The following is a 72,089-nucleotide window of genomic DNA, read 5'->3' on the forward strand; positions in this document are numbered from 1 at the left end:
ATCACGGAAACCATTGTTGCATTAAACTCTTGAATTATTTATTGTAACCATGTTTTATATTTTAATATGAAATTTGTCATGTACGTATTTAGTTTAAATATGTAATAATAGATACTAATATTATATTTAGATATGAAGTGGTTATGTACATATAGATAAATAACAATATATAGTGTAAGAATATAATAAATAGATTATTATAATACATGCTAATGGGTTGGTAGCCTATTGGTAAGGTTTTTGACCTTGAGGAAAACCACCAGGGTTCGAATCTCACTTCCTACATTTGTAGAAGTGGATTATTATGGGGGGTTTCAAGAGTCCTGGGTTTCATCCCAGGTTTGCGTGGTTCGTGCATCGCATATTGCCTAATTGCATGTCACTGTGGTGTCTCGAATGCTAACCACTAACTACTAACTCGCTGTTAAAAAAAAATTATTATAATAGATATGTGTATATACATATATCTAGCAAGATTATTATTAGTAGTATAGTTATTAGTATATATATATGAGTAGTAATAGTAAACAATAGTAGTAAAAAATAAATAAGTGGTTTAACGGAAACCCAAAAAATCGACTATACCCCTCTTAAATAATGATAATTAGTTATGCACTATGTTAGTTTTATGAATTTTTAATGCATCAAAATGATGTTTTTTAAGTGTTCTCACAGTTCTTATTTTAAGATTGTTTTCATCGGAGTGTTACCCCCCCCCACACATATATATATGTATATATTAATCAAACCTTTAAATTGAAATCAAAGAACAATTAAAGAATCGAAATCAAAGAACAATTAACAATTAAACAAGATAACCAGATCCGATTCAAAGTACCTATAATCGGGTGGCGATATGACAGGATGCGATTTCGATTTCGGGATTCAAAGTACATTTAATCGGGCGGTGGTTGGGGGTATGACAGGATGCGATTTCGGCGGTGGTGGATGGTTGTTTTGGCGGCGGTGGATGGTGGTTTTTGGGGCGGTGGCGATGTGTGTGGTTATGGGGGGATGAATGTATGTGTTTTGGTCGTGAGCGTCTTCAGTGAAGGGGGCAAGGAGAGAAATTCGGGTATAAGGTATTTTTGAAGGTATTTTCGTTATTTAAGGGGTAAGATGTTTGGTGGTAGTGTAAATTAAAGGGTATAATAGACGATTTAAAAGTAGAGTGTTAAAATGGGGAGATGTAGTTTGTGTATATAGGGAGTATAGATATGGTTAGTTTAGGCGGGGAAAGTAGTTGGGGTAGCCTCATCCTTGTATAAATACCAACTTATAATATACAATCATCAGTTTTTAGCCAAATAATCATTTCTCTCTCACAATTGTATTTCTCTGCATCAGTGCATCTCCTACATTCTCATGAAAAATGAGATAAGCAGTGATGCAGTATTGATAGCAATCAAAAGCTTCAAAAACCTAAAGAAGGCTCTCATAAAATTGAATATCAAAACTGTCTTACAATGAAAAGAGACTCCTATAGTTTAAAGAAGACACCTAGTTGATCAACTTCTCCACAAGAAAAATCTTCCCGTCAATTAACTTCATGAGTTGGGCCTTTTGGGCCTGATGGACCGACTGACTATTGCATCAATCAGGGATAGTGAAGATAATTCATTCACCTCCAATGAGACGGAGAATAAACACATTCCAATTTTGTATGGCCATGTACTCGTGTAAACGCATCATCTCATGATCTTCGCGGAAACTACTGAAAAATGCTCAAGCTGAAATCCAGATAAAGTTTAAAATTAAATTTCCAATTATATATAATATGCCTAGCTAGCCTACCAATCCTACCATCTTGGAGGTGGCCTTTTGCTATGAGATCCATGAAACTGTGAATAAATACTGGATAGAGAACACAAAGCAATTCGTGCTGCATTGATCAAACAATATAACATAAATAAACAAATGTATGAAATAATAATGAATAGAAAACATGCACGAAGCAATTATGGATATCTTCTACAGGGTCTAGTGAGCTATAGTGCATGACCTCAACTTCTTGTACCCATCCTGATGCGTTATTCCACATTCTCATGTTGTTTCTTTTTTATTGCTTTATTATAGTGACTTATCTCCTTGTGTTGCCTGCGAGTTGGTGGACCGTAAGTCTTGCAAACCCCAAAACCATATACTGTATGTTAGCGAAATATAATACTTCGTCAACCATTAATCCCCAAAAAAAAAAAAATACTACTATTAAAATCAAGAATCAAACTCTATGAACATAGACTTTGGGTAACTTCTCCCTTTCTTTATTTCTAGCCCATTTTTGTTCTCGACCCTTTGACTATACAGGCGTGCACAGTTACACGATTGAAAACTCTCATTCAATGTTATTCTTGATGAATTTCGATATAGATCACCTATCACCAGAAACTCAGTTACCTTTTGACGCACACGGAAATTTAAGATAACTAATTGATTCCATTGATTCAAAGAATACCCGGAAAACAATTATTAAAATTATCATTGATTCACATTGAATACCGATAATCTGGATTCTCACACTAAACACACGTTGTGAATAGGGAAAAAATGAATTTTTGATTTATGATAAACTGATCATTTCCCTAGGTTCTATTACATATAAATAGAGAGGATAATTTCGAATGGGCCCTAATTAAAATACAAGTGGGCCGAAAGTTATAAGCAAAACAAAGTCTAGAAAAACCGAAAAAACATATAAAAATGTCCCAAACTCATAGAAAAAGGCTGTTTCAGGGCTCGGGGGCCGACCAAACCGCCTTTGGCGTTTGCAACTTGATTCGTCTCGTTTCTGCAGTCGTTTTGACTGGTCATAGGCCTAAAACGGAGTCCTGTAGCTCAAGTTATGTCCTTTTTAATGAAGGCCTCTTTTTCATCGCCTTCTAAATACAATAGGGCTTGGGCTTCTATACTTGGGCCTCCATCACCTTTATTAATGATTATACCCCATTTCTGTTTCACCACAGCAGATTAACAGCTGCGACCGCAAGTCATTACAAATCCATATAATAAACTCCTTCGCGGCCTCATTCACATGACTATCCTTATCCACATTACTTGACGGAAACAGTATATACAGATACTGTTAAAAGCAATGTCTTAGTAAGTATATACATTTTATATAACATAAGATTGAAGAACAAAAATATCCACTACCTCACTGGTCGCAAAAATAACCAGAAGAACAGCAACGGTAATGCGTGTTCTGTACCATGATACCTTTGCTCCGGTGGAAAAAGTTGTTACCGTGAGAACACTTCTAACAGTCGCAGTCGAGGAACTGGATCAATCAGCTTCATGTAAATTATGACTTTTTGCATGTTGATTTATCAGACAAGGTTTACATGAAGATTCTTCAAGGACAATGAAACTCGAGTATGTTGCTTAATGCTTAAGAAAGTATTTGTATGGTCTAAAACAAGCTTGTATCAAAAATTCACTACCTCTCTTTCAAGTCTTGATTTTAAGCAGTCCAAGGCGGATCATACCATGTTCATCACACAGGGTGAATCATTCGTGGCAATTCTTATTTATATGTGGACGATTACATTTACTTTGTAGTATACTGGGAATTATCCTAACAAGATACAAGAAACCAAGACAGCCGATGGTTTCGTATTAAAGATCCCGGAAGCTTGAAGTACTTTCTTGGTATTGAGATTGTCAAGACAGCCAATGGTTTCGTATTCAGCCAAAGGAAATATACGTTAGACATTTTGGAAGACAGTGGAATGTTGGGTTGCAAGCCAAGTTAGTTTCCTTTTGAGCAAAATTTAAAGTTAGATGAAGGAGAAAGAAAACTGTGTAGATGCCAACCAGTATTGCCGGTTGATGCCTGTACTAGACCCGATATGATCTTGGAAAATGGAGATGAATATTTTGTTAACTTACCTATATATAGCCATGGATATTAAATGTGGGGGATCCAGCCTAACAAACACAGCCATATTAACATGTACGGGTCGGGTTTAATTATTTATTTTACTCTAGTTTTAGTTTTGAATTTTGAATTTTACTCGGGTTTAATTATTTATTTTACTCTAGTTCTAGTTTTAGTGAGAAAATAAAAAATCTTATATAAAAATTCCGACCTGCCGGGTTCGAACCAGCGACCAAAGGATCTACAGTCCTACGCTCTACCAACTGAGCTAAAGTCGGTTTTGATAGATTCTCTCAACCACGTTTGTTTTATACGTATAATTTTGAATTTTTGTTAACGAAAAAGTAAAAAAGTTAAAGATTAAGCATAAAAAATTCCGACCTGCCGGGTTCGAACCAGCGACCAAAGGATCTACAGTCCTACGCTCTACCAACTGAGCTAAGGTCGATTTTGATAGGTCCTCTCAACCACGTTTGTTTTATACGTATAATTTTGAATTTTTATTAAGGAAAAAGTAAAAAAGTTAAAGATTAAGCATAAAAATCTCCGACCTGCCGGGTTCGAACCAGCGACCAAAGGATCTACAGTCCTACGCTCTACCAACTGAGCTAAGGTCGGTTTTGATTTTTAATTCTACTCTAGATCTATTTTTACGTTTAGTTTCTAATTTTTATTAAGAAAAAAGTGAGAAAAAAAAATTCTTATAAATAAATTTGACCTGCTGGATTCGAACCAGCGACCAAAGGATCTACAGTCCTAACGCTCTGCCAATTGAGCTAAAGTCGGTTTTGATTTAAACCTTATCCTTTATTTTTATATCCGTTTATTCTACTATGTGGTCACAACATGCATGATTTTCTTGTTTTTTTTAGAGTTAATTACTGAAATAGTACCTCACGTTTGCGCCATATTACTGGTTTCATACATTTTTTTCGAAATTACGCTGATTATACCCAACGTATGCAAATCTCCACTTGAACCATACTGGAGGCTAACACCGTCAGCTGGTCGTTAAAACCTTCCCCACGTGACTTGCACGTGAGGGGTAAATATGTAATATCGCGTTTCCTAATTACTGAAATGGTACCTAACGTTTGCATGATATTGCTGGTTTCATACCTATATGTTTCTTAATTACTTAAATGGTACCTAATGTTTAGTTATTAATTTTTTTATATTTTTTTAATTTGTTTTATTTTTCTTTTATAAAAATTCTCCAAAAATTGTTATAATTTAATGAAAATAGTCAAAATGCACCTGTAATCCACTAAAAAATAATACCAAATAGTTATTTCATAGCAAAATATAAGTTTTAAAGTTCACGAATAACCAAAATAGTAATAAAGTATCATAAAAATAATTTTAAAAAAAATAAAGTTTTCTTTTTTAAAAATTTCAAAAATACCACAACGGTAATACCAGAAATATCAGCCGTATTTACGGGTATTTAAAACATTGCTTTAAGCTTCGTGTCGCAGTAAATACTGACTTGTATTTCTGGTATTACCATTGCGGTATCCGGAATTTATTCAAAAAAAAAAAAATTTCCTCGCAAATTTTTTTAAAATTGTTTTATGATACTTTATTGCTATTTTTGGTTATTCGTGAACTTTAAAACTTATATTTTGTTATGAAATAACTATTTGGTATTATTTTTGAGTGGATTATAAGTGTATTCTAACTATTTTCATTAAATTGTAACAAGTTTTGGAGAATTTTTATAAAAGAAAAATTAAAAAATTAAAAAAATAAATAAATTAATAACTAAACATTAGGTACCATTTAAGTAATTAAGAAACATATAGGTATGAAACCAGCAATATCGTGCAAACGTTAGGTACCATTTCAGTAATTAGGAAACACGATATTACATATTTACCGCTCACGTGCAAGTCACGTGGGGGAGGTTTTAACGGCCAGCTGACGGCGTTAGCCTCTAGTATGGTCCGAGTGGAGATTTGCATACGTTGGGTATGATCAGCGTAATTTCGAAAGGAAAGGTATGAAACTAGTAATATGGCGCAAACGTGAGGTACCATTTCAGTAATTAACTCTTTTTTTTATTTAACTCATGTTTATAAACAAGTTAGTTTATAAACAAGTTACAAAAATCTTTCACATCTCTATCTTTATATTAAATAAAACAAAATTGTCATAACATACATCTTTTACAGAAATTCATAAATTATTTACATAGCACTTCCCATTCTTCTTTTTAAATTATTTTTCTTCACTTATTTAATTATGATGTTATGACCACTTTTTTTTTCCTTAAAATTAACTTTTTATGAAAAAAATATTTCTATTATCTTTTCAACACTCTAATAATTTATACATGATGTTTTACATTTTCGTCATTTATATAACTTTGTCATAACATATTTTTTTTAATTATGATGACATCATAATTGTCTATAGTGGGGAGTAATTGTACTTTTCAAAAAAAAAAAATGACATCATAATTGTAAGTCCTAGTAACCCGATCTTTAGGAAGACTATGGCTTCCCGAGTGTTGGTTTAGGAAGGCTCGTATATTCTTTTTCTTGTATGCTTGTTTGTTGTTTGTATCTTTGGATTGTACTCTTAGTGAGCAGCTTGCTAGTGTAACACCCCGAGCTAGGCTCCAAATATTACTGAAAAGATATAGCGTATGCATGGACTTATCGCAGAATAAGTCTAAATGAATAAAAGGGATCCGGTGAATCCAACCTCAACATAAAGTACAAAATGCACAATTAAAAGACGACTATCGATCCTAAGCATAATGTAAAGCAATGGGCGAATGAATCCTTGATCCACGAAAGTTCAAGCCCGAGTCCAACATAAGTATCAATCAAACTTCACATTCAAGAAATTCTTGATTACCTGAAAAGTGTACTAAACAAAGTCAACACTAGGTTGGTGAGTTTGTAGTAATGGTTCACAAGGAACCATTGACAATAGTCACATTGTAAAATCACAACAAGGATACATGGCATAAAATAGTCACGTGTAAAAGATGAGCACAAGTGGTGAAAATATCCAAGTCATGTATTGTGTGTATGCACATGTCGGGACGGATATCCAATGTAGACTAACCATGTCATAATGTCATATCAGAATAAGATCATATGTGTAGTTGCGTGTAAAGCGCGACAATATGTATAGTTGCGTGTAAAGCGCGACAATATGTATAAGTTGCGTGTAAAGCGCGAATATATGTATAGTTGTGTGTAAAGCGCGACAATATGTATAAGTTGCGTGTAAAGCGCGACAATATGTATAAGTTGCGTGTAAAGCGCGTACATATGTATAGTTGCGTGTAAAGCGTGACAATATGTATAAGTTGCGTGTAAAGCGCGTACATATGTATAGTTGCGTGTAAAGCGCGTAAAGTCTCTCATCCCACAAATCATCCAACCCACCATGAACATACATTTCATACGACTTTACATTTAAGGAATTATTGATGCTTATATATAGGGCCACCCGCAACCTTCCCACTACATCTCAAATTCATTAAATGTATCATCGTTTTCCATATATGTACAACTATCCTAACCACATCTCATAATCATAAACGAATGTATAATCAACCAACTGACATATGAGTATATGATGCATAGTAAATACGTGTAATGAATGGCCACAAGTAGTGCCAATATCGAATCATGCATAACATGTATGTCCATGTCATAATGTATATCAAATGTATGTCAACCATGTCACTAAAGTACCAAATAGGGTGTGCTTGCGTGTAAACCGCTCCAATCGTGTCTAACAATGCGTATATGTTCATAGCATTACAATTAAGCCAAACCAATCCAAACAATCAACAAATCCATCAAACCAACAACGAATTCAAGAAATCAAACAAGTAGTAAGACAATCGTAACTCAAGCCAATCAAGCTATCAATCAAACAATCAAGCATGTATGTATACACTTTTCAGCCCAAATCTCAATTGAGTAGGGAGCTACGGAACTCACCTTGATCGGCAATGAGAAGTTAAGATTGAGTTAAGCTGAGTTTATAAACGTTCAACGATCGCTACGTGTCCACAACCTATCAATGTACATCACATTACAATCAATTCCAACTCTAATAACCTTAACAAGTTGGTCTAGCAAGTTTAAGTCGAGTCACAAACCCACTAACGCTTAAACAACCTTCCCGAGTATAAATAAGACACTTAGACTCGACATTTTTAAAAATGTAGGAAGATTCATCCCACATAAATGTTATCAAAAGAAACTAGACTCTCTTATGATTCCAACGATAGGTCATATGACTCGATTGGACTTACGGATCAAAAGTTATAAGTATATACGTATATAGTTTGAGTTAAAATCTCAAGTTTGATTCCAAAAGTGACTCTCGACTTTGAACGGATGGTTTGTCTTGTGTAGGGCAACAATGAGGTCATAACAGTACATTTCGGAAAGGTCAGGACGATCTTAGGAAGCTAGAATTGAAGCTAGGAAAATGTTGAGAAATTAAAAGCCCCAATTGCGCCGCAACAGAAAAACAGGCATTTAAGTTGCCCCGCAACTTGACTAGTTGCGCCGCAACCCACCCAGATCAGCACCGGCAACAACATTTCGAGCCAAACACCCCAAAAACTCCATTTTTGACCCAAGGATCGATCTAGGAAGGTTCAATACATGTTTTGAAGCATAAACTAACATCAATTGACATAAACAAACATAACCCACATCTTAGATTCGATTCATAACATCAAATCCTTGCTCAAATCCATTTTGACCCATTTCAAACCCTAATTGAACCCTAATTCGTTTTTACCCGATTTGTGACCCGAATTTGCTTGAAATCAACTAGAAACAAGTTAATAAACATAAAATGATAACTATGGGTTGAGTTTAACTTACCAAAATCTTCACCAAGTGCTCAAATCCGAATTTGACCTGAAATTAAGTTTGAAGAACCAAATTTTTGATATGTTGTTTAGAAGATGATAAGGATAATTATTCTTGTGAAATTTAGCTTAAAACAACCATTTTTGATGTAAGAATCTAAGGAGAAGGAGATGAGTGTTAGTGTGTGTGTTCTTGGGAGGGAGGTAGAGAGAAATAGAAGAGTGGGTGAATGAATGGATGGGAGGGAGCTGATAGGGTGTAAGAGTTGGGTCATGGGTCTTGGGTCATAACCATGGGTTGACCCATCTACACTCCTAGTTCATAAATTCATCGCTAGTTATCGTGTCACATAATGAGTCGATAATTTGACCCGTCAAGCATCTCATCAATCATAATGTCCCGAAACGAAACGTTTTCATTAATAATGTAAGTTATTGGTCAAGTTAAGCGGAAAGTCAAACGATCAGAATTGACGGATGTTACAGCTAGTTTGCTTTATTAATTCCAATTGTTGTTCTAAAAATAAAAAGTTGAATGAAGACTTACAAAAGTTAAAATAATGAAACATATAAAATGAAAATAACTAGATCGATCCATTTTTACCCATTGAAATGTGCATAATGTGGTATTACTATCTATCAATGATGATTCAAGTATGCAATTCATGAATTAGAGCAGCAGGCCTACTGGGCGGTTTTTTTAATAACCAAAGTAACAGCAAGCACATATTTGCGACATGGGCTGTTGAAACATGCTAAATTTGCGAGATGGAAGTTCTGTAAGCTATTCGATAGTCAAGGAGAAAGGTATTGAAGTTTTATTTTTGCTCAAAAGTTCTTTATCTGATTTCTATATTAGTGTGGTTTCTTCAACTAAAAGTTTTTGATGTAATTGCTTTAATCTGTCGATATATGTATCTAACTTTTCTATCAATTGATTGGTCTGAATATTCTGCCAGTTGGGTTGTCTAAATTCACTGGTTTATCGGTTAATAATCACTTACTATTTGCATCAATAGGTTCTGAAATGTGATTGAGAAGTGAAGATCCGGCCAACATGAAATCGTTTGTTGTTAGCATATACAAGGTTTCAGAACTCAAGGCTGCTTCCTGGGATATTATCCATGTCATGCCTCCAAGTCATGGAGGTCATTTAATCGGTGTACTAATAGAAAAAAATTGCTAAGGCGGTCAAACTTCAAATCAGTAAAAGGTAAATGTTCCTTACAGTTGTCAATCTACCATAAATTGTTCCGTTTCTATTTTTAGAAACATAACAACTCATTGTTCTTTAATTACCACCTTGCTGTCTATTAGCTGCTGTGATGGTGCTCAATTATCACTGAATAGTTTTTGTCATCATTTTGGGGTGGACCCAGTGGTAACAAAAGTTCTGTCAAGCAACTATACCTATTAGTTGAACCACTGGTGAACGTGATGCTTTGTAGACCTATTAACTGATCCTAGAGCAGTTATTTAAACAAATGACTCACGACTGTACTATGATCCAAAATACGCCACCATAAGAAACATGAGTCAAGCTCTGTTCATCTTGGAGCATAGACTGTGTATTATTAATTACATCAGTACCTTCAGCTACCGGCGATGTATATAAAGTTGAACTGGGGCATCTTTGGTTATTTAGGAATTACATTGTCTATTGGATCTTTTGCTTCCTAAGGTTCTTTGTATAGTTGAAGGATACATTAGACATGCGGCAATTTTACAAAAATAGGTATTGATTAATATATAACCAAAATTAGGGGGTGTTTGGATGTCTTTTGAAAGCAGATTGAGTGGGTTCGGTAAAACTGGTCAATACAAACAATTTTTAACATGGTTCCATACGGGTCAGGTTTAGTTGGGCTAACTCAGGTAAACATAACCGTATTATCACTTTTAAAACACATATCCAGTCACTTCTCTTGATGAAAAATAAAAGGTAGTTTTGTTGATCTTAATGATACAAGTTTTATAGATCTTCATGGGCTCAATACCTAAAGAACATGGTCTACTAATGTATCTAAAAATCTATGATTAGGGAAGAACCAGTTATCTTGACCGATACCACATGAACTTTGTGATCTTGCTAGCATTGTTAGAATGTAAGTCTATTTTGATGCTCGAACTTTATATTCTACTAATGAAACAAACAACATGTATGTCTTATGTCTGGAGCTAATTTATAATTGTTAGCAATCGGATGAATTGACTAGCAAATTGCTTCTACTACATTAGCAAAATACATAAGATGTTCAGAGTTGACAAAGGACATGATGGAGGGGTGATTACAACTGCTGAGGAGACAGTAGATTTACAGAAAAAAAAGTGTCGGCGTTAATTCTTTTTAATCAGACTTTGTCACAACCTGGCAAAGCTTCATCACAATCAAGTGTGGACTATGAAAATGAAGGGAAGAAAAGCAATATTGGGGAGAAGATTACGGTGAGTATTAAACGTAGAGCTGGCAACATGGACAGGTGACAAGTTGGACAATGGGTCAAAGCGTCTAATTTCTGGTATGCCTTGAAAAGGGTAGGGTTGACCCGCAAAATTTTCATCAAATTTCTTTAATTATAAAGCTGGTGGGTCCAGTATGGTTACAAAAACATTTCGAGGTGTATAAGATTGGTATAAATAAAATTAGAGAAAGCACAAGAGATGTGAATAGGGATGAAATTTAATTTAGATAAGGACGCTTCTGAAAGTAGTTTTAAATGCATAGGTCATTTCTGCTGTATCTTTTATTTACCGTGGAATGTACCAGCAGGTTTCTAAATCTACTTCAGAGCTGGAAGTTGTTCTTGCGATTATAACGAGCTATTCAAAGGTTCTATTAGATTCAAAGGCTTTACTAGATACTTCTATACACTCTGTTTTCTCAATACAGCCATTGTGCATACTGATGTGCGTGTTTCTTTCAGATAATGCTAAGCTAAATTTATATATATTTCAAACCAACATAGTTCTCAACTATTCCAGTCTTTCCTAACAAATGCATGTGGATACCTATGCCTATCTTCGCGACATCAAAAGTTGGTCAGTGTTTTTTTACCATTTGAATATTTGATACATGTATTGATATTACCTTTTAGAGACCAACAAATGTGTTCTCAAACACTGCCTTTGTTGAATATCTCATCGTATTAATTATTCTGTTAATACATCAGATCCGCCATGCTTTATTAGTCTCCGTTCAACATTTCTCAGGTAGTGCTTTCTGTAAAGGCGGTGCACATACTTACCACTAGGACCACACCTTCTGGTAATAACCAAGCTGATGATAATGCCCGGCGTAAGTTTTAATTTTATAGTGTTCTGTAAGCTACACTTGCAAAACATCAATTACTCGAGCTTTATGAAAGCTAAGTCAATGATGGAGACTTTCTTATTTTTATTTTATATAATTTATTAACCAGAAGAACATGCTTCAAGCATATTATTTTAGCCCTTAATCTTGGAGTGCTCATAAGGCTACTAAATAAATCTTTTACTTCAAGTTAGTTATCTTTAAAAATATATATTTTTGAGAATAGAATATAATGAGTTGTTGTCGATCTAAGTATTTAACTAAATTATTGACCCGCGTAATACGCGAATAAACATATTTAACTAATGACATATTATCGTTTCATAATATCGTAAATTGGTAAACATAGATAGAAGTTGTTAAAAATGGATCGATTACTATCATGATGCAAAATATGTAAATTAATATTTTGCTTTAATGAGTTAATTTAAACATAAACAAAATTTTATTAAAGACTATTTCATTTACAATTAAAATTAAGATATAAACATAAAATCTCGTGAGTTTATGTTTCTATAGTAAAACTTAAATTAATGTATCAAGTGATAATTTAAAATTCAAGGTAACCAAATTTGTTTAGTTGAATATAATTAAGAATCAAATATAGATTTCATTTCTTCTTAAGTCGTGTAACTATATTAGTCATTTTTTACAATTTTTCACGTAGTTTAGTGCTTATATAAATACACACATAAAGAAAAACTATCAAAATAAAAAATAAATCTTTTATAAAAAATCAAAGAATCATAATATATCTAGACACTACACTTACATTTATTATTCATTTGAATCAAGCAAGCTAATGAATACCATATTTAATACCATTTTTTAAAAAGGTTGTGAACGTATCAAGTTTCCTATTAGAACTATATATATTTTCACTTCTATTTAAGAATATAATTTGAAATTTTCTTTCTAAAGTATTTAGCCTAAAAAAGTCTAGTACTTTTTTATAGCTACTTTTTTTTAAGAATTTCTAAAAGTAAATTTACATCAATATATTGAGATTTTTAAATTATGTATTTATAGTTAATGGCTTTTGAATTTTGAATAGTGTACAAACAATTATCTTTAATATCATAATATATTAACATTATAAAAAATGAATTTTTGTTAAAGTAGAAGAACTAATGTCGTGTTTATTTAAAAATAAATTTGGCAAAAACACAATTTTTTTGATCTAAGGGTTGTGATCAAAAGTTTAAACTCATCTATCGGTTCTTGTTTTTTTATTAAAGAATTTAGTACGTTCCTATATATATATCGGTAGATATTCATGAAGATGATGTCCACTAATATTATTAGTTATATTTGGTAAACTAAAATGGTCTTTAGGATCATTGCATTGTGAAAAGATTGTATGTTATTGTGTTTAGAGAACAAATAATGAAAAAAAGTGTTTGGTAAAAGAGATTGATTATCTGAATTTTCATATAGACAAAACATAGCTAATTATATTATTATTAAACTTATATTTGGTAAACTAAAAAGGTGTTTGGGATTTTATATTTCAAAAGATTATCTGATTATTGTGTTTGCATAACGCATATAATAAAAAATAGTGTCTGGCAAAAACTTGATTATAGATTTTTCTTATAGAAAAAATGTAGTTTTGAAAAAGCAGGTTGGGTATGCTTTTTTGAAACACACTTTTTATTCGCAAAATTTATTTTGCAAACACAATTCCAAACACATGTTATAATGAAAACTTATGTTTATACCGTGTATTAGGCGGAAAAATTTATTATATAGTTTAAAAGTAAGGCATTACTATCATCCATATTTATCGAGGTGATCCTATAAAATAAAATTACAAGATTGTTATCAACTTGCAATTGTTATCAAATTGCAATGTGGTTGCAATGTATTCAAATGACATAAGACATTTGTGTATAATGTAGATAAAGAAAAAAGTTATATTTTGTCTAAATATATTAAGTAGAAGAGCTAATGTTGTGTTTACTACATCTGTCTATACTTCTGATACCAGTGACGGAGTTACATGGTAGTTACGACTAATTATATCCGACAATGTTTATAGAAGTTTGAATTTTTTGTACTATCTTTATGTATTAGAATAGTTTACTACAAAATTAAATTGTGACCATACAAAACATATTCCTAAAATCTCATATAACCCAACCCAACTTCTATGAAAATTACATAATCTTTTGTTCTAAATACACTCGACAGTTAATAACAAAAAAAATAAAAAAAATAAAGTTATGACTATTTAAAAATTATAAAATAAAGTTTTAAAGCTACTCTTCTAAGTTTGATGTTTTGGTAACGGGCTAAGGAAAGTCAAAGACCAAAAGCATTGTTTGTTTTTTTTTTTTCAAGTCGACGGCAAAAATAAAATAAACTATTAAGTTAAATATATAATGTTTAATTATATAAAGTATAAGGACTAATATTTTATTTCTTCAATAATAATTTTAGTAATAATGTCATTATTTTGATCTAAAAGTTGTAATTAAAAGTTTGAATTTCTTACTTACCCATAAAAGAATTAAGAAACCTTGTTATATTTCAAGCTTTAGAAGTACTTATTTTGATTTGTCAGGTTGACTTTAGTTTGACTTTGAATAAGATTAATGCCCTTTTAGCCTTTAAGTCATTTAATATCATTATATATATTAATGGCTACCACAACTAAGAGAAAAAAATATAGTTGTAGGTTGATCTTAGCCATTGAAATAGATCAAGAAATAAATCTTAACCATCTAAATTAAAAGTCAAAATTCACTATTTTATACGAGCATAGTGCCCGCGCGTTGCGGCGGCTAGAAGGTGAGAAAGGCAGGTGGTGGTGGATATCGAGGGAGGCTGTGGAGAAGGAGGGCGGCAACGGAGGGTGATAGAAAGTCGATAGAGTGTATAATGATTAGAGAGAAAATTGGGGAAAGGGGAATAGATAAGGGTTTTATGTTTTAAGTAGGGGTATTTTGGGAAAAAAATTTTTGCTTAATTTCTTAATCTCAATTCTCTTTATAAGGGATTATAGATATGGTAACTTTTTAATGTTTGACTACTTATATAATTATGATAATTACTTTGTGCTATTTAACTAAACTTCCAAAACGCTTTACAGATTCCAATCCATTTTACTACAAACTACGGATGCGAATATTTTTTCTTTTTGCATTAATTTAATACAATTTTACTTTTAAAAGTAAAACTTTCAAGCTTATGCATGCAAGGGGAACATGGAAATTCATGTTGTATATAAATTGATACTCATATATACAATATTTTATTTTATTTTCAACTTAATATGTGACTTAAAAAATAAATATAAAATTAAGAATATCGTAAGGTGTCACAATTAAAGATAAGCTTTATTTTGAGCAAAGAGTTAATAAATAAATATTAAAATTCTCAATTAGAAAAATCCTTAATAACTATATCATCGACGTGGTTATGGCTTAATATCAAAAATTGATTTGAAAATCTCAACCCAAACCTGTCAATCCGTCAACCTAAACTTAACCACAAACAAAAAAAAATAATCAGGTTAGCGGGCGGATTAAATGGTTTGGTGGGTTGATTTTAGGTGACATAATTGGTGGTTGGCGGATTAGTTTTAAGTAAAATGGGTTATGAGTTGTCTGATCAAATAAGTTGGTAGATCCACCTATTAAAATTTTTTATTTAAATTTAAAATATTTTAGGTAGGTGGATTGAGCTATGAACCCAAAAAGTGAACCCGACCCCCTGACCCTAAAATATCAACTTGTCTGTTACCGAATCGAGATTTCACAACCCTATTTAGTAAGGTCGATATTGAAAATCTTAATATACATCAAGCCGACTCCATATATGTTATACCAAAAAAGGTAGAAGGTTTGTTATCTTAACATTATGACGGATTTCATATAAGATATGTATTTTCATATACTATAAGACGTATATTTTTGTAGTGAGTGATACATGTATTGTATAAGTTTATTTTGTAAGTTTATTTAGTAACCTGGTTATCGACCGGGTATAATCTAGAATATACATATGGCCCATGCTACAAAGAGAAAAAAATAAATTCAAATTTTGATCTACGCCATTTAAAATAATACACAAAACAATCCGAGCCCTTGAAATTAAAGTCAAACTTTGTTAAAAATGTTAACTTTTTAATGTTATATATATACACTTTTTAAATTATGTCATGTTTTTATTACTTTCAATTTAAATTTAAATATTTTATGTAGCTAATGAAATTAAAATGGTGAGACTTGAAACCAAGAAAAAGGAAAGAATTTAAGAAAGCGCTCACATCTAAAAATCTTTATATCAAGTGCGGATAAATATTGTTGTGTGGAATTCTCGATCGAAATATATAGAAAAAAAGAAAGGCTTCATAAAATGAGATTTTAAATTTGTAATTTTAAATTAAAAGTAAATATATTTCAAGTGAGTGCAATGCGACATTGGTGATGGGTGACAACAGTGGCGTCGTGACGGATGACAGCAGTGTTAGGCATGAGCAGGGGTATAAACCCGGCCAAAGCCGTGCAAACCCGACACCTGACAATGCAATAAAACTTAATTTGTCATGATCTTATACGTATTTGTTTAAAATAATTGTTATTAAACTAATACTAATAACATACGTGCCCATCTAAGTTTCGATATTTTTTATAATACTATTTATGTCTTTTGTCAATTTATTTATCTTTGTATGTAAAGTTCAACATGTACTGTTTCTAACCCGATCAACGACCGAGTATAGATCTAGTCTTGTATTGTTTAAAAAATTAAGGACATTACACTACTTCGAACACTAAATCTCTAGGATGAAACCTAGAAAATTTCACAAAAATACATGAGTACTATAGTTCTAAGAGTTATCATTGACGCGTCGAAAAACTTATATTTTTCATAAAGCTCATTTTTCTTTTTTAGTTTTATGACAAAAATTATAACTATTTTTGTACATTAACAAAAACATATATATGAGATTATAATCTATAAAACTCTTAAATTTGTAAGGAAACATATGTAACTTTTTATGTAGTTATATACATTAAATATACGTTTTTTTAATGCATCATGAATCAAAATATAATTGTGCAAAATATAGTTGTGATTTTGATATGTAATTAAATATAACTGAGTATAGTTATAGTTTTTTTTTTTTAATTCATCTATTTAATAATCAAAATGGAAAGTTAAGGAATTTCTATATGAGATTTTCGTATATCCCTTACGGAGTTACGGGATAATATTTTATATATTATTTATTAACGAATTAGAAATTCTTGTTTGGAATAAAATTATAGAATAGAAAGTATATGTTCTTTTTATATGTGAATCTACGTATAGTCTAAAATAATTCATTAAATGATAATTATTTTTAATATATATATATATATATATATTAACTATTTAATTTGGAATAAAATTATAAAATAAATGTTAACTATATAAAGTAGAAGGACTAATGTCATGTTTACTTAAAAATAAATTTGGTAACAACACAATTATTTTGATCTAAGGGTTGTCATCAAAAGTTTGAACTCATCTAACGGTTCTTATTTTTTTATAAAAGAATTTAAGACCTTGTTATATATATATATATACTAGATTATTTTTCCGCATAATACGCGAGATAAATATATTAAGTTTTTATAATAATATACTATACTTAGTAATGATTGATAAAATAAGTTGAAATATGATAATATTACTATTCTATAAATTTTATGTATGGAACTGTTTAGTAGCAATGTAGCATATACATGTTGAGTCCTAGTTTAATTTTAAGATTTGTTGATAACAAACGGTGTAAAAGAATATACTTTTAGTTGTAAGTTGAGTCAACTTATGCTCTCTTAAGTTAGGTAAACTCTCTTAAGTTAGGTCATTTTGGATCTCTAAGCTGACCTAATATTGCACATGTATTGATGTAATAAGTTTAAAAAGTAATTATTCAATATTCATTAATGTAGATTATAACATCTTATCTAAATCGAAGATGAATAACAAATATAGAAGACAAGTTGGGTGTAAAAGTTAGTTTAAATTTACAGTCATCTATGATGAACAACTTTGGGGCTTACGATCGTACAAATGTCCTAAGTTGTTTTATCTACCTTCTGGTTATTAGAATTAAACCCTGGGTTTGGATAAACATAAAAAAAGTAAAAGGTACACTACTCACAACCGATCCTTAAGCGTTGGTTGTTGTCCTTTATGTGAGTTGTTCTCTCTCTAATTGGTAATGAAAAAGTTTGTTGCTAGATATAGGGAATCAATATTACAAATATCACTATCAAATAATTCTCTTTATGCAAAGGTCACAAAATCATTGCATAACATTCTTTCTTTCAGAACATTTAACTATGTAAAAGTAGTCGGCTCAAACTATATTAATAGATAAAATATTTTTATTCAACATAATTATAAAATTCTCAGCAAATAATAGGGCTACCAACAACATGTATGCTAATTAATAAAGTTTGTGAAAAATTAGTGTTTAATTACAATAATTCTCTATATGTTTATTTACAATGAGATATTAATGTTAACTTAAAGGAAACTAACATATACAAATACATTCATCATATAAGTATGTTAAACTAACATTTACAATAAAATATTTGTTATTAATATTAATCAAATACATAAATTTTAATTATTCAAAATAAAAGGACTAATGTGTTTTTATTTAAATTAAAATGTATTCTTCATGATTATATCGTTAAAGTAATTATTTTTTATAATTATAAAATATGTGAATAAATTTTCATAATTTATGGCCGTTTTTAATTTTTTAATTAAAATTAAATTTTAAAAATTAAAAAGTATATATATGACATCAACATTCTTATCTAACAACTTAAATGAAACTTAAAATTTGTATTATAACTAAAAGAGTAGGTTGGGGTACACTTGTCTCCTAATCCCTTTTCTTGAGCCTAATTCTTCATCCTAAATAATCCTTTATTTTCTTTTATTTTCTTAAAACTTTCTAGGCCAACCTATATACTATTAAATGATAAAAATAAATTTTTTTATCCTTAAAACTCTCTAAAAAATTATTATATATATATGCAACCTAATAAATAAATCCTCACAAATTCTCAACAATGAAAAAAAAGGTTCGACTACCTCAGGAATTCTCAAAAAAAAAAAGTCCGACTACTCAACAAACAAAATGGTTTTATTTTTTTTATATTTTTTGTTCATGTTTAATCATTATTATTTGACACTAAATTCTTATGTTGTTATTATTATTATTATTTTTATTCATCTTTTCGCCTTCGTTTCTTTCTTTGGACACGCATATAAATATATGATGTGCGAAATCTAGCTTTAAATTTATAAACACGATTTACCGAAAGACTGACTACTACACACTCACAGGCAGTATACCTGATCGCATGCAGTATAGTTAAAACCGGTAAGCCAAGATCGTTCGCAAGGACTTAAATAAGCAATTGTAAACATTAAATGATTCAAGTAAAATATGGGGGTTTTGTGGCCGGAGGTAGTTAGTTTGAAAAGTCAGTAATCCCAAAGGATTAATCGAAAGAGAAATTTGTTGTTGAAAACAATAATTTTAAAAGTCACTCATCTTGATTTCGCTCGACAGAATGTTAGGATTGCACGTTTGATTAAATTCAAATTCAATTTAGTGATTAAATGACCGAGACTCAAATTAACCGCCAACCCCGTACCTGTCAAGTTAACAACTTATTCGACTCTCTTGTATAAACTAGTTTCATTATTAAGACCGGTACCGCGAGACGCCTTTTTATAACTTCTCTAGTTTAACAATGGTTTTGGTCATTTCAGATAACAATTTTGCCTATCGATTGTACCCAACCGTCAACCCGTTAATTCTTATCAAATATCGATTACCCTCTACCGTACCCGTCATAGAACCAAGTGCTTCTAATCAAGCAATCAAAATAACTTATACCCAAATCCTAGTCGTCACTAAGCAATGAACACAAATTATCCGCCATCAATAATTGAGTAGCAAAGAATTCATAGATTAAGATCACGACAAAACGTTAAATCAAATCATTTGAATTAATAAATATTGTGCAATCCCTACATAATGTCTCACTCCATCAAGATGGATGAAAGGGCGATTAGCCACTCATACTAAATATAAAATAACAAATCAAAACGAAGGAATTCATTGTTACGGAATACAAAGGATTGAAAAACGAATAACGAAATGATTCCGAACGAGTCTTTGATCCTCCAAATTGATGAAAAATAAGAAAAACCCTTGATAAGCCTCAAATTGTACATGTTTCCCTACACCGAATTGGACGTTTTGTACTAGTTTTATAGCCATTTATACTTGTTTTGTGGTGCATTATGGTATTTGCAAGTGGTTTCAGGCCTAAAGCAGGTATATTGCCCCAAATGGTAGAAAATAGCTCAGAAATGGTCCATATGCACTAACCAAAGAAGAACGAAGCTGAAACGGCAAATCCTTGCAAGACCTCGCGGCGCGAGGAGGGTGACTCGCGACGCGATCCAGGGTAATTCAACCCAGTCGCGGCGCGAGAAATGCAGGTCGCGGCGCGTTTTGTGGTTTTACAAGACAGAACTTTTCACTGAAGTCCCTAGCGGCGCGATTAGGCCCTCTCGCGGCACGAGCCAGGTTTTCAACCCAGTAGCGGCGCGAGAAGGGACCCTAGCGGCGCGAGTTGGGCACTTTCGAAGTCAGAACTTTGGCCTGAAGGAGCTAGCGGCGCAACCCAAGACCCTAGCGGCGCGAGTTCTGCCTAACATCACCATTTTCTCTCTCCTGGGGTATAAATACCAACCACCACTCCACGCAAACCCTAGTCTGGGACACTTTAGCTCACATACTTATACTCCAGCCGATTTTCAAAGGTTTTTAAGAGTTTTGACTAGTCCAACATCATTTTGAAGACTTGAAGACTAATTTTAGCTATTGTTACTCATTGTAGCTCTTTTTAACTTCGATTTGGATTCGTTCTCTATATTGGGTACATTATGTCCTCCTTTCTACTTCAATCTTTAGCTTTTAACATTATGAGTAGCTAATTCCTTATACATCTATGAAGATGAAGTGAAACAATTGGTTATGGTTGCATAGTATTTTGAATTCAAGTTGGTTTTACTTAACATTTTGTCAAGATCTTAATGAAGTGATTTCTTCTACTTAAATTTGTGTTCTTGGTGATATTTGTGTTCTTCAATAGTGGTACTAGTTGAATGCAAGTATTATTCTAGTTGTTTGTCTATGAACAATTTTTGCTAGGTCATGGTATGATAGTAAAGAATATAAGTTTAATAGAAATTAATTTGTTAAGTGAATTTAACGGTTGATGGTACCACGTTTCTTTCACAAAGATAAAATTGTTATTTAAGTAGTCAAACAAACTAGTTAGTTCAAGGAAGTGTAATAAGGTTGGTGGTACCACTTGTTGCAAGGAATTGAATTGGCTAGGTGATTGAGCCGATTTTACAACCGGAGTGCACGCCGGGTGTGTTTTAGTCTTGTCACGATTATTGTCACCAACAATATTGAATTTTGAGCTTAAACCATATGCAACCTAAACTTCTTGTGTAGCGGATTCGACATAGATGGCTTTTTAATTATTCGTCACAACTCAAACTATTTTCGCATACTCTCGATTGACACCGGTTGAGTATTTAATTTATTTTACTTGTCGATTAATTAGCTTTCTGAAACGCAAAGTGACAACTCGGTCACAAACCAAACTTTCTCTTGATTTGCATTTTTACAACCTTAAGTACAACATTTAGTCCTTGTGTTCGATCCTGGTCTTACTCATTAACTATATTACATACGAACGGGTACACTGCCCGTAAGTGTGTGGTAGACAGTAAACGGTAGATCTTGTTATAAATTATTAAACTCGATTTCACACATCAAGTTTTTGGCGCCGCTGCCGGGGACTAATTTTTCGTACTTGTGGTTGAAATTTTGTGAATCGATCCTTTTTTCGTGCTTTGCACGGAAAAGTTACTTGCTTTATTTTAATCTTAGTTTGCTTCATTATACCTCAGGTGCTATTAAGGTTTCCATTTGTTGTGTTGTGATCGTAGGTTATTCTCAGGAAGTGGATGAGCACTAGAGCTTCTGGGAAACCGTTAGTGAAGGCCACATCTAACCCTGACAAACTCAAAAAGCGCACCAAACCACAAACATCACACCCGTCATCATCCGCACCCACTTACATAGACACCACTCCTAGACCTAGACCCGACCACATACTTCACGAGACTTATTACGAGTCGGGAAGTACCGAGTGGGGTTACTATTCTGAAAAAGAAGAACCGACTTCCGATAGAACACCTACTCCACCCGAATCACCGAAACCAACCATCAACATGGCCGGACAACAAAATAATCCACCCGACCTTTTTAACACCAAAATCGAGGACTTACCTTGAACCATACCAACCTCTCGCCAATCCGCCATTGTTAGCCCCGCCATTGACACTTTCACCGTGAAAGGCAACCACTTGCAAATGGTCAAGGATTTATGTTTTGATGGGAGAAAAAAGAGGGATCCTCATGAGCATCTCGACAAGTTTGAGATGATTTGCAACTTGTTCAACTACGGGGAGAACCAAGCTAACAATGTCAAGATGAAGCTTTTTCCTATGTCTCTAGCGGGGGAAGCTCATAAATGGTTAAAAGGGTTAGCACCAAATAGCTTGACCACATGGGAGGCGGTTAGAGAAGCTTTGATTGAAAGGTTCTTTCTGGCAAATCGGGAAAGAGAACTTAGGCTTATAATCCGTTCTTTTAGGCAAGATGAGGACGAGTCCATTGTTGAAGCTTGGTTAAGAATGAAAGATCTTTTGTGGGAATGCCCCGGGCATGGGGTAAGTGATACTGAGATTGTTGGCATATTCTTGGATGGAATGAATATGGAAAGTTATGAGAAGATGGTCATGACTTGTGGGGGTAGTACTACTTACAAGACTTCTAGTGAGATTTGGAAGATGTTTGAGGATATGGCTAAGGCTCAAGTTTCGAGGTCCCCTAGTAGGGATCGTAGGGATAGAAGGACACGTAGAGTAGTAGCCCGGGTTTATGGGGGAGAGACATCCGAGGTAGTTAGCGAGATCAGAGCGCTCTCAAGGCACATGGATGAGAGGTTTTCGATGGTGGAAAACAATTTCGGAGGATTAGAGCGTGATGTTAAGATCATGGCCGGGGGATGTGTTCATTGTGGTGGACCACATGATGCTGATGAATGTGATCAAATGGTTAGGGAAGACGTGAATTATGTGCACAACCAAAGATCCGGTCAATATCAACCGCTTTTCCAATGTGGTGGCAATTACCAAGGCCGTCACCAAGGTAACTCTTCAAACTCTTCTAATTCTTTTTCTAACAATCGTGGTGGCAACTTTCAAAATAGGTGGCAAAAGGATGACAACCAGGGACCGCCTCAACAACAACAACCACCATCACCTCCAAAGCAAGATGACAATGGGGAGGAAGGTTCGCCCCTCATGGCCATGATGGCCAAGTTCTTGGATAAGCAAGAAAAAAGGGAGAAGGCTCAAGAGAAGCGGAATGCTTCAATGGAGAACTATTCGAAGCTTTTGAATGATAAGATTGGGGGTTTGCATGTAAAGATCGATGAGAGCAACCGGAACAACCATGCCTTGATATCTAATTTGGAAAAGAGGTTGGATAGGATGGGGAACTCTAAAAGGCAGCCGGGTACACTTCCAAGTGACACCCAACAAAACCCAAATCAAAGCCAAGGAGGGTCGTGGAGAAGTGGGGATGACAAGTACAAAGGACCCCAACACCGAAATGAGACCGTAAATGCAATAACAACACGGTCCGGTAAGGTAACCACTCCTCCTAAAGTTAACTCTTTTGTTTCTAATGCTTCTCCTAGTGCAGAAAATTTCGATGAAGAATTTGATGATGAAGTGGAGATGGAGTCACCACCGGGTGTGACAACTTCGGTTCCTAAAGCTACACCAATCAAGGAACCCGAAGTCAAGCCATACAAGCCCAAGGTTCCATTTCCTCAATGCTTGAGGAAGGAAAAGCTTCAAGACCAATACAACAAGTTCTTTGATATGATCAAGACGGTGACAATCAATGTCCCACTAGTTGACCTCATTTCGGGCATGCCTAACTATGCCAAATTCATCAAGGAGCTAGTAACGGACAAGAAGAAGCTAGATGAAGCAAAAGCAACCTTTATGAATGAAGAATGCTCGGCGGTAATTAAAAACAAGCTTCCACCAAAGCTTGCCGATCCAGGGAGTTTTCTCATTGCTTGTTCTTTTGGTACTAAATTATCTTGTAAAGCTTTAGCCGATCTTGGGGCTAGCATCAACTTGATGCCATATTCAGTTTTTACAAAGCTTTCGTTAGGGCGATTAAGGCCCACTAAGATGAGCATCCACCTTGCGGATCATTCCTTCCAATACCCGATGGGGGTGGCTGAAAACTTGCAAGTGCAAGTGGGCCAATTTGTTTTTCTTGTGGATTTTGTAATTTTAGAGATGGAAGAGGACACCAAGGTGCCCCTCATTTTGGGCCGACCATTCTTGTACACCGCGGATGCTATCATTCGGGTGAAGGACAAGGAAATTTCCTTGGGTGTCGGGGATGATAGAATAGTGTTTAAAATTAAAAAAGCTTTGAAACATTCTTATTCCTCTGATGATACTTGTTTTAAGATTGATGTGATAGATGATGCGGTCGAAGTTGAGATGTTGGAGCTCGTAGGTATTGAAGATGGCACAAGAGATGAACGATGGGCTAGCATTGGTGAAGCGGATGTTGCTAGTGACCAAGTGGAAGAGATTGCGGAGATCTTGGCTATTAGCATGGATGAAACTCCATTGGATGATGAGGAGTTTGAAGAAATTGAGGCAATCCCGAGTGGTAAGCTACCTACTTCGCTTGATAATCCTCCAACGGATTTGGAACTCAAGCCATTGCCCGATCATCTAGAATATGCTTACTTGGAGGGTACATCTCTACTCCCCGTTGTTATTTCCTCATCACTTTCGGGTGAGGAAAAGACCAAACTCATGACCATTCTAAAGGCCCATAAAAAGGCCTTTGCTTGGAAGACTTCCGATATACCCGGAATTAGTCCCCGATTTTTGCAAACACAAGATAAATTTGTTTGAAAATGTAAAACCGGTGATTCAAAGGCAAAGAAGTCTTAACCCAAACATGAAAGATGTCGTAAAAAAGGAAATTGTTAAACTTCTTGATGCGGGTATCATTTTTCCTATATCGGATAGTCCATGGGTTAGCCCGGTACATTGTGTACCATAGAAAGGAGGTATGACCGTGGTGACTAATGAGAAAAATGAGTTGGTTCCAACTAGAACGGTCACCGGTTGGAGAGTTTGCATTGACTATCGTAGGTTGAATGAGGCTACCAAAAAGGACCATTTTCCTTTACCCTTTATGGACCAAATGCTTGAAAGGTTGGCGGGTAATGAGTACTTTTGTTTTCTAGATGGTTTTTCCGGTTATTTTCAAATCCCAATTGATCCTAATGATCAAGAGAAAACCACTTTTACTTGTCCTTTTGGAACCTATGCCTATAGTCGCATGCCTTTTGGCTTATGCAATGCACCAGGTACTTTTCAAAGATGCATGTTGGCCATTTTTCAAGATATGATAGAAACTTCTATGGAGGTCTTCATGGATGATTTTTCGGTTTTTGGTGAGTCCTTTGATAGTTGTTTGGTTAATTTGGATAAAATGCTTGATAGGTGTGAAAAAGCACATTTGGTGCTAAATTGGGAAAAATGCCATTTTATGGTCAAAGAGGGTATAGTTTTGGGTTACAAGGTGTCAAGGGCGGGTCTTGAGGTTGACAAAGCCAAAATTGATGTCATGACTAAATTACCTCCACCCACCAATGTGAAGTCGGTAAGAAGTTTTCTAGGTCATGCCGGGTTTTACCGGCGATTTATCAAAGATTTTTCGAAAATCACAAGGCCTATGACTAGATTGTTGGAAAAATGTTGATTTTGAGTTTAATGATGAATGTTTAAACGCTTTTTCTCTTTTGAAAGACAAATTGACAAATGCTCCAATAATGACTTCACCGAATTGGTCTTTACCCTTTGAACTTATGTGCGATGCTAGTGATTATGCTTTGGGGGGCGTTCTTGGCCAAAGGGATGAGAAGCACTTTCGTCCAATCTACTTTTCTAGCAAAACCCTAAACCCCGCCCAACAAAACTACACCGTAACCGAGAAGGAATTGTTGGCGGTGGTTTATGCCTTTGATAAGTTTAGACCTTACTTGGTTTTGAATAAGACTATTGTGTTCACCGATCATTCAGCCTTGAAGTACTTGTTCAACAAGCAAGATGCCAAACCCCGTTTGCTTCGTTGGGTCTTGCTTTTGCAAGAATTTGATATAGAAATCAAAGACAAAAGTGGGGCTGAAAATGTTGTCGCCGACCACTTGAGTAAGCTCGAAAACCCTCACCTTGAGGAGTTGAAGGAGCATGAGATTAACGATTCTTTTCCCGATGAGTTTTTGATGCAGGTTGAGGACGAAGAGGCACCTTGGTATGCCAATATTGCTAATTATTTATGTGCAGAAATTTTGCCCAAGGGATGGAGTTCTCAACAAAGAAAGAAGTTCTTTTCGGAAATCAAGCATTACTTTTGGGAGGAACCGTATTTGTTTAGGGTGTGTGCGGATGGCATGATAAGGAGATGTGCTTGGGGTGGTGAAACTAGAAAGATTTTGGATGAATGTCACTATGGTCCTACCGGTGGACATTATGGAGCATCGGTAACGGGAAAGAAGGTGTTTGATGCGGGTTTCTATTGGCCCACCATTTTCAAAGAAGCTCAAACACTAGTGGAAACTTGTGATGCCTGTCAAAGGCAAGGAACAATCACCAAGAGAGACGAAATGCCACAACAATCGATTCAAGTTTGTGAAGTCTTTGATGTGTGGGGAATCGACTTCATGGGTCCATTTCCACCATCAAATAAGTGTCTTTATATATTGGTTGCGGTTGACTATGTTTCCAAGTGGGCGGAAGCAAAAGCATTACCCACTAATGATGGCAAGGTGGTGATTGACTTTTTGAAGGGCTTGTTTAGCCGGTTTGGTATGCCAAGGGCGTTGATTAGTGACCGGGGCACACATTTTGCCAACCGTCAATTAGAAAAGGTCTTGAAGAGATATGGGGTCACTCATCGTTTCTCAACTTCTTATCACCCACAAACTAGTGGGCAAGTTGAGAACACGAACCGGGCTTTGAAGATAATCTTAGAGAAAACGGTTGATGGAAATCCAAAGTCTTGGTCAAAGAAGCTTGATGATGCCTTATGGGCATTTAGAACCGCTTTCAAGACTCCAATTGGCACAACCCCGTATAGGCTACTCTATGGAAAAACTTGTCATCTACCGGTAGAGATCGAGCACAAAGCATTTTGGGCATTGAGGAATTGCAATATGGATTTAGTAGAGGCCGGTGAGTTAAGGTTATTACAACTCCATGAACTAGATGAGCTTAGGCATGGTGCGTATGACAACTCGTTGATGTACAAGGAGAGGACTAAGGTTTGGCACGATAAGAAGCTTAAGAGGAAGGATTTCAAAGTGGGAGATAAGGTGTTGTTGTTTCTCTCCAAGTTCAAAATCCACCAACCAAAGCTCACATCTAGGTGGAATGGCCCGTTTGTTATCAAGCATGTGTATCCATCCGGATATGTTGAATTGTACCGAGAGAATGGGAGCTCTTTCATTGTGAACGGGCATCATTTGAAGTTGTATAATGAAGAAGAAGTTGGGGAGGGAGCCTTGATCGAGGAGCTCCCAACTTTCGCTTAAAGAATGAGGTTTGATCGAGTCAAGCTAATGACTCATTAAAAAATAAAGCGCTTCTCGGGAGGCAACCCGTGAGTTTTTAAATTTTTGTTGTTTTCAGTAGTTTAGGTCTATTTTTATGTTTTCCGTTGAGATTTACAGGTGAAAATTGATTGTGAATGAACTGGTGTGTGAAGTGTTAAATGGTCAAAAGTCTATCAAACAGAAGGTCGTGGCGCGAGATGGGGTTCTCGTGGCGCTAGATTTGAGATTTTTGGACAGAAAATTTTGTTGAAGAAACTAGCGGCACGAGAAGACACACTAGCGGCGCGACTGGAGGAAGGAGCAGGTACTAGCGGCGCGACCCTAGTATCTCGCGGCGCGAGATTGAACTTTTTGGGACAGAAAGTTTGACTTGAAGGAGCTAGCGACGCGACCTACTCACCTCGCGGCGCGAGCGGGGTCCAGGTAAGTTTTTTTTTCTTTTTTTTATTTTCTTTAATTAAAATCAATAATAAGATTAATAATTAACCACAGGGGACCGATTTTTTTACTTTCTCTTTTTCCCTCTCAAATTCTTTTCTTCTCCAAAACCACACACATATCCACGGCTCACACACATACACACACACTTAATTTGTTATCTACTCTTCTCCTCTTCAAGATCTTCATCTCTTACTCTCCATTCCATCATCATCATCATGTCAAGAGTAAGTTTTTCTCATCTACCTCTCTTTAATTTTTTTTTATATTTCAATTATTTAGGGTTTATTTGTTTAATTTTCTTTTAAATATTGTTAGTATGTTGTATAATATTACTTACATTGTTGTTTATTCTACTTAGAACTAACTAATTTTGAATAAATCTTGGAAAACTTAATTAGGGTTCTTAGTAATTCACATTGAGGATTTTTAAGATTTAGTTAGTTTTTAAGCATTGTAATTCAAATTTATGATTATAGTATTGTTTAAGAGTTAATTCCCACCAGAGAAAAAACCAAAAGAAAAAAAAAAATAAAATCTGAACAGACTAGTGGCGCTAGCTAGGTTACTAGCGGCGCGAGGCATGTTCTGTTTGATCCGTTTTCGTCGTTTATTCTCTGTAGCTTTTCGTTATCGCTCCCAAGTTGTCTCCTTTAACTTATTTTATATGTTTTGGCTGATTTTACAGAGACAACAAGGTACAGAGAGATATGAGGGCAACATTTGGCCCCGCGGTTATCAGTTTGATTACGTGGATGAACGCTACAATGCTCCTTCTGAGAAACCAAGCAGTGTGTTCAGGACACTAAGAACACCAACCCATCCTTGGCTTAAGTTCCCGAATTCTTCAAAAGGGGAGCGACAAGCCTACTTGAATAAGTTGTGTGAAATTCAAAACTTTGATTTGGTTTCTCCTAGGACCATAGATTGGAATATGATTCGGGAAGCCGGTCTCATGGAGTACTTTGAGCAAAGACTGTTAATTGAGTTTTGGTCTGAACCAAGAGAGGAGATGGTGCAGATACCTATGTGGAAGCGAATTTTTGAACTAAGGAAAACAGTGGTTAAAGAATGGTGCCAGGAGTTTTACTCTACACTCCAAGTCCAAGACCTACCTATTGACGAGTTCTTGGAGGATCGGGTGATCCACTTTCGGTTGGGGGGTAGGCAGCGCCACTGTACCGTTGTTGAGTTTGGGTATTTATGTGGGATGTTCTAGGTTTCAGAAATTGAGGATGGAGCGGTATACCCGTTTGTGGACAGGAGTTCATTTCACACTTCTTCCTTTGATGATAACATGCCATTTGACGCGTATTGGTTCAGCATTTCTGGGAATGAAAAGTTTTATTCTGGGGTAAGCAAAGTGTCAGACATTCGGTCCAAGAGGTTGAGGATTCTTCATAAGATGATCACCTACTCCTTCATCCACAGGGCAAACGCCACTGATAAGGTCACTGTGGATGATTTATGGTTGCTCAGACAGTTCGAGGAGCTCCCCACTTCCGGTTGGTTTTGTTGTGCTCCATACATTTTAGCTAGACACATGTATCGGTGTAAGGAGCATAGGTACTTATGTGGTCACTTTATAACCACGATGGTGGAAAGGCTAGGTTGTGATACTCCAGAGGGTCGGTCAGAGGTTACGCTAAGAGTGGAGACCACCCTTTTGGACATCAAGGAAATGAAAAAGGCGAAAATAATAAGGACCACCAACCCGAGTGACTTACATTTAGATGGGGAGCAGGAGCCACCTGCACAGAGACCGAGGATGGACTCACCACCTAGGGAGCAGTAGCCACCACCTAACCCTTATCCTTATGATTTTGCAGATTGGGGGAATAAGCTTGATCAAATCTTGATGGAGCAGAGGCAGGTGCGAGATACTCAGGATATGCTTGTGGATGGGACACGGACGATGTGGAGCCAGGTGACCCGCTTGGGTTACCAGAACGAGTATTGGAAGCCTTATATTGATCATATGATTCGACCAGAGACTCCACCACCACCACCGCCTACTCGGGATTTTAGTCCTCCACCCATCTTTATGCCTGCCAGCACCACCTTTGGTTTCTTCTGTCCACACCCTGGTCAACCCGTTCCGCAGCAGCAACCATGTTGGATGGGTCCGAGTTCGAGTGCTGCCGGGACTAGTGGGACAGCAGGGGACGCTCTGGATATTCCCCAGTTTGGCTCGTATAGGCATACCAGTGGGGAGCGCTACTCGGGGCATGCTTTTGACTTTTACAGGGGTATATTTGGTGAGCCGGCAGATCCTAATGCTGGAGATGGTGTCCCTTCAAATCAAGACATGGATGAGAACTGATTCTCTTATTCTTCTCTCTTACTTCTGAACTTCTTAAGACAATTATATTTTATGTTTCAATTTGGTTGTAATTCCGCCGTGTAGGCAATGAGACATTGTGGATGGTTTACTTCAATTCTTGTTATCATCGTTTATCTAGTATTTCGTTATTTTGTTATTTTGCTTGTCAGGTGATTGTATGGTTGCACGTTGCATTTTTGGAATCGCTCTTGGAATTTTTGGAACAAACAAGCGGGTTTATGCTGGCAGTCAATTCAGCACCCACTTAAATTTTGGCTTCACCTTTGCCTTGGCAATACCATGCTTTCACTCGGAGGTTTTTCATTGTTCCTTTCTACATTTTGCAATTTTTCCTCTTTTCCAATTTTGTTCACCTTAGTTATTCGTCCATTGAGGACAATGTACAACTTAAGTGTGGGGAGGGAGAATGGTAAATCGGAAAAATGACAAATTTTCGAAGTTTCCTTACTTTATTAGCATTTTGGTGATGTTTTTAAATTTTTGAGGCTATAGGTTTTGCGCAAAGACGAAAAATGAAGTTAATTTAAGATCTTGCTAATCTAGGATAGAACTTGAGATTGTTTACCTTTAGCTTTCCTTTTCTAGTGCTTGTGGCATTTCATCATTCCAAGGGGCATAGGCTTGTTCTGAACTTCAATATAATCTAGGTTGCTTGCTAATTGTACCTTAATGATAAATCAAATGTGAATAAAGCTTCACTAGATGATGTATTGGTAGGCACCGCTTGAAGTTTTCCATTTGAATTTTGCAACTTGTGTGCACAAAGTGCTTGAATTATTAAATATGCTTGTGGTAATTTGACTTAACATATGGTCTACGCCCGGCTGTTGTCAAAAGCAGAATCCGACCCTTAATTCTTATGTTATAGGTTGTGGTTCTAGTCATTATGTTGGGTCTTTATATCGGGGTGCCTGGGGTGTTTCGGCATCAAAAACGGGTGGCATATGCGGGAATACGTGCAAAACAATTTTTCAATGGCCTAATGCTAATGTGGGCTTTGAGATTCGAATAAGTAGGTCCAAAAGGTCCGAAAGTTCGCTACACGGGTCTCATAGAAACTCACGGGCATTAAATTATAAAAACATTTTGTTCTCGTATGTGTTAGTGTTTAGAGCATGGTCTCTGAATATGCAACCCAATCTTGAGTTCTGGTGTATGTCTTTTAACGATACTCACGTATCCGTAGCGAACCGCTGGCCGAACGCTTAAAGTGCACTTTCGTATGATCACCTAATATATGGATAGAGTTTCAATTCTAGACCGTAGGAGTATGTTTTGTCAAGGGACTCACAAGTACACCGTAATGAAAACCTTATGGAAAACCAAGGGCGTGGGTGTTTAAGTGGACAAATATACCAATAATCATTGTGGAATATTGCTTATGTTGCCAATAATAATTTTGAAGCTTGCTAGTGGATTATAAGCTTAGTAAGAACGAGCTTAAGGTCAATTGGAACGATAGAAATGTTAAAGAGGTAAACACGAGCATAGGAAGGATTCTAATTGTAACCGAAAGATGGTTTTGCTTTAGATTAGTGGAATTTTCTGATTTCATCTAAAACTTTGCTCATTAGTTTTTAAATGCATTTTGCTTTTGGTATTCAATGCCGCTTGGTAGGAAATTTCTCTTTTAACTATATTTTGTGTTGACAATTTGAGTCTTTGATTGTTTAAGTGCATACTTACTTGAGGACAAGCAAGGTTTAAGTGTGGGGAGGTTTGATAAGCCTCAAATTGTACATGTTTCCCTACACCGAATTGGACGTTTTGTACTAGTTTTATAGCCATTTATACTTGTTTTGTGGTGCATTATGGTATTTGCAAGTGGTTTCAGGCCTAAAGCAGGTATATTGCCCCAAATGGTAGAAAATAGCTCAGAAATGGTCCATATGCACTAACCAAAGAAGAACGAAGCTGAAACGGCAAATCCCTGCAAGACCTCGCGGCGCGAGGAGGGTGACTCGCGACGCGATCCAGGGTAATTCAACCCAGTCGCGGCGCGAGAAATGCAGGTCACGGCGTGATTTGTGGATTTTCAAGACAGAACTTTTCACTGAAGTCCCTAGCGACGCGATTAGGCCCTCTCGCGGCACGAGCCAGGTTTTCAACCCAGTAGCGGCGCGAGAAGGGACCCTAGCGGCGCGAGTTGGGCACTTTCGAAGTCAGAACTTTGGCCTGAAGGAGCTAGCGGCGCGACCCAAGACCCTAGCGGCGCGAGTTCTGCCTGACATCACCATTTTCTCTCTCTTGGGGTATAAATACCAACCACCACTCCACCCAAACCCTAGTCTGGGACACTTTAGCTCACATACTTATACTCTAGCCGATTTTCAAAGGTTTTTAAGATTTTTGACTACTCCAACATCATTTTGAAGACTTGAAGACTAATTTTAGCTATTGTTACTCATTGTAGCTCTTTTTAACTTCGATTTGGATTCGTTCTCTATATTGGGTACATTATGTCCTCCTTTCTACTTCAATCTTTAGCTTTTAACATTATGAGTAGCTAATTCCTTATACATCTATGAAGATGAAGTGAAACAATTGGTTATGGTTGCATAGTATTTTGAATTCAAGTTGGTTTTACTTAACATTTTGTCAAGATCTTAATGAAGTGATTTCTTCTACTTAAATTTGTGTTCTTGGTGATATTTGTGTTCTTCAATAGTGGTACTAGTTGAATGCAAGTATTATTCTAGTTGTTTGTCTATGAACAATTTTTGCTAGGTCATGGTATGATAGTAAAGAATATAAGTTTAATAGAAATTAATTTGTTAAGTGAATTTAACGGTTGGTGGTACCACGTTTCTTTCACAAAGATAAAATTGTTATTTAAGTAGTCAAACAAACTAGTTAGTTCAAGGAAGTGTAATAAGGTTGGTGGTACCACTTGTTGCAAGGAATTGAATTGGCTAGGTGTAAGGACCCAAACCTTTTTAAAACAAAATCGAATAAATTTTTTTTTTTTTTTTTTGGGGTATCCATTACGGCGCAGTGAGGCGAGACGCCTCCACTGCGGCGCAGTGGAAATTCACTGTAAAAAGAAATGGGACTCACTGCGGCGCAGTGAGGCAGGACACACCTCCACTGCGGCGCAGTGTTAATTCTCTGCAAAGTTAACCAAAAGCCCACTGCGGCGCAGTGAGCTAAAACAGGCTCCCACTGCGGCGCAGTGGGGACTACCTGCAGCAAATCCACTTGTTCAAAATCAGGTTTTCCTTGCACTTGACTCATTTTATCAAACCAAAACACCATTTCAACTTCAACATTTCCGACTACCAAAACATGACCTTTAGAGCATATAAATCACCCAAACATTGAAATCATTCCTTTTAACAAGACTTTTGACTACGAAATTTCACAAGCGGGTCAATAACCCTACTTGGGTAATTGTCAAGTTAGTTACAAATTCTACCATTACTAAAGTTTCCAACGCAACTACAACTTTTCAGGAGTTCATCCAAAAATAATTTGACCAAAGAACATGTATCAAAAGCCAAAGGGTATCAAAAGGGACCATCTACCCAAATTATCCAAAATGCCAACCTTCCAAATGGCAAGAGCTTCCAAATTCTAACTTCACTTGATCACTTCCTTACCTTTGCTACTACCAACTCCTATAAGAGAGTTAAACAACTAAAACATAAGCAATGCTTAGTGAATGCATACACATATAATCATAATCATGTCATTTCAACTTTGTGCATCAAGCACCATATAAGCCTAGCAAGCTAGCCTTTGCATACATTTCAAACAACATACATTCATTTTCAACATGGCCATGGATACAATGGCTAGTAGGAATTTACCCACCTACTAGCTCTTACATAAAAAATGACTAGTAGGAATTTACCCACCTACTAGTTCTTACATACGATATGACTAGTAGGAATTTACCCACCTACTAGTTCTTACATACAATATGACTAGTAAGAATTTACCCACCTACTAGTTCTTACATACAATATGACTAGTAGGAATTTACCCACCTACTAGTTCTCACAATCAATCAAACAAATGGGTCATAGGAATTTACCCACCTATGAACTCAAATATCAAAACATGATTATATGCATATACACTCACCTTAAACTTGGCTAGTCGACACAACAAGGCTACAAGATCAACAATTTAATCTCCAACACCTCAAGAATGGGAAACAAAGAATTAGGGTTTTCAAATGGAAATTCTTCCTCTTTTCTTCTTTAAAGAATCGGTCACCACCACCTCCAAGAAAGCCCCAAATTTCAATTCTAACACAATAGGAGATGATTATTGTTATTGCTTTTAAGATTAAACTTCTTCAATTTGAGTTTCTATTGCATGAACCATGGAAGGATTTTGAGAAAATGGAGTAGTTAGAAGAGAAAAGAGCTTGAGTGGGAAAACATGAATCATTAATTTAGTGGCTGGCTTTACTCTCTGGTAGCCACGTCCCATATTGTATTTTGTGGGTAAAATACCTGCTAGCCACTAAAGTTCCAACCAAAATAACCCTTTAACTCAAAACAAAATACTAGGAAATTAATTTAATATCAAAACTACAAAAAAGGTTAATTTTCTATTACCTCAAAATACTGGGATGTTACACTAGGTGATTGAGCCGATTTTACAACCGGAGTGCACGCCGGGTGTGTTTTAGTCTTGTCACGATTATTGTCACCAACAATATTGAATTTTGAGCTTAAACCATATGCAACCTAAACTTCTTGTGTAGCGGATTCGACATAGATGGCTTTTTAATTATTCGTCACAACTCAAACTATTTTCGCATACTCTCGATTGACACCGGTTGAGTATTTAATTTATTTTACTTGTCGATTAATTAGCTTTTTGAAACGCAAAGTGACAACTCGGTCACAAACCAAACTTTCTCTTGATTTACATTTTTACAACCTTAAGTACAACATTTAGTCCTTGTGTTCGATCCTGGTCTTACTCATTAACTATATTACATACGAACGGGTACACTGCCCGTAAGTGTGTGGTAGACAGTAAACGGTAGATCTTGTTATAAATTATTAAACTCGATTTCACACATCAACCCTAGAAAAGGCTCTTAAAATCGTCTGGAATATCAAAAGATAGGTTTTTGGAATGTTTTTGCAGCTATTTATATGCTGACTAAATTCAGCAGATTCGGCATTGAACTGCGTCGCAGTTTCTTCTTTGACTTTTCTGTTGACTTTGACTTTCATTGATTAGCCTTCTGTCGTGTATAGCCAAAATGCGTCGCAGTTTCACTAAACTACGAAGCAGTTTCAACCTCGACTTTAATTACTGCGACGCATACCCATACTGCGTCGCAGTTTCTTGTTGACTTGCATTGACCATCTTTGACCAGCTTTGACTTTCTTCTAATCTTCAATTACGTGCCCGTAAAACGTCCGTAAGCACTCGTTTTGCTCCAGAAACTTCGTTTTCTTCAAGTTATCGCTTAGGTACCTATTTTCCACCTGAAACACTGACAAATACCATAAATGCACCAACTGTATACGAAAACAACTCGTAAACCTCACTAAACAAACACTTTAAGCTTTGGGAAATGGGCATAAAATACGACATATCAATATATAACCTAAGAAAAAAGGGTAGAAGTTTGTATGTGGTTATAACTTCAGAAGATCGAAAGATCCAATTGCAAATTTTTTATTTAACTAATTATTACAAATTAATAAACAAAAGAATTTGCCAATACAAAAGAAGTTGAAAAAAAACGGGTTAACTGGAATCGATATTAATATGTAGTTAATCTTCATATGTTTCGTTTTTTAATTTGTACTTTATCTATTTGAAATTTATCGTTTTTATCTATATTCCTTTATAAAGCAAACTAGCTTTAAGTCATTAAGAACCTAATAAGTCTAAAATGCCCCTCACCTTAATACATCTTTCTATACCCACCTCTACAATTGGACTAAACTACCCCCGAATCTATCTCATTCTTAAAACAAAATTCCGCTGCAACGCGCGGGTATTATGCTCGTTTAACATAACATCAAGACGATCATCTATATTATTAAAGTAAATTATATAAGCTTACAATTTATTATTATACAATTACAATCGTATCTAATTGTTGGAATCATGCATGTTAATAAACTAATAAATAAATAATATCACAATTTGTAAAAGGATGGAATGAGTCGAATATTTGTATAGGAAGGAATAAATAGAGTCGAATATTTCTCCTTTTCACAAATATTATAAATTATAAGTATTAGTATTGTCATTTAATAAAGATTAAACAATTAAATTTGGTTTAATGGTCATAAATCAAAGATAAAAATCATCAAGGGGTTCCTATTTGTTGATTAAAGTATTAGCTATTATTTTTTATTTTTTGATTAAAATTATTGGGTAAAAAATGTAATTTTGTGATAGAAAACCAAAAAGTGTAATTTAAATTTAAAGGGGTATTTTTTGTATAATCATAAAAAAATATAAGTATTAATATTGTCATTTAAGAAAGATAAAATAATTAAATTTGATCTAATGGCTTTAAGTTAAAGATGAAATTTATCCAAGGGTTCTTGTTTGTTTAGAAATAAATTTAACACCTTGTTATTTATATATCGGTAGATAAAATGGTGACTATCTTTCACTTAAAATTTGAGTTAAATCCAATTTATGCCCTTCATATTTTGACATATATGAATTACTTTATTAAAAACCTTTTTTATTAATTGTCATTTACAATTTGTATGGGAAGTTCCTTATGACTTGTTGAGATTCGTTTAAACTTTAAATTTCAAAATGCCTTAAAAGATCATTTTATAAATTTTTTTTATTCCTTATTATATATATATATTAATTCGTTAAGTCCAAACCCAATATAATTTTCATTGTGATCTCTAGTCATAATTTTCTATTTGTTTGGATCTCTTACTAATGTTAGGTTCATTTGTCTTCTTCAACATTTTTGTTAGTATATGTTTTTTCCTTTTTAGTAATTGCAGTGCATAACTTATGTGAATTTCAATACAAATTATTTTTGTTTAGTTATTATTTTGTTTAATTTTACCGTTTAAACACTAAATATATAAAGATAAAACAAAATAAAATAATTATGATACTAATAGATTAGAAAAAAAAATGAAGATAGTAATAGATTGAAAAGAAAGAGTACATGAACATACATTTAAAATATCTAGTGATATTAGTTTGTCCTTGAGTTTGAATATGGGTACTTCAAATTAATGTTTAATAGCAATGATAGATTTATAACATAATTAAGGTTGGATCAAGTGGTTAACACCCTTTTCTGTGGAAACAGAGGTTATGGGTTCTATTCTCATCCCTTGTAAGGTCGGAGGTCTTTTTATATCTTTAGATAGAACCTGTAAGCAGCCTCTCTACACCGTCGTGGTAGGGGTAAGGCTGTCTACATCTTAACCTCCCCCATACACCGTCGAGGTATTGGGACCCAAAACTCGTGGAAGATGGTATTAGGCGTTACTTTATTTTCTAGCTATATTAAAAAAAGAAAAGAAAAAAAGTAGCTTAAAATTTTATGTTTAATAAAAAATAAATATGTATATTTTATGTGTTATGGTGATTGAGTTGTTAAATTTTAATTTGTTTACTTAACTTGTAGGTGTATTTTATTTTTGAGAAGGTGAATAAAAATAAAATGTTTTATATATTTAAGTATAAAATTTAACATGTAAAATTCTATCAAAAATATTACTACATTACAAATGTACATTAAATAGTGGTTTTGATTTTAACTTTTTTAACGGCAAGAATGTTTTCAATTAAGGAAAAATAGAAGGTTATATTTTGTTTAAATTTATAAAGTGAAAAGGCTAATGTTGTGTTTAATTATTAATAAATTTGGTAATGATATTACTTTTTTGATATAAGGGTTATAACTAAAAGTTTGAACTCATCTAACAGTTTTTGTTTCTGCATAAAAGAATTTAGCATCTTGTTACGATAACAGTTTTTAACCATACAACATATAGTTTAATCTAGTAAATAATATAATACAAGATATTTTAAATACAAAATAAATAATAAATATAAGAGCTTTCGTATAATAATTTATTAAATTAAAATCAATAAAACAAATAGTATAATATGCAAATTTGTAAAACAGGAAAGCTGTATCAATTGATGTAGTCATTGAAATCAATATACTATTAATTATTAAATTAAATATTAAGTTAAACTTAAAAGTATATATGTACACATCGCACATTGTTTATTATCTTTGTCGCTACGCATAGAAACTTGTTATTTGTAAAGTCAAAATAATATGAAATCACAATTGTAAATGTAAGAGTTCGTATAATAATCTATATTAATATATTATTATTATATTGTTATTAATGTGATGTTATTATCTTTATTTATGGTATATATATAATAAGTAAGAAAGATATATTTTGACAAAACATATAAAGTATAAGTATTATTGTCGTCATTTATTAAAGATGAAATAATTAATTTTGATTTAATGGTTGTAAATCAAAGTTGAAACTCATTCAAGAATTCCTATTTATTTAAAGATGAATTTAGGACTTAGTACTTAAAGAGATTGATGATAGTGGACCATCCAAACATAAGCCTAAGCCTAAGCCTAAACCAAAAACCAAAAGTGGATTTAGGAAGTTATTGCTTGGTTGGGATGAAGAACCAGTATTAACTCAAGGTATTTTTTATGAGGAGGGGGTTGAAGGTCCAACAATTGCTGGTTAAATTTGTCTCCAACACATCTGAATCGAAACTAATTTTACAAAATAAATTTTAAAAAAATAGTCAATTTGTTTATTTTAGCCGATTAAATTATTGATAGATAAAAATTATCATTAAAGTTCAATGTTATTATATTTTTTTTAATGACAAATTAAGGCTCAACGACATGTCTCTTCATAAATGAGGGCAGTGTAGTTCATTTTAGGGGTTGGGGATATATGTCGTAAATAACTTTATTAAGGGTATGTTTTATAGGTATATTTAATGAATATATTTAAATTAACAAATAAAAAGTAATGGTAATTTCGGTATTTGAAAGTTCAAAAGTTGATAAGAATAGTTTGTTTTATTTAAGAGTAAAAATATTAATATCAATTAAATATTTTTCTAGATTACAGTGTAACTCAATTTTGGTTTCCATTTTCATGTACATAACTACATAAATAATAATCATTAAGCTAAAAAAATCTAATAAAGATTTCGAATGGTATGACATACATATAAACAAAACGTTTTAGTATACATCTCTACAAAACTAACATGTTTCTTTAAGTTTAGAGAAAAAAATATTACTATAATACATTAATATTATTTAAATACTTAAGGTTATATTTAGTCTAAATATATAAATTAGAAGGACTAATGTTGTGTTATTTAATAATAAATTAGGTAATGATATAATTATTTTGATCTAAGGGCTATAACTAAAAGTTTAGACTCATCTAACGGTCCTTACTTCTCCAAAAAAGAATTCAGGACCTTGTTATATATATATATATTAACGATAAAATGATACATTACGATGTTAAAACAAAAAATTAGTATTTAATTACAAATTAATTATTATTATTATTACTATTATTGTTGTTGTTGTTGTTGTTGTTGTTGTTGTCGTCGTCGTCGTCAATATGTTTATCTTAGTTGAAAATACTTAATAATGAATTATCCGATAAATTTAAGTATAAAAATTACTTGGTAATTTATCTTCTATATCTACTAAAAACTCTAAATTCTAAAAAATGCAAAATATAAAACACTTATAATGAATATATTTGGTACATCTGGACGTAAAACATTGATGTCAATTTATAATTGTTAAATGTTAGTATATTAATACGAGTATTAATTAGTTTTGTATTTATTTTGAACATGATTTACTTACGTATTTAATAGTTATTAATTTAGAATTTAGTAATTTAAGGAATAAAAATGGTAAACGATACAAGCAAAGTAATCCAAGGGCTAATATTCAACCTTACTTCTCATCCAAAGGTCATGACTTTTTTATAATTGAATTTAAGAGGCTGTTTTATTATTATTGGGATATATATATATATATAATGGACAATTCCTATTTGATTTTTATTATAGCGTTAATAAGATGGAAGCAAAAAAAGATGGAAATTGAATTTGATGTGTACGAGTGAATTGAAAGTTCTTGGAAGTCGAAAGGAATGAAGGAAAGTTGCTTGCGTACGCATATTTTCCAAAGATATAATAATTTATAATAATTTTATTTACGGTTATTGATATATTTTTAAGGGGGTTTTTTGTCTAATCATATAAAGTGAAAGTATTAATATCATCATTTTAAAAAGATGAAATAATTAAATTTGATCTAATGATTCTAAATCAAAGCTGAAACTCATCCAAGGGTTTCTATTTGTTTAGGAATGAATTTAGGACCTTGTTATATATATATATTGGTAGATATTGGTAGATATGTTAATTCTACATATGTTTATAAAATATATATAGAATCTATAATAAAATCCACTGGACAAGAATAAGTTTAACTCATGCAATAGAGCCGATAATATTGAACAAGAACTTCAACCACTATAAAGAGAACTTGCAAAGCATCCTTGGCAAAGAACTTTAAATTATTTTGATCGATCAACACGGATGTAGCACGTTGGTATTGATGGTAGAAGCCTTAAAATAAGAAGGGTAAACCACCTTATAGGCATAATGCAGTGTTTCATGTAACATTGTAACAAATGCAACAATATGATCCCAATAGGCATAATGCAGTGTTTCGGGTCCCAGATGCAACCAAGATACAACCAAAGCTTCTGATAATGTTGTAGTTGTCGTAAACGTATTTATTTCAACCAAAGTTAGTTTCCTTTTGAGCAAAATTTAAAGTTAGATGAAGGAGAAAGAAAACTGTGTAGATGCCAACCAGTATTGCCGGTTGATCGGTCGCCTGTACTAGACCCGATATAACCTATGCTGTGAATGTTGCTCATCCGCGCCGTAGTCACTTGGAGGCTGCAAATCGAGTTTTGCGATACTTAAAAGCAAAACCTAGTCGTCAAGACATACTTCTTTCTCGTGAAGGAGCTCCAACTTTGAATGCCTATTTGTGATTCTGACTGGCTTGGGTGCCTTACAAAAAACGATCACGAATTGGGTATCTCATTCTACTGTGATCTTGGAAAATGGAGATGAATATTTTGTTAACTTACCTATATATAGCCATGGATATTAAATGTGGGGGATCCAGCCTAACAAACACAGCCATATTAACATGTACGGGTCGGGTTTAATTATTTATTTTACTCTAGTTTTAGTTTTGAATTTTTTATTAAGAAAAAAAGTGAGAAAATAAAAAATCTTATATAAAAAGTCCGACCTGCCGGGTTCGAACCAGCGAGCAAAGGATCTACAGTCCTACGCTCTACCAACTGAGCTAAGGTCGGTTTTGATAGATCCTCTCAACCACGTTTATTTTATACGTTTAATTTTTAATTTTCATTAAAGTTAAATATTAAGCATAAAAAATTCCGACCTGCCGGGCTCGAACCAGCGACCAAAGGATCTACAGTCCTACGCTCTACCAACTGAGCTAAGGTCGGTTTTGATAGATCCTCTCAACCACGTTTATTTTATACGTTTAATTTTTAATTTTCATTAAGGAAAAGTAAAAAAAGTTAAATATTAAGCATAAAAAATTCCGACCTGCCGGGCTCGAACCAGCGACCAAAGGATCTACAGTCCTACGCTCTACCAACTGAGCTAAGGTCGGTTTTGATAGATCCTCTCAACCACGTTTGTTTTATACGTTTAATTTTTAATTTTCAATAAGGAAAAGTAAAAAAAGTTAAATATTAAGCATAAAAAATTCCGACCTGCCGGGTTCGAACCAGCGACCAAAGGATCTACAGTCCTACGCTCTACCAACTGAGCTAAGGTCGGTTTTGATAGATCCTCTCAACCACGTTGTTTTATACGTTTAATTTTTAATTTTCATTAAGAAAAAAGTAAAAAAAGTTAAATATTAAGCATAAAAAATTCCGACCTGCAGGGTTCGAACCAGCGACCAAAGGATCTACAGTCCTACGCTCTACCAACTGAGCTAAGGTCGGTTTTGATTTTTAATTCTACTCTAGCTCTATTTTTACGTTTAGTTTCTAATTTTTATTAAGAAAAAAGTGAGAAAAAAAAAATGACATGTCCTAGTAACCCGATCTTTAGGAAGACTATGGCTTCCCGATCTACAGTCCTACGCTCTACCAACATGCATGATTTTCTTGTTTTCTTTATTTAACTCATGTTTATAAACAAGTTACAAGAATCTTTAACATCTCTATCTTTATATTAAATAAAACAAAATTGTTAAATGTTTTACATAAATTATTTACATAAATTATTTACATAGCACCTCCCAATCTTCTTTTTAATTTTTTTTTTTTCACTTATTTAATTATGATGTTATGACCATTTTTTTTTATAAAAAAATTAACTTTTTATGAAGAAAATATTTCTATTATCTTTTTAACACTCTAATAATTTATACATGATGTTTTACATTTTCGTCATCTATATAACTTTATCATAACATATTTTTTTTTAAAATTATGATGACATCATAATTGTCTATAGTGGGGAATAATTGTACTTTTCAAAAAAAAAATGACATCATAATTGTAAGTCCTAGTAACCCGATCGTTAAGGAAAACGTATATTGTTATGTCTATAGAGGGGAATCCTCTCAAGATAATTAGTTTGGTGTATGATTATCTTAATAAGTATGTAATCAACCTAAAGTATTACACGACTTATTAGATAAACACAGTGTTATTTTGCATTTAGGTATTATGTCTCAAAGAATCGAGTTTTACATAATTGGCAGACGCAACACTTGCTCAACAGAAAACTAATAACATCAACCATGATGTATTTTTCAATGACCTTTTTGTAAAAAAGGTGTAAGAGATTTATAAAAAAAAGTATTATCCTTCAATGATAAAAAGCTTTTCAAAAGCTTAAAGTTAGTTAAATTATAATTGTTAAAATGAAAGAGTAAGTGGAAAGCTTAATATCTACCAACCTATAGGTTATAACTTGAACATATTTTTGTACTAATATAATGTATTTTAATCAACTCTAAGTTTTGAAAAGCTTTTTGTCATTGGAGGTAAATGTTTTTTATAAAAGGTTCTTACACTTTTTTATACTTTATTTACAAAAAAAACTTTTGATAAAACACCATTGTGATCAGTTTCTATACATACATTTTGCTCATATATCGTGTCCAAATCCAAACACACACAAAAATGACTAGCTAATTTCACCTTGACTTTGAAAACGACAATGCCTTCTGGTCATCCTGTACGTTGTGAAAGCAATTGAAATAAACAAAAAGACTAACAATACTCTAAAAGATTGAAGGCATATACGGTAACATAAACAATTAATCCTGTACGCAGACAACGAAGTCAGGTGTTAGCAAAATTCATGATTAATATATACGGTAACTGATTGTACACCAAACCGAAATTAGGTTAAGAAGGGGAGATAATGGGTGTTTTTTGTTGGCGATTCCCCGAAGGTAGAGTGAATCTCTTTACGCCAATTGAGTATAATTTGATTGTTGGCCGATTGAGATTGTGCTTGTTTTTTGATTTATGATCAGCCGAATTGTGTGTATCTTGTATATCCTGAAAGGTCTTTTTTGTTCTCCTTTTATAGGAGGATCTATCTTGAAAAGAAAGTCAAGACTTGTTAAGGTTTCCCCAAGTCTTAGGAGGTAAAAGTCCAGGAGGATTATTTCCTTCTTTAACGGACTAAGAGATAAAATCAAATCCCAGAATTGTAGAGGAACAATTCTTATCTTGCAGCGGAAACCTTCGTAGCGAATGACCCTTCGTATCGCAGCTCCTTATGATAGGCCTTCCGTACCGATAGAGGGGTATGTCATCACGCCCCCAGTCCAAGGTGATGATTTTTGTCAAATAAGCATTGCATTGGACTATTATGAAATTATCACATTTTCTCAGGGGGTATTTCGAAAAAATGTGAAAACCTAAAGTCCACTTTGTCAGTACACAAATCCCTAGGCACCCAATCGACGGTTAGGGTTCCTTGACTGTATCCTCATAAAAGCATTCCACCATCATTTTCTCGAAGAAATTAGTGCGTGGTTGTCATTTTTCTCCATCTTCTTTTCATTTCATCATTTTTTTTTGAAAAAATCGTTGTACTCAACCATTTTTACTCGTTTTTCATCGTATGGCATCCAAAAGAAAAGCGACAGAGGTTGGATCATCGGCCTCTCCTGCAGAAGATGTGACGACCAAGAAGGGGAAGGGTGCTATTACCATACCTTCCGTATCATTTTCTGGGAATACTGCTCGTAAATTTATGGAAGATGAACTGTCATCAAATCAGATGAGTGAACAAAAAAACCTTTTGATTCGTGGACTATGCCGAGAATACGAGTATTCTCAAGATATGTTGAAAGAATCGCAGTTGGTTGCTGGTAGTTTACCTGACGATATCGCAATTCTCGAGAAGCGTTTGTCGGAACAAGATGTGGAGATGAAGGCGCTCCGAACTGGTTTGGAGAGGCGTCATGATGAAATCCTGCAGAAGGATCTGGAGAACATGTGCTTGCGAGAGGAGGTGGAGGCGTTTGTGAAGAAGTTGATTCCTCATGTGTGTGAGACTCTTGCAACTAGTCCTCAGGCTATCTCTCAAATCGATGCTGTTGTGAATGCTTCTAAGAAGAAGGGGGTTCTTTCTGTTACTCATTCCGAAGATTCTCCAGAATACTTGGAGGCTAAGGAGGCGTTCGACCAATCCATTTTGAAGCTGGCAAGTTACCATAGTAATTATATATATGATATTACTCATCTTCATGACTCCAGGGCATATTATTTTCTTGTTGTTAAGCCCCGTTTCGATTAGTCATGTGATATGGAATCTATATGTATTTGTCTGTTATGACTTTCTTTTGGATTTATGAATTTTAGGGTCGTCTGTGCAGGCGTCCCTGTCAGCTTTTTCCCTTTATGAGGTTGCGATCCTCTTATTTGAAAATGACTAGTCTTTGTTGTATGTCCCTCGTAGGGCTTTAATATGGTACGCGACCACATGATTATAAGACTATGACTGTCTCTCGGTTGATGTGTGGAGACTATTTACTAAGTGGGTGGAGGCGAAGCCGCTCGCCACAACGGATGGAGATCAAATGAAAAAATTCGTATGGGAGCATATCATATGTAGGTTCGGAATACCACATACAATAATATCCGATAATGGCCCCCAATTTGCGAAGGGAGTCTTCCTCGAATTCTGCAAGAATTTACAAATAACGCAATCGTTTACGTCTGTCTATCACCCTCAAGGAAATGGGCAGGTAGAGGTAACCAATAGAGAAATAGTAAAAGGCATAGAAAAAAGGCTTGGACGAAGTCATAAAGGATGGATAGATGAGTTACCACTGGTTCTTTGGGCCAATAGAACAACACCCAAACGAAGCAATGGGGAAACCCCGTTCAGCCTCGCATTCGGGACGGAGGCCGTAGCACCAGCAGAATTTCAAGTCTCTACATATAGGATGCTGAATACCGAGGAAAATTAGAAAGAATTGAGAATCGACCTCGACCTTTTAGAGGAACGACGAGAAATCGCGGCCATTAGAGAAGTTGCCTTTAAAAAGAAAATTGAAGGGTATTACAATAAGAGGGTAAACCCTACATCATTTAAAATAGGAGATTATGTACTACGGTTGAATAGAGCAAGTGAGAAGGAATACACCAGAAAGTTAGGACTGACGTGGGAAGGCCCATATCGGGTGCAAACAGCCTTCGGAAATGGAGCATATAAGCTAGAAACACTCGAAGGAGCACCGGTAGACAGAACCTGGAACAGTTGCCGACTCAATTGCCGCAAATACCTTCCCTTTGTTAGGGCGCTTAGGATCAAACCTACCCATTTTCTTCACCCCACTTGACTCGGGTGCATCCTTCCTTTTTGATGACGATGTTTTGCTCGATTCGCCACTTCTAAGTAAGTCCTCGGTAACACTACCGGCTCGGTTGATGGCTTCCGTCAAGGAGGTAGGCATGATATTATTCACCAAGTGTCAGACTTTTGGAGTCAAGCCCATAACAAACTTTTGGATAGCTTGTGCCTCGAGGACACCAAGTGTGGGATAAGTGTTGACAACTCTTGGAATCGCCGAATGTACCCTTTGTAATCCGCTCCATTCATTTGAAGTTGCACGAACTCTAATGTTAAAGTTTGAAGCTCATAGGGAGGACAAAACCTTTCCTTCACCAAGACCTTGAATTGATCCCAAGGTATAGCATTGCCCGCCCCTATTTCTTTGTTCCACCACTTCAATGCATCACCCTTAAACATGCCGGTTGCATAAGTAACTTGATCATCATAAGTACAATGGCTCCTAGCAATCACTGCTTCAATCTCTTCAAGCCACCTTATGCAAGCCGTGGGACCCCCATCCCCATTAAACTCGGGGGCTCCACAACACTTGAAATCTTTGAAAGAACACCCTTGACGATACACTCCATGTTGATTGTACATGGGAATGTAGTTATCTTGCATCACCGGTGCCTCTTCTTCTTCCGCTACAACCGGTCGAGCACCCTCATTTTTACCATTTACTTGAGCTTCCACATTGTGAGGCACATTGGGTGGTGCCCCATTGTTTCTTTCAAGAGTTGTCGTGACTTGGGCAACTATGGTTGGCATAATGTTAGTGACCGCTTGGGCAATCACTTCCGCCAAGTTTGGCATGGGGGCTTCACCACGACCCCTACCTCTACCTTGGCCTCCACCACGGCCTCTACCTCCCCGGCCTCTTCCATGGCCTCCTTGTGCTTCCGGTTGAGCTTCCGGTTGTGGTTCTTGAGAGTTAGCCCTATAGTTAGCTCCGGCTCTCCTTAGCCTCACCATTTCTATAAAACAAGTAACATGTTGACCCGATTGTTAGTCTCGAAATGCTCACATGTTAGTTCCACAAGTAGTCAATACTCTCAAGTCGACATATCACACATACATCATATCGTTACGCTAAGGTAAAAGTACTAATGTTCTAGGGGAAATCGTTATGTATCATGCCATCATACCACGTTCACAATAATTGTCCATCGTCAACTACATACTCATGTTCAATTACATAATACAACCAAGCAACTAAACAAGCGGTTCGAAGTATAGTCCAAATCCGATATACTCTCTAGTTATCGTTCGGGTTTGTATATAGGGTGTACCAGCGGCTAACCCTCCACCCAACAACTCCCATCAAGTATTTCGGTTTCTTATTATACTCCAAACCAAATGTGTGCAATCCGTGATGTCATTAACTTGTTATAATACCAGGTAACCATAAAATAGTTGATCAGGCTCTTTTAGGGTTGCCACAATATTATATCATGTTAATGCCATAATTTCATCTTGCCCTAAATCATCAAACAATATCAATTCAAGCCAACAATATGCACATTACCTCAAGTAACCACATTGACCTCATGTACTTGACCATCGCACAACAACACATTGATCACGTCAACCAATTGCACTCATGTTATCACATATAATGAACCTTCCTACGAAACCCAAACGTACACTTATAATGCTCATATAGTTCACGTTGCATACAAGATTCCTAATCATGCATGCTATATGAAGAGTTTTACTTAAGCCGTAGTCTAGGTCAATCCGCCTAATTCTCTACGACCATGCGTGGGCCACCATTCTATAACACCCCGAGCTAGGCTCGAAATGCACCGAAAAGCATGACACAAGATAGAATTATCGTAGAACGAGACTATATGAAAAATAAAAGGATTCTGTGAACCCAACATTTAGTTTTCAAGTTACAAAAGCACAAGGAGCATACAACCATCAAGTGTTTTACAAAAATGATATCAAAAGATGGCTCATGATCCTAAGCAAGTCCATCAATGGGTAATGAATCACGGATCCATGGTCATAGTCCAACTTCTAGCAATGCAATCAAGCTCTTGGGTTATCTTGGTTACCTGAAAAGTGTACTAAACAATGTCAACACTAGGTTGGTGAGTTCGTAGGAAAGAAAGAACAAGAACACGTACCAATGTCATCCATCACATAAACAATCATAAAGAACAAGAATTTAGACATCCATTAAGTATCTAACATGACAAATGATCTCACACTTGCACACAATGTCCCTCAATTGTCCTCATGTCATCCATAATTGTCATTAAGTACGTATCGTACCCGTATAATGTCATCAAGCACTAAAAGTGCCCGTTTGTATTGTCATCATACCCCTCATTTCATTCATTTCACGTAAATTGATCATCAATGGCCATCATTGTCCAACATAATCAAACACCATGTGTATATACTTCCTATGATACTACTTTTGAAAGGCCTTTAATGCTTATATATAGGGTCACCCGCAACCTTCCCACCACATCTCCAACCTTTCAAAGGCATTATCATCCTCCAAATATACCCAACTATCCTAAAACAACTCATCATACATAGACAAGTAACCATACAACAAATCACATAATTGCACGTCATCAAAAACCTTCACGCAACATGTAATTCACAATTTGTCATCATGGACAAAGTATACTTTTCAGCCCGACTCTTAAAGAGTAAGGGAAGCTATGAAAACTCACCTTGGCTCAAGCAATTACAAGTATAAGTCAGGCTATAAACGTCCAACGACCGCCAAATGTCCACAACCTATCAATATATACATTACAATACAAGTTAAGAGTCTCACTTTGTTCTACTTATGACTCCCAACCATGAATGACTCAAGAGACTCGAACAAGAAACCAATGGACCCGAAAGAATGTGTACAAGAAGGTATGGGTCGACTCAAATACCATGGACAGTCAACAAGCTCAAAGGATTCTTTGTAGACTACTTTCAGTTTTTCCTTGTCTACTTTCAGTTTTGTAGACCAATTTCAGTACACAAGATGACCAATTGAGACGAAACTTAATTCTTAGAAAATGTAGAGGGCTCAAAGACCTTTTCAAAAATATAGGGTTTGACTCTTGAAGATCTCTAAAGAACGAGTTACGGTGTTTCCAAAAACAGACCTGCACACTTTCGACTAGTTGAAACCTAGTAACCAAACACACCCAAATTCGTCCCAATATATTTTGACCTCAAATTCAACTAGGAGATTCTTTCAAACTCATTTTTAGACATAAATGAACATAACCCACATCACAATTTCGTTCTATAGCACCAATTTTGTGTTTAATTCGTTTTTGACCTGTTTTGACTTTTGAAAAAACCCTAATTGACCTAAAATCGGATCTTGGAAAGCTTGGACTCGTTTTTGCAGCTTTTATGAACATATTTAGATACAAAATACTTCAAAACTTGATTCAAAACATCAATTTTTAGCTTAGATTCGAAATTGACCTAATTTACCCACTTTGTAACCCTAATTTTTGACCCACTTTGATTTTGAATTGCAATTTGACTCAAGAACACTTGGGTTTGACTAGAAACATGTTAATAAACATAAAATGATTGATTTGAGTGAAATGTAACTTACTAAAACCCCTTCCAAGTTGTTGGCCCGAAATTTGAGCTAGATGGGTAGAATTCTTGCACTTTGACTTTTCAAAATTTTGATATGTTGCTAAGATGATGATAAGGATGATTATTCCTATGTAAATCTAGCATGAAACAACCATTAATAACCCAAGAATTTAGAGAGATAGAGAGAGAGAGAGAGATATGTGTATGTGTGTGTGTTCTTGGAGAGGTTTAGAGAGAGAGAAAAGATGATATGAATGAATGGATAAGAAAGTGTAAGGGATTGGGTAGATGAGGCTTAAGTAAAAATGGTAAATGCTACACTATTACCCTAAGTAAAAACTCTCTTTGTCTCCAATAGTCTATTTTTGATTTCCAGCAACTTTAGACTATTACTCTGGGAAGTAGTCTTATTCTGTCTAATTCTCATTTTTGCCACTTTTAGACTATTACTCTGTCTAATTCTCATTTTTGCCACTTTACACTATTACTCTGAGAAGTAGTCTTATTCTGTCTAATTCTCATTTTTGCCACTTTAGACTATTACTCTGGGAAATAGTCTTATTCTGTCTAATTCTCATTTTTGCCACTTTAGACTATTACTCTGGGAAGTAGTCTTATTCTGTCTAATTCTCATTTTCTCCACTTTTAGACTATTACTCTGGGAAGTAGTCTTATTCTAAGTGTCATAAAAAAATGTAAGAACCGACTAGTACTAACAAAAGACCCCGACTAGCACATAAGTCCCAAATTGAACGATGAATTGATCTATATGAACACATTGCACTTAATTGAGCTCCAAATTGTTCTCAATATATAATTAACTAAATAATTAGTCAAAATGTACATGAAGTCAAAGAGTCAAGAATCACGATTGTTACAGATAGTGTATAGTGGGTCAATAATAAAGGAGTTTTAGTGGAGTTTAGCACAAAAAATGCTTGGGAGGATTTAACAGGTAACTGACCTAAAGTGGTGTGGAAGAATGTGATTTGGTTCCGTCAAATGATACCAAGACATGCATTCATGTAAGGACCCAAACCTTTTAATCAAAATCGAATATTTTTTTTTTGTTCTTTATAAGACCCCACTGCGGCACAGTGGAAACCCACGGATCAAAGTGACCAAATGCCCACTGCGGCGCAGTGGGAACTTACTGCACAGAACCTCTTATTCAAAAACAAATTTTCCTGCACTTTAGACTTTATCTTCCAACATCAAATTACCATTTCATTTCCAAACCTTTCAAAAACTAATCCAAACCATCCAAGACATATAAGAACACCAATACATTAAGATTTGCTAACTATACAAAATTACAACTACATTGTTCCACAAGTGGGTCAATTACCCAACTTGGATAATTATCAAGTTATTCACAACTTCTTTCAAAAAAACTTACATTTCCACCACAACCACAAATTTTACAGAAGTTTAACAAAGATAAGTTAACCAAAAGGACTTGTATCAAGAGCCAAGATGTACCAAAGGGATTGTCTACCCAAGTTACCCAAAATGCCAACCTTTGTGATGGCTAAATCCTCCAACTTGAACCTTACTCGATTACTTCCTTGCTCTTGCTACTACCAACTCCTTAAAAGAGTTAAGCAACTAAAACATAAGCAACGCTTAGTGAATGCATACACATATAATCATAATCATGCTACCGTAACAACGTGCATCAAGCGCCACATAAAGCCAAGTAAGCTGGCCATTTCATTCATAAAAAGCAACACACATTCATTTTCAACATGGCCATGGATAATTTGGCTAGTAGCAATTTACCCACCTACTAGCTCTTACATACAATATGACTAGTAAGAATTTACCCACCTATTAGTTCTCACAATCAATCAAACAAATGGGTCATAGGAATTGTGGATAACATGATTTCTACCCTGAATTCATATCACCAATGGTGGATTTTATGTGTGTGTGTTCTTGGTGTGAGAGTGTGTGTTTTGAGAGAGAAAGAGGATGATTGGAATTAAGTGTCTGTAAAAGTTACAGGAATGAATGATTGTTGTTCAAGCTTGTTAATGATATCTAAGGTATGAGGGTATTTATAGTCTATCCCTATACATATTCTAATTATCACATCTAGTCCCTCAACCTTAGTTATCATTAAACTATGAATTAACAACAAGTAAGTCCACTAACTTAAATTACAATTTATCACTATTTTTGGATTTCTAACAGGAATTTACCCACCTATAACCTCTAATAATAAGACATGATTATATGCATATACACTCACCTCAAACTTGGCTACTTGACACTACAAGGCTAATAGGCTCAACAAATTATTCCTCACCACCTATACATAATCCAACACATAAACAACTATGAGTTCTATTAACTCAACTCTTTCACAAACATCTACTTGCATTCAACAAAATTCTTACATTATGGTGTTTGGCTACTCAAAACTTTTCCAAAAATTTCAAATTCTCATAATAACACTTTATATCATATTTACTAGCCAAACACCACAAAATGTGAGGTTCTTACTATGGGAGATTTTCATTATCAACATTCTCTTTAAATCAAACTATCCATTTCTCAATAAAATTTATTAGGGTTTTACTTGAAACTCTTAAATAACAAAAACCCTCAAATTTCTAAGATTAAAAACCCTAATTTTCAATAACAAATAAAACTAGGGTTATGGAAATCAATACCTCAAAAGTGAAAGACAAAGGATTAGGGCTTTCAAATCAAGGTTCCTTCCCTTTTTCTCCTTCAAAATTTTGGCCTCCACCACCTCCACATAAGCCCTAAATTTCAGTTTTTAATATAATTGGAGATGGTTATTTATATTATTCTTTTACTAGAATGATTCTTTGATTGGTTTTGATTAATTGCATGAACATACTTGATTTAATTGGATGGAATGGAAGAGAAGGTTGAAGAGAAGAAGTAGTGAAAATATGAGTAAAAAAAAATTGAATTGGTTGGACATCCACTCCTAATGCCACGTTTTTCTTAGAAATAAAAAGGGTATTATACCCGCTATCCACTAAAGTTCCAACTAAATTAACCCTTTAACTCAAAACAAAATATTAAGAAATATATTTAATGTAAAAATTATGAAAAGGGTTAATTTTCTATTACCTTAAAATATTGGGGTGTAACAATTCATTCTTTTGTTAGTTGTACAAGGAAGATTGATGACTCGGGATAAAATATGTAGGCTCTTAAACTCTTATTTGTGATGTAATTTACTGTGATTTATGATACGGAAAAGAAAAGTTGCAGAGAATTTTGATACGTAATATAAAAGGAAAACTTGCACTATTTCATTGATAAGAAATTAGCCTTAATTAGGAAAATACTTACATAGAGGACCACTTCCCATGACTCCACAATTTAAGCAAAAACCCACGTACTACATTTGACCCACTACTTCCATATCTCCACTCCTATAAACTGACCCACTACTTCTTTCTTAGACTAATTAACCAAACTCACTGACTTAGCAAATAAGGAACATAAACATGCAAAAACATTAATTAAAAGACAACTAGATACTAGACACATACTAGACTGACTTGATTAAAACATGACACTAATTAAACTTGACTCATAAAAAACTTAATATGTCAAGATTATCTAACAATCACCCCCATAATCTTGACATCTCATAATTACTTCAAAGCAAAGCAGGTTCATCATCCATCTCGATCAAGTTTGCTTCTTTTTCTTTCCCCTTCCATTTAGTGCATTCATTTGCAAAATGGCCAAACTCACCACACTCATAGCACCTAAACTTACTCTTATCAAACCTTGAACCTCTTCCATGTCCTCTTTCACCTCTACCATGCCCACTTCCACTTCCACGACCTCTACCTTGTCCATAGTGCCTACCACCAATCTCTCCATGTGTTAGCATAAGTTGGTTATGATTTTCTTCCTTTTCTTTAAAACCGTCAAGCCTATCTTCATATGCTTTGAGTCTCCCAACGGCTTCAACAAGTGGCATATTTTCAATATCACCATATTGTTCAATAGAAGAAACAATTGGCAAGTATTTCTTCGTAACCGAATTGAGAAACTTTCTCACGGTTTCTTCTTCATCAACCCACAAGCCAAGACATTTGAACCTTTCAATTATACTACCCATCTTGCCCTCATAATCATTGATTGTCTCACCCTCCTTCATCTTTAGTTTCTCCATCTCTCTCTTCAATGTTTGTAGTCTCGCCTTTTGCACCCTTCGGTTCCCAAACACCGAGTCTTGATAGATTTCCAAACATCTTGTGCATTCTTGTGTTTAGCAACCTGCAAAAGAACATTTTCAGGAAGAGTGTTATAGATTATAGCTTTTGTGGTGTAGTTTCTCTTCTCATCTTCATCTTCTCCCGTCACCATCTTCCAAAGGCCTTGTGCCCTCAACACCGTTTTAACCAAGATGGACCACGATGCATAGTTTGCCTCCGTCAGTTTTGGGCACTGAAGTGGAACACTCGCTTGTTCTTGTTCACTTACAATCAAACTCTTATCACTTGTCGCCATTCTTGCTGTTCTTTCCGTCTTCTTTCTTCACTGTGCGCACTTCTTTCTTCGTTCTGTCTGCTGGAACTTCCTGCTCTCTTTAACCGGTTACTGCACTTGCTAACTTGCTGTTCTTCTTGCTAACTTGCTGCTTTTAACATGCTATGATCGAGCCATAAGGCTCTGATACCATGTGTAGGTTCTTAAACTCTTATTTGTGATGTAATTTACTGTGATTTATGATATGGAAGAGAAAAGTTGCAGAGAATTTTGATACGTAATATAAAAGGGAAAACTTGCACTCTTTCATTGATAAGAAATTAGCCTTAAATAGGAAAATACTTACATAGAGGACCACTTCCCATGACTCCACAATTAATCAAAAACCCACGTACTACATTTGACCCACTACTTCCATATCTCCACTCCTATAAACTGACCCATTACTTCTTTCTTAGACTAATTAACCAAACTCACTAACTTAGCAAATAAGGAACATAAACATGCAAAAACATTAATTAAAAGACAACTAGATACTAGACACATACTAGACTGACTTGATTAAAACATGACACTAATTAAACTTGACTTATAAAAAACTTAATATGTCAAGATTATCCAACAAAATACTCAAATGGCAGCAAAATGTAATTTTGCAGTGTGCTTTGTGTAAAGGTAGAGAAGATAGTCATGAGCATTTGTTTTTTCAGTGTGCATATGCAAAGTAGGTTTGGATAGATATGACAGTATTAGCTCCAATGCTGCAAAATGGTGATAATTTATAGATTATCTATATAATGACATAAGCGGGAGTCAATTTGATAAAATCGAACGATTTGATTGGTTATAAATTATTAGTTTAACTGTTTTATAGTATATAATAAAATAATAATAATAATAATAATAATAATAATAATAATAATAATAATAATAATAATAATAATAATAATAATAATTGTAAAGGGTTTGATGTCTTGTAGGTGTGACTGAGAAGGAAAAAAAGAAAAAGGATCAGATAGTGTTTAGCCGCAAAATTACGGATAAGAAGGAAGTCAAAAATTTATTTTTTTGTTGTTTGATGTTATGGCCGAGCAAATAAAAAAAAAAGATAGGAAACAAAAGATTTTATTTTGATTGTTTTACTATAATAATACAATTCTTGCATTTGATGGGTTTTCTAAACGAACGAGCGAAGGAATATTATGTTGTTATATTGTTTTGTTTCACGTGAGCAAGGGAGAGGAACAAGTGTTTGGACTTTTGATGATTCAAGATCTTGTAGATTTTGGTTTCGAGAGATATGTAACAAGTTAGATGTTCTCATGATATTATGATAAAAGTTCTGCTTGATACTCCCTTGTGCGCGTACTACATTCCATCTTGTGATTGGGTGCTCTTCCACACTATTCCATCCAAACAAGAGTGAAGAAGCAATCAACATTTCACCATTTCTGTTAACCTGAAGAACCTGCAACGTCTTTACAACACCATCAAATTCTCGAAGCAAGCTCTCATAATAGGACCAAACTTTCAACCAGTCCACCTTTCCTCCAAATTAGACCAACACGGTATATTGAGAGTGAACAAGCGAAGAACGGTGATGGTATGCGACAAAATCATATCCATATTGACCCCCACAATTCACCACTCAATTCCTGTCACGTAGATGGGAATAAGCCTTGAAAATATCTGGGAAAGCTACTTTTACGGAAATCATGTATTCCCATATGTCATTATTTGTTTATATAGTACTACCACCCCTTACTATCTTTATACATTTTAGAGAAAAATATAGATAAAAAGCTTCCTCTAAAAAAAACTCACACTGTCTTTCATCTTTACTCTTTCATTTCAAGTGACCAATATATATTTGAATCAAAAGGTTCCCTTGTTCAAAATCATAGTCAAGACGAACATTAGGGCCTAAAGTATTCCTCTCGAATTGGATTTAAAAGATAATTTAAGATACAAAATTAACTTTGAAATTGGATTTGGAAATGCATTCGCTTTTGTCCCTTTCGATCTCCTTCCATCTTGGTCTCCCTATTCCATCCTTTGGAAATTAGTTGAAACATATAGAGGAAACATCCAAATTTCTCATCCACTAAATAAGATTCTCACAAAAACCAAATGTATAAAGGAAACACCCGAAATTCTCAACTACTAAATAAGATTCTCACAATAACTTAGTTTCTGTGAGAGTTTTATTGGTTTTTGCGAGAATCTTATTTCATGGATGAAAAATTTGGATGTTTATTTTATATGTTTCAATTAATTTCCGAAGGATGGAATAGGGAGACCAAGATGGAAGGAGATCGAAAGGGACAAAAGCGAAAGCACTTGCAAAGCCAATTTTAGAGTCAACTTTGAATCTTAAATCATCTTTTATCAAATGCAATTCCAAAGGAATACTTGTAGGCCATAGTATTCATCTTGACTGTAATTTTGAACAAGCCAGCCTTTTGATTCAAACCTACTTTGGTCGATTTGGAAGGAGAGGGTAAAGATAAATGGTGGTTTAAGTTTACACTAGTGGAAGCTTTTTATCTTTGTTTTTCTTGAAAATGTATGAATATTGTAAGGGGGTGGTAGTATAAAAAAAGATAATGACTTATGAGAGTACATGATTCCCTTAAAGATAGCTTTCTGAATGTATTAAAGCTTATTCTCATTTATGGGACAAAAGTTGATGGTGAGTTGGTGGGATCAATATGGTGCTGATTTTGTTGCATACCGTCACCATCCTTCACTTTTTCACTCTGAATATGTCGTGTTGGTCTTTAATTGTAAGAAAGATGGACTGATTGAGACTCTGGTCTGATTAAGAAAGCATACTTCGAGAATGCGATGGAGTGGTAAAGACGTTGCAATATTTTCATGTTAATTGAATAAGTGAAAGATGATTGCTTCTTCAGCTTCTTGTTTGGATAGATATAATGTTGAAGAACGCAGCATCTCAAGATGGTGGAGTGAAAAACCTCACTTGGAGGGATCAAGGCGATGCATGCAATATCCTGTAGAATTAATAGCATAGCTCGGTAAGAAGTAGCTTGTTGTATGGGAAAGATCGTTAAACAGTTTGTTGAGCCAAATAGACAATTGGATTGTGCAATGAGTATGGCTAGTGGTAGGTTACGTAATTAGAAAGGGATACAGTCACAATTGTAGAGACAAATTGCAGTATATACATATATTTGTTTTATGGCTGCTGTTTATATAGATCTCCTAGTGCAAATTCTGCTTATAAACACAATATTACTCTTTTTGTATACTTATCACAATTATCGTTAGGTAGTATCAAATATATTTTTATTCATATATGTAGCCCTTAATTTACTTGCAAACCATGAGATAATGACACATGAGAGTACATGATATTCAAAAACGTAGCTTTTCTAGATGTATTTAAGGCTTATTCTCACCTTTGTCGCATTCCATATATCCCCTTCCTTCACTTGTTCACTATGAATATGTTGTGCTTTGTTGAGAGTTTGGTCTCATTATAAAAGCATACTTTGAACTTTCAGTGGTGTTGGAAAGACATTGATGGTTCTTCACGCAAATAAAAATAGCGAAAAGATTATTGCTTCTTTAGCTCATTGTTTGGATGGATATAGTGTGGAAGAGAAAACAATCACAAGATAGAATGCGGAGATCAAGCAGCTCGAACTTGGCTATAAATACCCCCAAAATACCATCCAAATTGTTTATCTTGTTATATAGTACTATGTTAGTGTAATATCATGCTCCACACACACACCCTTAATTAAAAAAAAATTAGAACGGCATTAAGGTGGTCCATTCTTATAATTTTGTCACATTTTTGTCTGTTACATATTTATTTATTACATAAAATACATACATCACCAACAATGTATGAGTGGTCCATACATGTGTGACAGTGTGAGTATTAATGTGTTACATGTGAATATTACTATCAAGTTGATGTGAATGGTACTATCAAGTCATTACATACATCCATATGTATCAATGAATATGGTCCTAGTGTTTTTTTCTTTTCACAAGATAGGTAAAAAGATAATAAATTTTGAAAAAGAAAAAGAAAGGTAGAAGAAAAAGACAACTTTTTACACAAATTAATGTCATTAGTACTATCTACATCTTATACAAATCAAGTTAAATAATAAAACAACTTTTAAATAGCGGCAGTAATTGTATGATATTTGCATGTTTATATGAAATTTGACAGGATATGTATTAGTTACAGTATTGTTACATGAGTTGTGTTCGTTACTGTCGACCCCTGTTTAGTGAATAACTCATTAGAGATGGAGTATGAGAATTGTGATAAATTAGTATATTTGAGGAATTCTCAAAAAGGAGGTGTAATCGGTGATACACAAGTGGGTAATCAGTAATGGGCACGCTTGTGAAAAGATACATTACAATTATAGTCTAGAACATGATTGCAAGTGTATCACGGCGCGAGTGTGTTCGTGGCTAAGCGTGTATTTACCGTTGTGGGCTGAAATTTAGTTTGAGATTGCCGCCATATATATATATATATATATATAAATATTAAAAGAATAGTTTTCATAGCTTTTTAGAGCCATCTATCACAACTTAAAACTATCTTTAGATTTTGTCACGTAAGATTTTCGAAGAGCTCGAATGGCTATAAATACCCCCAAAATACTTTCCAAATTGTTGTTCTCATGCTCCACACACACATCTTAATTAAAATTAGAGTGGTCTATCTATATAATTTGTCACATATTTGTATTTTGCAAAATATACATACATCATCAACAATGTTCGGTCTATACATGTGTACGTGAGTGTTAATGTGTTACATATAAATATTATTATGGGATAAGCACCCTAAAATGTAACTAAGTATAACCGAATATCTAAAGCAAGAACCAACTACAATTTTTGGATATTGTATTGTATTAACTTGTTAATGTGATTTGATGAAAGTACCCTATTACTATCAAGTTAATGCGAATGGTACTATGAAGTCATTATGTACATCCATATGTATCAATGATAATGGTCCCAATTTTTTTTTTCACAAACAGGGTAAAAAGACAATAAATTTTGAAAAAGAAAAAGAAAGGTAAAACAAAAGGACAATTTTTACACAAATTAATGTGAATGGTACTATCTACATTTTACACAAATTAAGTTAAATAATAAATACAACCTTTAGAAAGCGGCTTTAATTGATATGATCTTTGCAGGTTTGTATGACATTTGACATGATGGTTTTAGATAAAATAAAACAAGTATTAATGTAAAACAAATAAAATAATAGATTTTTCTATAATGATAATCACTATACATCATAAAAATCATCGTACATCAATTGTTTCGTGAATCTTTGTGCATCAATTTAACCATGATCTAAGGGTCAAGATCTTGTCTTATTTGTTTTATTTTAATACTTATTTTACAATACCCAACCTCTTGACATGATATATATTAGTTATATACTGAGTTACTAACCATCTTAATACTTTCATTATTTAGGGGGGAGGGAGCCGAAGGGGAGCTGGCCGCGAGATGGAAGCGAGATGCGGAGGGATGAGCGAGTTTCGGTTGCCACCTGCGCGAGTTCGCCGCGAGCCGGAGGGCACGAGCTAAGAGCTCGCGAGAGGTTGAAGAAGGCGTGTGTCATCAGGGACTAAAGGTACCAAATTTTTAAACCTATAGTGATCGTTGGGGGGGACTAAAGGTGGAAGAAAGATGGAGCCAGGGACCTAAAGTGACAAGTTGATAAAAGTTATATTTTTTTAATTTTCTTATTTATATTATCCATTTAAACTTCCAAAAACACAACACACACTCAATATAAATTCCTAAAATGACATTTTATTTATTAAAATAGTACATTACAACATAATTAAAACTACTTAAACTAATTTAAAAGTACTTAATATTACAACATATTAAACACTCATTTTTTTTTTGTAATGTTTTTAAGTGTTATGTAATATTTGGTTATTAATAAAAGATATAAATTAAAAAGGGTTAGTTATGTAAAGTTTATAATGTTAAGGATAAATTATTAAAATGTGAAAAAAAGGTTGGGAGTTTCGGTTGCCACTAAAAAAAGGTTGAAAAAAGTTTGGAGGGTTGAAATGAGATGGAGTAATTTGATTGGTTATTTGAAGAGAGATGAAAAGGTTGAGCCTTTCGGCTCACTCCACCCTTATATTGTTTTAACCACTTCATATTCTTTTAGTTGTTTTATTATATGTTAAAGACCACATATTTGATGATATTACTTATTTGATATATATAGGTATGTGACTTAAATCAAGAATTAGTTGAATAAAAAAAAGTATCACGCTGTTATAGTTACATTCTTGTAACCCAGAGATCTAAGAAAAAACATGGATGCCTACTTAAAATCACAATAATTTGTGATCACGTCGGTGTGTCTAGAAAAAGTGGTTGTGATGTTAAAGACACCCCAAACAAAAAAAAATTAACTGCAAGTTTAATTTTAGTTGGTTAGAAAGAAGCATAAGGTCAACAATTTTTAGGTGTTAACAGAGAAATGATAAACATAATCATGAAACTTGTTTTTTATGCAGGGTCATTCATATGTAAAGAAGTTGAATAGTCATAAAATTAATTTAGTTGCAACAATGACAAGCCAAAATTGATATTTTTGCAACATTAAAGACGTTGAATGAGAAAAATGTGTCTAAATACATAATCATCTATAATGTCCAATATAAGTTATATATTATATGTACAGATCGTCACGGTGGTTTACACACAACATCCTTGTGTTTTCATATTATCAGTCGTCGTCCTTTACAAGTGGATAAGGGTGAAGGTTAGTCCTTTAATTTGATGGTTGTTTATTGTATTCCGTTAAGCCTTACACGTGACCTACAAGTGAGGGTATTTTGGTCTTTTATTATATATAAAGAACCAAATTTGATTATTTTTATTCTTTTACTATGTTTCTCCATCTGCTACAAAAATATAACCACCACCATTCATATTCATCTTCGATTCTTCATCCAAATAAATCTATCTTTCCCAACTAAATCCTATTAACAAAGCAACATTACCCGCAAATATTCATTTCGAGTTCTATTATCAAATTTCATTTTACCATATCAAATCAAAATAAAATTGAAAAATCACTAACTACAACAAAAAACCAAACCACCACCACATGAACCTTATCAAATCTGCAATTCTTTTAAGATAAATAACCAACCATGTGAAACCAAATCAAATTACTACCTTCATAATGGTTTTCGTCTGTGGCTTTGGTTGTTTGGGTGGTGGAGATTTTCGGTTATGGCTTCCGGTAATGGGTGGCGGGGTTTGTTTCCAGGTGGTGGCGGAGTGGCTATTTTCGATTGGGTAAGTGGCGGCGGCTGTTTCCGTCAGGGGTAGGCAAAGATTGCTGTTTGTAGCAGAGGCGCGAGATGGTAGTCGTCCGAAAAAGGATAGAATATATGTATTGATACATATCTGTGTGTGTGTATATATATATATATCATAGATTAATGTAGAGAATCATCATTATAATATTGGAATCTGGTTGTGTAGGCTCATCTTGCAACACCCGAAACTGTTAGGGCGCGTTTAGTCTGAAAAAATCTGGTTGGTTTTGGCAAACGGTTGGACGCGTTTAGTTCAAGAAAATGTGGTTGGTTTTGGCAAATGGTTAGGGCGCGTTTAGTTCGAGAAAATGTTTTCAAACTTTTCATTTCTAGTTTTCTAGAAAATGAAAAGGTTTTTTGTTTATAGAAAACTCTTGAAAATATTGAAAACAAGTTCAAATTAAAAGATGAAGTTTTCATTATTCCATTTTAGAAGACTAGAAAACATGTTCAAATTCACTTGTTTTCTAATTTTAGGTTTATAAAAGGTTTGGAAAATAGAAAAGTGAAAACAAAAACTGAAAAAAACAGTTTTCTAATTTTAATGCAAAAGTTGGAAAAGAGAATTTTCATTTTCTATGAAACCTGTTCTAGAAAAATACAATTTGAACGCGTTTCTTGTTTTTCATATTTTCTTGGAAAATAAAAATATAAAAAAGGGGGGTTTTCTTGAACTAAACGCACCTTTAACTTCTTCAAGGGAAACATCAGCCACAAATCTCGGAAGGGGAAATCATGAAAGTGGTTTTGGGCCTTCGCATTCGCCAAGAACAATCTGTGTGTATTTATAATTGTATATTAATTATAGTGAACAATATGTTTATGTGTATGTATGTTATTGGAAGTGATTTTAATTTTTTTATGTTGAATATAGTTAGATTTGAAATGAGTTTGGGTTTGAAGATGAATGAAGATCAATATATATATAGGATTAGATTAGATTTCCAGATCTTGAATTTACATGGTGTTTGTATGTACATGCCCAGAAAGGGTTTTTCAAATCATCACTAATGGTCCTTTATATATATCAAAAGACCAAAATACCCTCACGTGTAAGTCACGTGTAAGGCTTAACGGAATACAATAAACGACCGTCAAATTAAAGGACTAACCTTGACCCTTATCCGCCTGTAAAGGTCCAAAGAGCGCAGACTACGGTGTTCGCGATTTGGTTCTTACCTAGTTAAACCGCAAACGAACCGTTTAAAAAAACAAAAAACACCAAACCGTTTTTGAATTTGGTTTTGGGTTTGGTTTGTAACCAAAACCGAAATAAATATGTGGTTTTTGATTTGGTTATGGTTATATGATAATGAATTTGGTTAAACCTAAAAAACCGAATAAGTTATATCTATATATCTATTAAAAGAGTAGGAAACCTAGCCTTCTAAAGCCCTCCTCAATCTTAAACCCATCTTAAAACATTGCCACGTAGGATTTATCCTATGTGGCATCTCCATACTTTTTTGTATATATTTATTTAATTTAAATAGATAAATAGATTTGATTAAATAGGTAAAGAGTATATCAAATATACAATTACAATTTATTTATTATTTCATCCGATATATTTTTAAAAGTATATTTACGAGGGACGTAATATATGTAAATGTAGATGCTGCCATTGTGATTTTGCTCCACAAAGTTATTGGTGTTTATGTTTTTAATTTTTTTCTTTACTATTATCAAAGTAATGAATCAATTCACTTATTGTTATGTGGATTTTATAAAACAAATCTATCTATTTATGTATTTAACTTTTGTGATATTAGACGACCCACTCTCTTGAATTCGGCTAATTAATCTATATATAAGAATTGATTATGTATAATTATTTATATGAAGATGATAATGATTTTATGAAGTTAAGGTTAGATAGTTGCACAGATTGAGATTACCCCATCAACAACAGTTTTTTTTTGATATCTTATCAATTCAGTCATATAAATTAAATATTCTTACATATACATATATTTCACATTTGATTATCATTTATCTAGCAGAATTTCATTATTTTTTTTATTCAACATTTACAGGAAGGATTTTTTTTTTTGGTTTGTTGCCGAGTACTTTATGTATTTGCTAGAGTCGCTTTGTCCAGATTATGCCACGATATATCTAGAACTAAGTCATTAACTAATTACTGTGTTGATATTGTTACCAAGCTACAAGAACTCTTAAATCCTGTTTTTGTTTTAGTATATCGGTGCATTATTAACTTTGATAACATTCCTTAATTTACATAGTTTTCAATTTACTTTTAAACATTCTTTTTATTAATATTCAAATTCAAATAAACAATATTGGTCAAAACTTTGTTGAACCGTCATTTTTAAAAACCGCACATCGTGCGGGTAAAATACCTAGTTAATATTATGTATTATTAACAATATTTAATGCATATACTTTTTTATATGGATAATTATTAATGTATTTTTTACTTTTTATGTTTATTTGTCTATTATGTTAACTTTTTCCTAAAGTTAGAAAAATGCAATTGACAAACAATGAAGAACTCGATGAATTTTTTTTTATAATTTTGATGACAAATAAGAGTTTAGCAGTTTCAGTTATGTTTACTTATTTATCCATGTTGTGTTTGAAGTCTAAATTACTATTTTAGTGAAAATTGAAATTATGAACCTATTTTGATTGGACACAACTTAGACAAAAAAAAAATGGTGAAATTGTGTTTTTCATATTTGGTTTTTTCGGTTTGAAACTGAAATCGAACCGAATTCTAATTTGGTGTTCGGTTTGGTCTTTTAATTTTGAATTAGGTTTTGGTTTTGAAAAGTAAAAATAAAAAAACCGAAAAACCCGAACCAAATAGACCGAATAACCGAAAACTGAACTGATGAACACCCCTACAGACTAGCCATGGAGCTTGGATACGATTATGAAAGTACAGGAACGAAAGGTGATGTTGTATGTAAACCACATGAACGATCTGTACATTTAACCTTTTTATTAATTATTATCATGTACTTAGTATGTAATATCCGAAAATTATTCTATTTTATTAGTACATTGACCATGATGCCATGAAGGATATTGTCAAAAGGTCCTTTTCGATTACTTTTGAACGTCCATCCTTTTAGTAATTTTTATCTTTATCTTTATATATAATAAAAGACAACTAATTTAATAGCTTATTAACCAATCAAAGAGCTCAATTTCATAAAATTATAAATTGATGATGTCATAATCAATATTAATTAAAATTCCTAATAAAGATTTAAAAAAAAATGTATACCCGATCCTAATCCAATATAGAAAAGGATATATCCAACATATAATTGTTATCATTATTTGATTACTCCATTAGACAAAGATATACTTAAACATATGCACCTACGATATTCACTTTTATAATTATTTATGTGTTCAATACTAAATTTCATCCCTTTATATTATGGACAACCGACGATATATATTTGCAAAATAATACTACAACCCAGAAAAATTAATAGCACAAACTAAAATTATAATATGAACAATTTTAAATCACAAATAATATTCTGTAATTATATCTTCATAGTAGAAAAAAAATCTTATTAATTTACAATTTTTTTTTTTAAATATCAATAATTATCACTTTTTGCCTCACTAAATACTTAATTTAGAATTATTACAATTTGTAGTTATGAACCCTCACTAAATACTTAATTTATAATTATATAAAATTAATTACTAAAAAATAAATAAAACTTAATGTAAATATTAAGATTTTAAAAATAATTGTACTATTTTTTCTTTCTTTTGAAATATTTTTAGTAATTGTCATAACAAGTATACGAAAAATAAAACATGTAATAATGTAATATTTATAAGAAACAAATATAACATTGTCATATTTCAAGTGAAATATTTAGAATATGTTTCATCTAAAAATAAAAATTTAACTTTTAAAAGTGAAAAATAAGAATATATTGTGTAACAATAAATCAAATAAAATGATAGTGACCTGTTATTATGTTTTGATATTCAAATATCGCTAAATATGTCACAATTTACAACTTTGATGGACATATTTTGTTTTCGTAATATTCAAATATCGTTATATATGTCACAATAAACAACTTTCATGAACATTGATGTGTGAAAATCTAGTTAAATTAAAATCCTTATAAATACTCCGAATCGAATACCACACACAATCGGGCAGTGGACCCGTTCGTATGTAATATAGATTAAAGTAAGTAAAGGTTCGTTCCACGGAGACTACAAAGAGCTAGCGAGTTTTAAGTAATTTAGAAAGAGTTTGGTTTTTAAAGACACCACGTCATCTTGGTTTTTATATTAAAAGTTAGTTAATTGAAAGAGTTAGAAATTCCGTAGAATTTATCAAAAAGAAAATTGTTTTAAATCAAATAGGATGAAAAGATCATCCACTTCGACTCCATGATACACATTATTTAGGTTGCATATATTTAAAGAACCAATTCAAATATGTTGATTTTATAACCGAGGACTAAACAAAGACTCACCCCGTACCCGTTAAGTTCGTTACTTTATTCAATTCCCTTAATTAACTAGTTCCATTACTAAGACCGGTACTCCAAGACGCCTTTCATAACTTCCCTAGCCAACTAATTGTTTTGGTTATTTAGATAACAATTGTGTCTATTGATTGTACCCAACCATTAACCCGTTAACCCTTATTAACTATGAATTACTTTCTACCTTACCCGTCATAGAAACAATTGCTTCTAACCAAGCAATCAAAATAACTTATACACAAACTAAGTTACCACAGAGATCATGCAAAAGCTATCCGCAATTAAGAGTTAAATAACAAAGAATTAATAAGCTAAGATTACGACACAACGTTAAATCAAATCAATTTGAATTCAAAAGATTTATGCAACCATTATTCAATGTATCACTTCATCTCAGTGGATGACGAATTATTTAGCTACTCATAATCAAAAACAAAGCACAAAGAGTAAAAATATAGAAGAACATATTGTACCAATGTGTAGAAAACAAGTAAACGCTAAGAAAATCGACAACCGAATGCCTTGAAGCTCACGAACAACCCTTAGACCTTGATGGACGAAAAAGCTGCTGAGAATAGCCCCAAAGAACCCTAAAATCGACTGGAGGTGATTGTGTATCGAATGGGAGGGTTATGGTCTTGTATTTATAGAGTTTGCAAAAAGTCTTCACAAACCGACCTACAGGTGCGACGCACCAAGCTTCAGGTGCGGCGCACCTGGCCTTGTTTCCAAAAATAATCCTGCCCGATATGCGACGCACCACAGGGTTGGTGTGTCGCACCTCCCTACTTTTCAACAACTTCCAAGTTTATGATGAGAAAATGCTCCGCACCACTCTACCAGGTGCGACGCACCTGCTCTGTTTTCAGCCAAAACTTGTAGTTTTCATTCCGTCTTCACTCGTATGCATCCACGAACCATCCTAATGCATCTTCTAGTCCTCCGAAAGCTGTTTCTAACCATTTTACCTGTTCTAAGCCTGAAATCACTAACAATACCATCAAAGCATTGAATATACATATAATTTGCACATAATTAAGCTTAAAACGACTTAGAAATGATATGGGAATATGCATATAAATGGACATATCAAACATATTGTAAAAATATTTCACTATAAAATTCAAAGTTCTATATAGATCATTTTTTTTTTACTAAAAACTGTAAATTAAGTTTTAAATCATAATAAACTAACATCTAATATTGATAAATTGTAAACTCGTGTATTTGACACGGGCCTAAAATCTAGTTTTTTATTATACTAAAACACAGTTGCTCTAATAAATTATCGAACAATCACAACTCTCGATTTTTTAAAGTTGACCATTGTTTTTAATTTTGACTTTAATTTACACTTTTTTTTTCCAACAAATTTACACTTTTTACCGAATAATTTTAATATATTAAATAAATAATAATTGTTATTATATATCTTATAAAATAATAGTTAATATCTATCCAATAAAATAATCTATATATATATATATCCAATTGAATAATAACTAATATATATCCAATAGTATATTCTATCATATAAACATAAAATTAATTAATTAATTTGATGTAAATATATTAACATTTTAAGACAACTTCGATGAATATATTTGAAAAAAATATTTTAATATAAAACTCAAAGTGTTGATATATCGATCAATTTTTATTCAAAATAGTATATTATGTTCTAAATTATAATAAAAACATCTAATATTGATAATATCGTAAGCCCTGTGTATTAGACACGAGCCTAAAACAGTTGAACTAATGATTTATTGACCAATCACATCGCTCAATTTCGTCAAAATGATTCTCGCTTATGTCATCATAATCTTAATAATCATTATTAATTTTTGTAGCAAAAGTCTAACTAATTTACACTTTTTTGTTTTCTATCAATAATTTATATTTTTTTAGCTCTAAATAAACAATTTATACTTTTTATAATATTTAGTCCCATCAACTTGAGAATATTTTTTATAATATTTCATCATTTAATTAGTTTTTTTATTGACCAATCACAACTCTCGATTTTTCTCTAATTTTTCACAAGTATGTTTAATATCACATTATGAATATAACTAGTTTTAAAAAAAGTTATAATATAGAAAATATTGTAACATTTGCCTTTGTGGAATGACTATGACAAACAAATCCATCAATATGTCTCATGTAATTATTGTATTATAATTTGCAAAGTATAACACTTAGAATCATATATATGTTCAAAATTGTAAACTTTTATGACTTCAATTGTTAAATATATGAAGATCTGATATTAATAATATCATAAGTCCCGTGTCCAGTGTTGAATACGGGTCTAAAATCTAGTTGCTACCACAATTAGAGATTTTTATTTTTGTGTAACCACGAGGTATACGGAGTGTGTGACCACGCGTTATACCACAACCGCTTCTTTAACTTATCTATATGTATGTCAAATACCTATCTACTAAACTAAAACAAAAGTGAATTATTATTTAAACAACATGTGTTCCTTTTAATTTGTTAAACAAAATCTCCTAAATTTTAGTTATTAAAAAATATTTAATTATTGAATCTTACTAATCTTTTTCCCTTCCCAACTCATATAATATTAATTAAAAATAATGTTTTTTCACCCAGCTAACATTTTCTATATATATCTACGTTACTACGTATGCACCTTTAAAAAAAATCTACAAGGTCCTAAATTCATTCATAAACAAATAGGAACCCTTAGATGAATTTCATCTTTAATTTAGAACCGTTAGACCAGTTTTAATTATTTCAACTTTATTTAATGACAATATTAATACTTTTACTTTACATGGTTAGACAAAAACTCCCCCTTTAAATCCTAAGCCATAAAATAATATGGTATACGTACTGCTAAATTGCCTTTTTGCATCACATGTACCATACATAAATAATTTTAAATAATAATAATAATTAAAAACCCTTGACCAACTATCTCAAAAAAATCGACATCTACATCAATCTCATTACTTCCTTTTCATGGTTCTTAGGGGGTGTCTGGTATGATGAAATGGAAAGGGGAGAAAGGAAATGGGAAAGACTTCACTTGTTTGTTTGCGACGAAGAAAGGGAATGAGAATGGAGAAAGGGGAATCAATTATATTCTCTCCATTCTCTACAAATTGTGGAGAATGGGTGAGAATGGAAAAAAAAAAAAAAATTTTTTTGAAGATGTTATATGTAATAAATGTATTATTATTTAAAATTTTATTTTTTATATATATTCATTCTCGGTGGGTACCAAACAACGGAATCCATTCTCTTTCCAAATACTCATTTTCTTTCTCACTATTTCCATTCTCTATTACATTTTCATTCTCTATGATTCCCTCCTACCAAACACCCCCTTAGTTTTTCCAATTCTCCCTTTGCATTATTTTTGCGACCCTCCATTTCTTCTCCAAAATGGATGATGGTTGTTTTATCTTTGATTCTTAATTTGTACCGTGTGATTGTGAGATGAATATCATTACGATTTAGTGGGCCTAAAGCTCTTTACAGACAGAAGCATGCTGATGTTGAGAAGCAACTAAAAGAAAAAAGGGCTAAGTTTGAAAGTGAGAAGGCCAAGTGGTTAAAAATCATGGAGGACAGGAAGAAGCCTAAAAGAGTAACTGCTGTTGAAGCACATAAAGCTGCTATGGGGACAAAAACCAATCTGAAGTTCCTAAGGGAAGGACAAAGTGTTCCAACCAGACTTGAAGATGTAAAGCTAACCAACTTGGGGGCTTTAGAGTGGTTTGAATACTATATGTTGATTAAAGATAAAAAGACTGATGTGCGAAATCTAGCTTTAAATTTATAACACGATTTACCGGAAAAAAATACTGATAACTACACACTCACAGGCAGTGTACCTGATCGTATGCAGTATAGTGAAAAATGGTAAGCCGAGATCGTTCGCAAGGACTTAAACAAGCATTTGTAAAAACGTTTAATGATTCAAGTAAAATGGGGGGTTTTGTGGCCGATTTACCACGATGCAAGTAGTTAGTTGAAAATTAGTAATCCCAAAGGATTAATCGAAAAAGAGATTGTAGCTTAAAACAAGAATTTAAAGGTCACCCATCTTGATTTCGCTCAACAGAATGTTAGGATTGCACTTTTGATGAAGTTCAAATTCAATTTGGTGATTCAATGACCGAGACTCAAATCTATTGCCAAACCCCGTACCCGTCAAGTTAACAACTTCTTTCATTCTCTTGTAATAACTAGTTTCATTATTAAGACCGGTACTCTGAGACACCTTTTATAACTTCCCTATTTAAACAATGGTTTTGGTCATTTTAGATAACAATTTTGCCCATCGATTGTACCCAACCGTCAACCCGTTAATTCTTATCAGCTATTGATTACCCTCTATCCTACCCGTCATAGAACCAATTGCTTCTGACTAAGCAATGAAAATAACTTATACCAAAATCCTAGTCGTCACTAAGCAATGAATACAAATTATCCGCAATCAATAATTGAATAACAAAGAATTAATAGATTAAGATCACGACAAAACGTTAAATCAAATCAATTGAATTAATAAATATTGTGCAATCCCTACATAATGTCTCACTCCATTAAGATGGATGAAAAAGCGTTTAGCCACTCATATTAGATATGAAATAACAAATCAAAACAAAAGAATTCATTGTTACCGAATACAAAGGATTGAAAAACGAATAACGAAATGATTCCGAACGCGTCTTTGATCCTCCACAATGATGAAAAATAAGATAAACCCTAGGAAAAGCTCTTAAAATCGTCTGAAAAGTGAAAGATAGGTTTTTGGAATGTTCATTGCAGCTATTTATATGCTGACTAAATTCAGCAGATTCGGCACGACACTGCGTCGCAGTCCCAAACTGCGTCGCAGTGTCTCATTTGACTTTCCTTGACTTGACTTTCTTTGACTGGTTTTCTGTCGTATATATACAAACTGCGTCACAGTTTTCCTATGCTGCGAAGCAGTTTTAATCTCGACTTGGAATACTGCGGCGCATGACCATACTGCGTCGCAGTGTCCTGTTGACTTGCCTTGACCATTTTGACCAGCTTTGACTTTCTTCGATTCTTTACCTACGAGCCACGTGAAACATCCGCAAACACCCATTTTGCTCCAGAAACTTAGTTTTCTGCAAAATATCGCTTAGGTACCTGTTTTCCTCCTGAAACACTAACAAATACCATAAACGCACCAAATGTATACAAAAATGACTCGTAATCCTCGCTAATCGACACTTTAAGCTATGGGGAATGGGCATAAAATACGACATATCAAAGACTGCCAGCTATGAATAACTTCAGGGGATGCTGAAGAGTTATTTTGAAAAAGCACTGAGGTTTGAAACCAAGTTCAAGGCAGACCTACCCATGCTGAGGGCAATCTTTGGCTCCCCAGCAGTTGTCTCTTCTTTAGCAGGCAAACGTGTAAAGAAAAGGAAGCATACTCATCAACCCTTGTCTGCTGACCTTCCTCCCACACCCTTTGATGCTGGCTTAAATCTCAGGCTTCCTCCCAGGAGTTTCTTTG

At 33.9% G+C, this 72,089-nt stretch overlaps 1 protein-coding gene and 8 non-coding genes across 9 annotated transcripts; 1 reads left to right on the forward strand and 8 right to left on the reverse strand.

The window, feature by feature from the left end:
- Positions 1–4,082: 4,082 nt before the first annotated feature.
- TRNAY-GUA lies at positions 4,083–4,155 on the reverse strand. Its single transcript has one exon. It is a non-coding gene; the product is annotated as a tRNA-Tyr (tRNA).
- Positions 4,156–4,251: 96 nt separating this feature from the next.
- On the reverse strand, positions 4,252–4,325 carry TRNAY-GUA. The gene has a single exon. It is a non-coding gene; the product is annotated as a tRNA-Tyr (tRNA).
- A 97-nt stretch (positions 4,326–4,422) lies between these two features.
- TRNAY-GUA lies at positions 4,423–4,495 on the reverse strand. Its single transcript has one exon. It is a non-coding gene; the product is annotated as a tRNA-Tyr (tRNA).
- An 18,035-nt stretch (positions 4,496–22,530) lies between these two features.
- Positions 22,531–25,179, forward strand: LOC122604667. Its single transcript, XM_043777539.1, has one exon. It carries the CDS (start codon positions 22,531–22,533, stop codon positions 25,177–25,179), a length of 2,649 nt encoding a protein of 882 aa, XP_043633474.1.
- A 16,822-nt stretch (positions 25,180–42,001) lies between these two features.
- TRNAY-GUA lies at positions 42,002–42,074 on the reverse strand. The gene has a single exon. It is a non-coding gene; the product is annotated as a tRNA-Tyr (tRNA).
- Positions 42,075–42,157: 83 nt separating this feature from the next.
- On the reverse strand, positions 42,158–42,230 carry TRNAY-GUA. Its single transcript has one exon. It is a non-coding gene; the product is annotated as a tRNA-Tyr (tRNA).
- Positions 42,231–42,327: 97 nt separating this feature from the next.
- On the reverse strand, positions 42,328–42,400 carry TRNAY-GUA. Its single transcript has one exon. It is a non-coding gene; the product is annotated as a tRNA-Tyr (tRNA).
- A 97-nt stretch (positions 42,401–42,497) lies between these two features.
- TRNAY-GUA lies at positions 42,498–42,570 on the reverse strand. Its single transcript has one exon. It is a non-coding gene; the product is annotated as a tRNA-Tyr (tRNA).
- A 97-nt stretch (positions 42,571–42,667) lies between these two features.
- Positions 42,668–42,740, reverse strand: TRNAY-GUA. Its single transcript has one exon. It is a non-coding gene; the product is annotated as a tRNA-Tyr (tRNA).
- Between the last annotated feature and the right edge of the window lie 29,349 nt (positions 42,741–72,089).

This window comes from Erigeron canadensis, chromosome 6 (assembly GCF_010389155.1).
Source record: "Erigeron canadensis isolate Cc75 chromosome 6, C_canadensis_v1, whole genome shotgun sequence".
Classification (NCBI taxonomy): domain Eukaryota; kingdom Viridiplantae; phylum Streptophyta; class Magnoliopsida; order Asterales; family Asteraceae; genus Erigeron; species Erigeron canadensis.

Excerpts from the sequence above, each read along its gene's own strand:
- LOC122604667 (XM_043777539.1), top strand. The coding sequence starts at position 22,531 with ATGGTCAAGGATTTATGTTTTGATGGGAGAAAAAAGAGGGATCCTCAT.